The sequence below is a fragment of the Mercurialis annua genome, linkage group LG1-X, assembly GCF_937616625.2.
Source record: "Mercurialis annua linkage group LG1-X, ddMerAnnu1.2, whole genome shotgun sequence".
In the NCBI taxonomy this organism is placed as follows: domain Eukaryota; kingdom Viridiplantae; phylum Streptophyta; class Magnoliopsida; order Malpighiales; family Euphorbiaceae; genus Mercurialis; species Mercurialis annua.
In genome coordinates this window covers 16848811-16920899 of record NC_065570.1, presented here as the reverse complement: position 1 = coordinate 16920899, position 72089 = coordinate 16848811, and positions in this window count along the sequence as shown.

Sequence of the window (72089 nt, the reverse complement as noted above, 5' to 3'; positions counted from 1 at the left end):
AGTTGTGATTTGAGAGTTGTTGGATTAGGGGATTTGGTTATGCTCCACGTGTGTGTATATATTGTGATTTTAAAAGAAGTTTGGTTTTTACATGTTCGATTTTGTTTAAACATTTTGGTATACTCAAATAGAATATTTTGCGAGCGAGGATATTTTCAATATAAATATATTTTCCCATTTTGACAAAGGATAAAATTTTATCAAGTTTGAATCAAAGAGAATAAAAATTTTGTTAGTTGAACGGTTTTAGAGATTTGAGAACTTATTTGAAAGTAAGGTGTAACTGTAAATTCAAATATGAGTGTTTTGAAAATTTTAATGTGTTCTCAAAACTGGATTTTCCCAACAGTAAAAGTATTTTGGTTTTAAATATAAAAGGAGTTATAAGATATTAATATCTTTAAAAGAGAAGAGGGAAGTTGTAATTTTTGTAATTTGAATTATTTCCTTATGAGTTTGGTTTTGAGCATAACCAATGACCCGATTACTGGTGAATGTGATTTAGGAGATCTCTTGTTAGCAAGTTTATAGTTATATTTGGTGAAACAATTTTGAGAATTTCAGCTGGTTCGAATTTATGAGTTAGCTGATTCGAGAATCGTGATTGGTAGGTTTCGACAATAAAGGTTGGTTGATCGATACTATCAATTGTGAATTTTTGTTGTTGAAAATTTGATATCATTTTGTTTGGTTGTTTAACCTTTTATGTGCGGAATAGATTTAGTTTGTGAAACAAAATTGGTATGTATGTTGGTATTTAAATACCTTAGGTAACTTCGGGCTGTACGCTTCTTATGGTATGAGTGGAAGAATCTTTCTGAATGGGTCGGTTTGTATGTAACTTGGAGATTTGGTTATCATAGGTTAAAGTAATATATTCTTTGGAACGTCGGTAGGTGAGTACGTGTTTATTTATTCGTTAAGGTTGATGGTCTTGTCGAGCTTAGTTCTTGTCGTGTGTACAACTCGATTTTCATAATGTTTTAAAGTTGGCTGATTTATATTGGCGAGAACCTTATCTAGTAATTTTGGACTAGACCGTTCGTTTGATATAACAAGTTTATTTATATATTTGATATAGGATACTAGGTGTAGAGATGTTAAGTAGGTGGTAAGGATTGCATGATGTTATTAATAGGGATTTCGAGGTTTTCATTTGAAGTGTTAGATTTTGGTATTGTAAGAATTACGATTTGAGTTTTGGGCTTGTCCTTGCACCTTGTTAAGGTTGTTGAAATAGCTGTTACAACTCGAGCGAGTTGTTGACCTCCCTTGTGAGCATGTTTAATGTTTATAGTTGAATAATTTTGGAGGTTTATATTTTGTTTATTCAAGTAATAGTTTGGAGCACTGAACTGTCAAATTTATAATCATGCACATATGTGGTGTGAGAATTGAGTTTTTATTTTATTTAAGTGGTGATTTGAGTTATCATTCGAGGTACAACTTGTCGAGTTGTGGTTACGCAAGTGCGTAGGTTGATGAGTGGAGGTATGCATATGGTTTCAGTTTGTTTTTCGTTTATATAGTTGGGGAGTATACTTGGAAGACGGAGTTCGATATGAGGAACCGTTATCCTTTCCTCTTTCCTTGAGGTACGTTGGGATTGTTGTTGCTTTAAGCTATGTTAATTCGTTGGTTTTTGGTGATTACTTTGTGTGTTACGTTTTGTGATTGATACTTTGGGTTTGCGTTACGTGTACTACTCTGGTATGTTTATATGTGTTTAGTGCTCAATTTCGTTGTTTTAAAATCGAGGACGATTTTGTTATTAAGTTGGGGAGAATGTATCATCCCGTATTTTTCCGGCTTGTTCCGATGAACTTTCCGACGTGATATGTTTATTTTTGTGTGCCTTATGGTTCATACATCATGTTTGTGTATGTTTGTTACCTTGTTGTTTTTAGTCTTATAGATAAGAGTTTCTTTAACTCTTATCTCGATCGAGACAAGGTTGTCTCGATCGAGACAAGAGTAGTTTATGAGGCAGAGAGTTTCTTTTTACTCTTGTCTCGATCGGGACAAGTCTGTCCCGATCGAGACAAGGCTTTTTCAGCTTTTCTGCAGCTCATCGTTTTTGCTATTTAATCCCCCTAAACTCGACCTAAACTGATTTTACTCTTTTTCTAAAACTCTAAAACGGCACCTACTCTCTGAATATCACCTCCTATTGATTCCTAAGCCTATTTTGATCATTGGTAAGTATTTTCCATCAATCACTTATGGTTTAATCATAGTTTAATTGTTTCTAGTTGTTCTTAATCCTTTAGCTATCATTTTGATTGATTGTAGGCTGATTTTGGTTATATAATTTCTGGGTTTTCGTTATTGAACTGTTCTTAATCCGTTCCAAAAGGTTAGTGGTTCTAATCCATTGAATTTATGTGTAGAGATTGTTAGGTTATGATTTGATTATATACCTTGGGTGCTTTGGCTTGTGTTTTCTGTGTTGGTTTGAAGTTAAATCTGGAAATCTGTTAAATCAATGTTAATTGATCTCTAAACGTTGTTTATACAATGGGTGGTATGGATTATTTGCCTTAATTGATAAGTATATCAATTTGTTGATGTTTTGGATTTTAAATTCTGTTTCTCTTTGAATAAAAATATGGAAATTTTATAAAACTTGATCTTAGGTGGTTTAGATGTCAAATTATACCTTGGGGATATTAGAGGATTTGGTTATAATGAATTGCTATAAAGAATGTGGTTTTAACAAGTCGAATTCACTGTTTTTGAATTAATTTAAGTGGCTGGAAATGTTTCCATAGAATCGTTTTAAAGAACTAAAACAAGTACTTTGGGTGTTAAATTGTGTGGTAATCTATTCGATGACTTGGGTTGTTTTGCCTTAGCTATATGGAATGCTTAGGGTGATTTAATTAAATCACTTAGGGCTGGAAACTGTTTTAGTAAATGCAAGGATGTTAGTTTACCTTGGGCTATTTTGATAACAAGTTATTGTTAAGGCATTTAAGGTAGTAATGTTTTACAATGGTTTTAAAGGCTGTCTAAGTGTATACTTCAGATTTGAGTTCATTATTTCAATGTGTTTCTGAATCATATTTATTTACACTTAATGTGTTTTATTTGAGAAGTATGAACTCTGGGTGGAATTGTCAAGTGTTGGCAATTTATTGACTTATTGTTATTGTTTATGGTTTTGACTTGCTTTAGATTAAGCTTATAGTGAGTTCTTGTTTCAAATACATTGGTTTGGTTATTAAGGATTTAACTTTGGATTTTACTCTGGTTGGATCGGGTTAGACTTGTGTCGCCCGACATGTTGTGTCGAGCATATATTTGATATATGGCTAACACACTACTCTGGGATTTCTTGGGTTTTGAAAGATGTTGTTTGAATTATATTACTCTGGATTGTCTTTAAAACGAGAACTCACCTAAGCTTAGCTAATTATTATATTGGTTGGATATAAGTACATTGGCTTTGAGATTACTGTATTTCGAATGTTGATCTTTGGTGGTGTTAAGATGCTAGTCCTATATGATGTCTAGTAATCTTAGAGTTAGGGGCTGTTCAGATTTTAACTTATATATTATTTTAGACCCGTCGACTGTTCGTGCTTCGGAGTCTACGCATGGTTAGCTGTTTGCCAAGATTCACGTGGATAAGCAAGTAGTGAGTTTGTAGTGCTATTTACCACTTTATTAAGTACCGCATTTTATTTTAGTATTATAAATGCTTTTGAACTGTTTTAAGCGATTATGGATCTGGATTGAAACGAGCTACTCGATAGGCTTGTATCGAGACTGTGTGCACCGGTAAGTACTCTGGGATTCGGCAGACTAAAGTCTTACTTACGCTGGTATATGATTTGACGAGGATTTGCTCCCGTCCACTCTGGATTTATTTTTCGGTATGACATGTCATACTCACGCTGGGATCATTTCAATACTGTATTTCAGCAATCATACTATATTAGTATAAAATGTTTTGATTTAAGGGTTTTAAAATTAATAAATGTAAATAGTATTGCGAACTCATCTCAGTATATCTGACCCCGTTGTTTTCCCAATTTTTTCCAGGTTTATGATTTAAAAGCTTGGTCATCTCCAATTCTTGATTCTTGGAGGTTTTTATGTTAAAAAAACTAGTCTATTGTTTTAAACTCTTAGACTACAGTAGAACTAGTATTTGTTTTGATTATCGAACTCTGAATTGTCGGATTGGTCCGATTATTTTATTATTACCTTTGGTATGTATACTCTGGATTTATCTCGTTATATATAAGGCATTGCTGTTGAGACTCGGTTCAGCTGAGTATTTCAGATATTTAAGTTGTTTATATTAGAACTGTGATATAAATTGCTTGACTTAGGTTGGAGTCTCGGTTGCCCCCGAGCAGTGTTTCTGCAGGTTTATATGTTTGATTGTTTTCCGCAAGGCTTGCTACGGGTAATTATATTTGACTTGAATATCTTTTTGACATATAATGTGGCTAAATTACAAATTGGTCCCTAAACGTTTTTATAACTTAAAAGTAAGTTTTTAATTAGTAAAGTTATATTTTGCATTGATTATGAACAAAAGTAATTAATTTAATTTTAAATATCAAATTGGTAAAAGTACAGTTTAGTCCCTAATTGGAAAAAGTACAGTTTAGTCCCTAATTGGCTAAAGTACAGTTTAGTCCCTAATTGGCTAAAGTACAGTTTAGCCCCTAAATTTTTTATAAACTTAAAATGATTAGATTTTTGGGTTGTAACTTGGGTTACTTGAAATTGAAGTTATTGAGTTCTGCTTTTAAAATGGATTATTATTTTATTGAATTATTTTATAAATATAAATTCGGGTTTATATTGATAAATGTTTTGAGTCGGGTTAGACTTGGGTCACCCAAATAGTGAGGTTAGCTTGGTAGTTAATGATAACTCGGCTAATCCACTTTTTGGAAATTAATTATTATTAAAGATTATTAAATAATATTTATATATTGGATTTTAAAGCGAGAACTCAATAGACTTATATTAATTGGGCTTTATTACCTAATGGGTATTTTTGTGTGTTCCTGGCTTGTTTTATTCCGACGTGTTATTTGTGCTAGTCCTATGTGGTGTCTAGTACTCTCTAGAGTTAGGGTCTGTTTTTAATAATTATTTTATTTGTCTAGACCCGTCTACTGTTCGTGCTTCAGAGGCGAACCAGGATTAGTTGCTTGCCAATTATCACGTGGATTAGCAAGCAGTGAGTTTGTACTTACTATTTACCGCTTTATTAAGTAAATTGTTATTTTAATATTAAATATATATATTGTACGTATATTTCGAACTATTTTTATATTATGGCTCTTAGTTGGAACATGCTACCTAATGGGCATCATTAGGACTGCGTGCACACCGGTAATGATCTGGGTAAGGTATTTATGGTAATGTGGTAACTCGGTGTGAGCATAGCTCTCGGGACCAAATAGAGTAACTCGGTGTAGCACAACTCTCGGGACTCTGGATATGGTAAAGTGTGGTCAGTGGTAACTCGGTGTAGCTCAGCTCTCGGGACCAGGCCTATTGGATTATGTTTATTATTTAGAATTGTGGATTAGGGTTCCAACTATTATTCGTAATATCGTTATTAAATGTTTTAAACGATTTTAAAGGTTTTCCACTTAATAAATGTAGATAGTGGTATAAACTCATCTCAGTATATCTGACCCCGTTGTTTTCCCAATTTTTTCCAGGGTTATGATCTGAGAGAGTTTGGTGATCTCCGCATTTACTTTTCTTCGGAGGTTCCATTTATTTTAGTAGAACTATCAACTGTTTTATTCTTAGACCGCAGTAGTTGACTAGACGTCTTTATTTTATTTTAGTTGTTGTCGGATCGGTCCGACTGGATTATTATTGCTTTGGCATGCTATATTACTATTCAGAACTATTTATGTTAAACCGAATTAATACTATTATTGGAAAGCATGTTATTTTAATTGTTGAATATTATAACTTCTAGATTTAGGCTGAAGTCTCGGTTTCCCCTGAGCATTGGTTTTCTGCAGGGTTATGTGTTTGTATGTTAATTGAAAGGCTAGCTACGAGTTTTGGTACTACATAACCCATACCCTAGCGCCGGTCGCGATTCATGAAAACGGGTCGTGACAATAAAACATTACGATTTGTTTTGTAACATTTTAAACGTTTTGATTGGTTTTGTAAAGTTTTAAACGTTTGGCTTAAATCGCTAAAAAGGTGAAACGTTTGAATTTGTTTCGTAACTTTTGTAAACGTTTGGCTTAAATCGCTACAAAGGTGAAACATTTGGATATGTTTCATAACCTTTTAAACGTTTGGATTGGTTTCGTAACATTTTAAACGTTAGGCTTAAATTGCTAAAAGGGTAAAATGTTTTGATTTATTCCGTAACGTTTTATACGTTTGAATTTTTTTTGTAACGTTTTAAATGTTTCGCTTAAATCGCTAAAAAGGTTAAACGTTAGGATTTGTTTAATAATATTTTAAAATTTTGGCTTAAATCGCATAAAGAGGTGAAAAGTTAGTATTTATTACGTTACGTTTTAAACGTTTGGATTTGTTTCATAACGTTTTAAACATTTGTCTTAAATCAATAAAAAGGTGAAATGTTAGGATTTAATTTGTAACTTTTTAAACCTTTGGATTTGTATCGTACCGTTTTAAACACTTGTGTTAAATCGCTAAAAAGGTGTAACATTTGATTTGTTTCCTAATGTTTAAAAAGTTTATCTTAAATAAAAAGATGAAAATGTTTGGATTTGTTTCGTAACGTTATAAACGCTTGGATTGATTTCGTAACATTTTAAACGTTTGGATTAAATTGATAAAAAGGTGAAATGTTTGGATTTGTTTCGTAATGTTTGTAAACGTTTTGCTTAAATCACTAAAATATGTGAGAGATTAGGATTTGTTTCGTAATGTTTTAAACGTTTGGATTAAACCGCTAAAAAGGTGAAGTGTTAGGATTTGATACGTAATGTTTAAAACATTTGTATTTGTTTCGTAACATTTTTTATGTTTGGTTTAAATCGCTAAAAAGGTGAAACGATAGGATTTGTTTCGTAACGTTTTAAACTTCTGGATTTGTTTCGCAACATTTTAAACGTTTGGCTTAAATCCCTAAAAAGGTGAAACATTTGGATTTGTTTTGGAACGTTTTTAAACGTTTGGCTTAAATCCCTAAAACGGTGAAATATTTGGATTTGTTTTGGAACGTTTTTAAACGCTTGGCTTAAATCGCTAAAAAGGTGAAACGTTTGGATTCGTTTTTTAACGTTTTAAACATTTGGATTGGTTTGTTAACGTTTTAAACGTTAGGCTTAAATTGCGAAAAATATGAAACATTTGGATTTGTTTCGTAATGTTTTAAATTTAAGCCAAACGTTTAAACGTTTGGATTTGTTTTATAACGTTATTAATGTTTAGCTTAAATAACTAAGAAGGTGAAACGTTAAGATTTGTTTCATAAAATTTTAAATTTTTGGCTTAAATTGCTAAAAAGGTGAAACGTTTGGCATAAATCGCAATGTAATATTTTAAACATTTGGATTTGTTTCGTAATGTTTTAAACGTTTGGCTTCAATCTTTAAAAGGCAAAACGTTAGGATTTATTTCGTATAGTTTTAAACGTTTGGTTTAGATCACTAAAAAAGTGAAAATTTAGTATTTGTTTCTTAACGTTTTAAACGTTGGGATTTGTTTCGTAACGTTTGTAAACATTTGGCTTAAATCGCTAAAAAGGTGAAACATTAGGATTTGTTTCGTAACGTTTTAAATGTTTGGCTTAAATCGGCAAAAACATGAAACGTTACAATTTGTTTCATAACATTTTTAACGTTTGGAATGGTTTTGTAACGTTTTAAACATTTGGTTTAAATCGCTAAAAAAGTGAAACATTTGGATTTGTTTCGTAATGTTTGTAATCGTTTGGCTTAAACCTCTAAAAAGACGAAACACTTTGTTTGTTTCGCAATATTTTAAGCGTTTGGATTGGTTTCGCACCATTTTAAACGTTTAGCTTAAATCGCTAAAAATCCAAAATGTTAGGATTAGTTACATAACGTTTTACCATTTGGATTTTTTCGTAATGTTTTAAACGTTTGGCGTAAATCTCTAAAAGGGTGAAACATTAGGATTTGTTTTGTAACATTTTAAACGTTTTGATTAGTTTTGTAACGTTTAAAACGTTTGGCTTAAATCACTAAAAATGGAAAACGTTTGGATTTGTTTCATAACTTTTGTAAACGTTTGGCTAAAAACGCTCAAAAGGTGAAACGTTTGGATTTGTTTCATAACGTTTTAAATGTTTGGATTAATTTCGTAACGTTTTAAACGTTAAGCTTAAATTGCTAAAAGGGTGAAACATTTACATTGGTTTCGTAACGTTGTAAACGTTTGAATTTGTTTTGCAACGTTTTAAACGTTTGACTTTAATCGCCAAAAAGGTGAAATGTTATGATTTGTTTCGTAACGTTTTAAACGTTTGGATTTGTTTCGTAACGTTTTAAATGTTTGGCTTAAATCACTAAAAAGGTGAACTTTTAGGATTTGATTTGCAACGTTTTAAACCTTAAAATTCGTTTCGTACCGTTTTAAACGTTTGGCTTAAATCGCTAAAAACGTGAAATGTTTGGATTTGTTTCCTAATGTTTAAAAAATTTAGCTTAAGTTTCTAAAAAGGTGAAAATGTTTGGATTTGTTTTGTAACATTATAAACGTTTGGATTGATTTCGTAACATTTTAAAAGTTTGGATTAAATTGATAAAAAGGGAAAACGTTTGGATTTGTTTCGTAACGTTTGTAAATGTTTGGCTTAAATCAATAAAAAAGGTGAAAGTTTAACATTTGTTTCGTAACGTTTTAAACGTTTGGATTTGTTTTATAACGTTTTAAACGTTTGGCTTAAACTGCTAAAAAGGTAAAGTGTTGGGATTTGAAATGATAGGATTTGTTTCGTAACGTTTTAAACGTCTTGATTGGTTTCGAAACGTTTTAAATGTTTTGCTTAAATCGCTAAAAAGGTGAAACGTTTGGATTTGTTTTGGAACGTTTTTAAACATTTGGCTTAAATCGCTAAAAAGATGAAACTTGTGTATTTGTTTCTTAATGTTTTAAACATTTCGATTGGTTTCGTAACGTTTTAAACGTTTGGCTTAAATTGCTAAAAATGTGAAACATTTGGATTTGTTTCCTAACGGTTTAAATGTTTGGATTTATTTTGTAACGTTATTAATGTTTTGCTTAAATCGCTAAAAAGGTGAAACGTTAGCATTTGTTTCATATCGGTTTAAACATTTGGCTTAAGTTGCTAAAAAGGTGAAACATTAGGATTTGTTACGTAACATTTTAAACGTTTGAATTTGTTTCGTAATATTTTAAACATTTGGCTTAAATCTTTAAAAAGGAGAAACGTTAGGATTTGTTTCGTAACTTTTTAAACGTTTGGCTTAAATCACTAAAAAGCTGAAACTTTAATATTTGTTTCGTAACATTTTAAACTTTTGGATTTGTTTCGTAATGTATTCAACGTTCGCCTTAAATAGTTAAAAAGGAGAATCAATTGGATTCGTTTCCTAATGTTTAAAATGTTTAGCTTAAATTTCTAAAAAGGTGAAACGTTTGGATTTGCTTCGTAACGTTTTAAACGTTTGGAATTGTTTCAAAATTTTCTAAACGTTTGGCTTAATTCGCTAAAATGGGGAAACGTTAGGATTTATTTCGTAAGGTTTTGTCACGACCCAATTTCATGAATCGTGACCGGCGCTAGGGTATGGGTATGGTTGTACCAAAACCCGTAGCAAGCCTCGCGGAAATCAAATAAACATTTAACCTGCAGAAATTGCTCGGGGGCAACCGAGACTTCAACCTAAGTCTATCAATTTATATTACAGTTCTAATATAAATAACTTAAATATATGAAATGTTCAACAGCATGCCTTAAATATAATAATAAAATATTCCAGAGTAAGCATGCCAATAATAAATAGTCGATCAAATCGATAAACCCAAAGTGCGATAATAAGTAATGTATAAACTAGTTCTACTGCGGTCTAAGAGTTCGAAAACAGTAATTAGTTTAAATAACATAAAAACCTCCGAGGAATCAAAAGAATCGGAGTGGACAAACTTTCAATTCATAAACCTGGAAAATTTGGGAAACAACGGGGGTCAGATATACTGAGATGAGTTCGCAATACTATTTACATTTATTAAGTTTAAAACCCTTAAATCAAAACCCTTTTATACTAATATAATATGATTATGGAATAACAGTATTGAAATGATTCCAGTGTAAGTATGACATAGCATACTGAAAATCCAAAGTGGACGGGAACAAATCCTCGTCATATACCAGCGTAAGTAAGATTTTAGTTTGCCGATCCCAGAGTACTTACCGGTGCACACAGTCTCGATACAAGCCTATCGAGTAGCTCGTTTCAATCCAGATCCATAATCCGTAAAAACAATTCAAAACATTTATAATATTAAAATAAATTGCGGTACTTAATAAAGCGGTAAATAACACTACAAACTCACAGCTTGCTTATCCACGTGAATCTTGGCAAACAGCTAACCTGTGTAGACTTCGAAGTACGAGCAGTCGACGAGTATAAAACAATAAATAAGTTAAAAATCCATTCAACTCCTAACTCTAAGAATAATAGACTCCACATAAGACTAGCACAATACCAAATCTCGCACAAACATAGCCAAAATAAAAAGAAAAATTAATTACATAATGACCCGAGTCAAAATATGAAACCACGTCGAGTAACACAATACTCAAATAATAAATAAGCCAAGTCTATTGAGTTTCCGCTTTAAAATCCGTTCCGGAAAATATTACTTAAATAATAATTAAAATCAATTCCTCAAAATAGTGGGTTAGCCGAATTACCAATAACTACCAAGCTACCTCACATGTCGGGTGACCCAAGTCTAACCCGACCCAAAATAATTTATCAAAATATACACCAGAGTTTATTATTTCCAAAAATCAATTTGATAAAATAAATATATTTATATCTAATTATAAACCATAGTTTATAATTAGAGAAACAATTTTGACAAAATAATAATCAAAATTTAAAACGGAACTCAATAACTTATAACTCAAGTAACCAATAGTTACTAATAAAAATTTACTTAACTACAATAGTTAAGAAAATAATTTAAGAGCTAAAACGCAATTTAGCCAAATTGGCACGCTTAATCCAATAGTCTCAAAATTGACAATTACCCAAGTAATTATTCGTTTAAAATATTATAATATAAATTATCATTTTCAAAATATAATAATAATAAATAATATATGAAAAACAATTTAAATTATTAATCGATACTAATATTATTAAATTTTTAGATTTAAAATAATATTATCAATTAACAATTTAGAAATTAAAATGATATTTGAAAGTCCGGTTTTAAAATTAGTATTTAACCACTTTAATAAAGTTTGATTAATAAATTAACCATTAATCCTATGATAAATAAAATAAGAATTGCCCAAAATAATAAGCACATTATTAATAACAAATGACCACACATAATTGATATTAATATTCTCGCCAAAGGCAACCAATTATTTAGAATTGAAATGGCCAAAGAACAATGCATTTTCAGATTAAACAACAAATAATTCATGTCTCAAAACAAATAACCCATGAACCTACAATCTCAATTAATTCCTTCTAATGAAGAATTGGTAACCAACAGATATAGTTGTATAGACTACCAATATCAATTAGCATGATCAAAGCCAAAAGGAAATCAAAACAATAGCAACCACAATGAACAACCGAACCAAGAAAATATGAGCAAAGGATTCAAAACTCAAGACTCATATTTCAGCAGCAACATAAGAGGATTTTTATGAAATAAGAACAACATTAGAGATTATGAAGATCTCAACAGCAAACTCAATAATCAGACCCCAAATCCCAAGCAATCACCATATAACTAACATCCAAACTCAAATAAACCTTGCTAATAAATCATCAACAATGAATAGTAGCAACAAGTATAGAAGCCAAGGAAAATCAATCGAAACAGCGAATCCATCTCGAAATCGGAACGAACAAACGATAGCAAGCAATAATCATCGGTTAAGAACAAATCATATCAGTTTCTAACTTAAGAATCAAAAAAATATCAATGGTAAGAAGCAAATAATCGGCAACAACTTAATGAAAAAAAAAACAACCAACGTATCAGAATAACGATGAAACGACGGCGCTTGTATCGGAGAGATTACGTACCGTTTAACGATGAGAGAGTTTAGGATTCTTGGAAACAATTATTACTGATGTGATGAAGAACACGAATTCACAACGATGCTAGAACGAAATAGAAACGAGTTAAGAACGACGGAAACGGTATCGAAAGAATAACAAAGAAAAGAGATGTGAAGCGTAACGAATTCCAAAAGCAATAGAGAGGGATGAATGCGTATGATCTCAGAGTGTTCTTAAGCTCATGGGGTCGGCAAGGGTTTTGAAAATAATTAAAAGGATTAGGGTTAAAAACGTTATATTTAGAAAAGTAATAAGAGGAAAGCAAATAAGAACTCTTTTGATTTTTTTTTTGTGCGTGGATTCCATATGGGCTTAATGCATGGGCCCTAATGCATGGTTTAATTAATATTTTGCATGAATTAACATTGTCTTGCATGAATTTAAATTATGCATGGGCCAAAATCGACTCAATCCAAATCAACGCGAAACGAACCACGACAGAAACAGCGAACGACTAAAATAAAATTTTATAAAAATATATAATAATAATAATAATAATAATAAATTTCCTAAGCTTGACGGAATGCAACAATTAAAAATTAAAATTTGAAATAATTTAATAATAATAAAAGAAAAATACGGGATATTACAGGTTTTTAACGTATGGATTGATTTCGTAACGATTTAAATGTTTGGCTTAGATTGCTAAAAAGGTGAAACGTTTGGATTTGTTTCATAACGTTTGTAAACATTTGGCTTCAATCGCTAAAAAGGTGAAATGTTTAGATTTGTTTCGTACGTTTTAATCGTTTGGCATAAATTGAAACAAACGTGAAACTTTTGGATTTGTTTTGTAATGTTTGTAAATGTTTGGCTTAAACCTCAAAAAAGGTAAAACATTTGGATTTGTTTCGTAACGTTTTAAACATTTTGCTTAAGTCGCTAAAACACTGAATCGTTATGATTTGTTTTTTCATAACGTTTTAAACGTTGGGTTTAAATTGTTAAAAAGGGGAAACTTTAGGATTTGTTTCGTAACGTTTTAAACCTTTGGATTTGTTTTATACCGTTTTAAACGTTTGGCTTAAACCACTAAAAAGGGGAAACGTTAGAATTTGTTACGTAACGTATAAAACATTTGGATTTGATTCGTAACGTTTTAAACGTTTGGCTTAAATCGCTAAAAAGGTGAAACGTTACGATTTGTTTCGTAACATTTTTAACGTCTGGATTGGTTTCGTAACGTTTTAAACGTTTGGCTTAAATCGCTAAAATGGTGACACGTTTGGATTTATTTTTGAATGTTTTTAAACGTTTGGCTTAAATCGCTAAAAAAGTTGAAATGTTTGGATTTGTTTCGTAACGTTTTAAACATTTCGATTGGTTTCGTAACGTTTTAAACGTTTGGCTTAAATTGCTAAAAATGTGAAACATTTGGATTTGTTTCGTATCGTTTTGAAGGTTTGGATTTGTTTTATAATGTTTTAAATGTTTTGCTTAAATCGCTAAAAAGGTGAAACGTTAGGATTTGTTTCATAACGCTTTAACATTTTGGCTTAAATTGCAAAAAAAGGTGAAACCTTAGGATTTGTTACGTAACATTTTAAACATTTGAATTTGTTTTGTAATGTTTTAAACGTTTGGCTTAAATTATTAAAAAGGTAAAACATTAGGATTTGTTAAACGTTTGACTTAAATCACTAAAAAGGTGAAACTTTAGTATTTGTTTCGTAACATTTTAAACGTTTGGATTTGTTTTGTAACGTTTTAAACGTTTGGCTTAAATATTTAAAAAGGTGAAACGTTAGGATTTGTTTTGTAACGTTTAAAACGTTAGGCTTATGTCACTAAAAAGGTGAAACTTTAGTATTTGTTTTGTAACGTTTTAAACGTTTGGATTTGTTTCGTAAAGTTTTAAATGTTTGTCTTAAATCGACCAAAAGGTGAAACGTTTAGATTTATTTTCTAATGCTTAAAATGTTTAGCTTATATTTCTATAAACGTGAAACGTTTCGATATGCTTTTTAACTTTTTAAACGTTTTGAATTATTTCAAAATGTTCTAAACATTTGGCTTTAGTCGCTAAAATGGGGAAATGTTAGGATTTTTTTTCTTATTTTTTTAAACGTTTGAATTGATTTCGTAACGATTTAATCGTTTGGCTTAGATCACTAAAAAGCGGAAACGATTGGATTTGTTTTATAACGTTTGTAAACATTTGGCTTCAATCGCTAAAAAGGTGAAACGTTTGGATTTGTTTCGTAACGTTTTAAACGTTTTTCTTAAATCGCTACAAAGGTGAAATGTTTGGATCTATTTTGTAGCGTTTTAAACATTTGGCATAAATCGCTAAAAAGGTGAAACGTTAGGATTTGTTTCGTAGCGTTTTAACCGTTTGGATTGTTTCGAGACGTTTAAACGTTTGGCTTAAATCGCTAAAAAGGTTAAACATTTGCATTTATTTTGTACTGTTTATAAACGTTTGGCTACCTTAAAAAAGGTGAAACATTTGGATTTGTTTCGCAACGTTTTAAACGTTTTGCTTAAATCGCTAAAATAGTGAATCATTAGAATTTTTTTCGTTGCGTTTTAAACGTTTGGCTTAAATTGCTAAAAATGAGAAACGTTAGGATTTGTTTCGTAACGTTTTAAACCTTTGGATTTGTTTGTACAGTTTTAAACATTTGGTTTAAATCGCTAAAAAGGTGAAACGTTAGGATTTGTTTCCCAATGTTTAAAAAGTTTAGCTTTAATGTCTAAAATGGTGAAAATGTTTGGATTTGTTTCGTAACGTTTTAAACGTTTGTATTGACTTTGTAACATTTTAAACGTTTGGATTAAATTGATAAAAATGTGAAACATTTGGATTTGTTTTGTAATGTTTGTAAATATTTGGCTTAAATCACTAAAAAAGATGAAAGTTTAGGATTTGTTTCGTAACGTTTTAAGCGTTTTGATTTATTTTGAAACGTTTTAAACGTTTCGCTTAAACCGCTAATAAGGGGAAACGTTAGGATTTGTTACGTAACGTTTAAAACATTTGGATTTGTTTCGTAACATTATAAACGTTTGGCTTATATCTCCAAAAAGGTGAAACATTAGGATTTGTTTCATAACGTCTTAAACGTCTAGATTGGTTTCATAACTTTTTAAACGTTTGGATTAAATCGTAAAAAAGGGGAAACATTTTGATTTATTTTGTATCGTTTTTAAACGTTTGGTTTAAATCGCTAAAAAGCTGAAAAGTTTGGATTTTTTTCGTAACGTTTTAAACATTTGGATTGGTTTCATAACGTATTAAACGTTTGGCTTAAATTTTAAAAATGTGGAACATTTGGATTTGTTTCGTATCGTTTTAAACGTTTGGATTTGTTTTGTAATGTTTTAAACGTTTGGCTTATATCGCTAAAAATGTGAAATTTTAGGATTTGTTTCGTAAAGTTCTAAACTTTTAGCTTAAATTACTAAAAAGGTGAGACGTTAGGATTTGCTTCGTAACGTTTTAAACGTCTGTCTTAAATCATTAAAAAGGTGAAACTTTAGGATTTGTTTCGTAACGTTTTAAACGTTTGGCTTAAATAGCTAAAAAGGTGAAATGTTTTGATTTGTTTCATAACATTTTAACCGTTTGGATTGTTTCAAAATGTTTAAAATATTTGGCTTAAACCGCTAAAAAGGTGAAACTTTTGGATTTGTTTTGTAATGTTTGTAAACGTTTGGCTTAAACCTCAAAAAAGGTAAAACATTTGGATTTGTTTCGTAACGTTTTAAACATTTTGCATAAGTCGCTAAAACACTGAATCGTTATGATTTGTTTTTTCATAACGTTTTAAACGTTGGGCTTAAATTGTTAAAAAGGGGAAACTTTAGGATTTGTTTCGTAACGTTTTAAACCTTTGGATTTGTTTTATACCGTTTTAAACGTTTGGCTTAAACCGCTAAAAAGGGGAAACGTTAGGATTTGTTACGTAACGTATAAAACATTTGGATTTGTTTCGTAACGTTTTAAACGTTTGGCTTAAATCGCTAAAAAGGTGAAACGTTACGATTTGTTTCGTAAAATTTTTAACGTCTGGATTGGTTTCGTAACGTTTTAAATGTTTGGCTTAAATCGCTAAAATAGTGAAACGTTTGGATTTATTTTTGAATGTTTTTAAACGTTTGGCTTAAATTGCTAAAAAAGTTGAAATGTTTGGATTTGTTTCGTAACGTTTTATACATTTTGATTAGTTTCGTAACGTTTTAAACGTTTGGCTTAAATTGCTAAAAATGTGAAACATTTGGATTTGTTTCGTAACGTTTTGAAGGTTTGGATTTTTTTTGTAACGATTTAAACGTTTGGCTTAAATCATTAAAAAAGTAAAACATTAGGATTTGTTCGGTAATGTTTTAAACGTTTGGCTTAAATCACTAAAAAGTTGAAACTTTAGTATTTGTTTTGTAACATTTTAAACGTTTGGATTTGTTTTGTAACGTTTTACACGTTTGGCTTAAATCTTTAAAAAGGTGAAACGTTAGGATTTGTTTCGTAACGTTTAAAACGTTAGGCTTAAGTTACTAAAAAGGTGAAACTTTAGTATTTGTTTCGTAACGTTTTAAACTTTTGGATTTGTTTCGTAATGTTTTAAACGTTTGGCTTAAATCGACAAAAAGGTGAAACATTTAGATTTGTTTCCTAATGCTTAAAATGTTTAGCTTATATTTCTATAAACGTGAAACGTTTCGATTTGCTTCGTAACTTTTTAAATGTTTCGAATTATTTCAAGATGTTCTAAACATTTGGCTTTATTCGCTAAAATGGGGAAACGTTAGGATTTTTTTCGTATTGTTTTAAACGTTTGGATTGATTTCGTAACGATTTAAACGTTTGGCTTAGATCACTAAAAAGCGGAAACGATTGGATTTGTTTTATAATGTTTGTAAACATTTGGCTTCAATCGCTAAAAAGGTGAAACGTTTGGATTTGTTTCGTAACGTTTTAAACGTTTGGCTTAAATCGCTACAAAGGTGAAATGTTCGGATCTATTTTGTAAAACGTTTTAAACATTTGGCATAAATCGCTAAAAAGGTGAAATGTTAGGATTTGTTTCGTAACATTTTAACCGTTTGGATTGTTTCGAGACGTTTAAACGTTTGGCTTAAATCGCTAAAAAGGTGAAACATTTGGATTTGTTTTGTACTGTTTATAAACGTTTGGCTTATACCTTAAAAAATGTGAAACATTTGGATTTGTTTCGCAACGTTTTAAACGTTTTGCTTAAATCGCAAAAATAGTGAATCATTAGAATTTGTTTCGTTGCGTTTTAAACGTTTGGCTTAAATCGCTAAAAAGGAAAAACGTTAGGATTTGTTTCGTAACGTTTTAAACCTTTGGATTTGTTTGTACCGTTTTAAACATTTGGTTTAAATCGCTAAAAAGGTGAAATGTTCGGATTTGTTTCCCGATGTTTAAAAAGTTTAGCTTTAATTTCTAAAAAGGTGAAAATGTTTGGATTTGTTTCGTAACGTTTTAAACGTTTGTATTGACTTCGTAACATTTTAAACGTTTGGATTAAATTGATAAAAAGGTGAAACGTTTGGATTTGTTTTTTAACGTTGGTAAATGTTTGGCTTAAATCACTAAAAAAATAAAGTTTAGGATTTGTTTCGTAACATTTTAAGCGTTTGGATTTATTTGGAAATGTTTAAATGTTTCGCTTAAACAGCTAATAAGGGGAAACGTTAGGATTTGTTTCGTAACGTTTAAAACATTTGGATTTGTTTCTTAACATTTTAAACGTTTGGCTTATATCTCCAAAAAAGGTGAAACATTAGGATTTGTTTCATAACGTCTTAAACGTCTAGATTGGTTTCATAACTTTTTAAACGTTTGGCTTAAATTGTAAAAAAGGGGAAACGTTTTGATTTATTTTGTATCGTTTTTAAACGTTTGGCTTAAATCGCTAAAAAGCTGAAAAGTTTGGATTTTTTTCGTAACATTTTAAACATTTGAATTGGTTTCGTAACGTGTTAAATGTTTGGCTTAAATTTTAAAAATGTGGAACATTTGGATTTGTTTCGTATCGTTTTAAACGTTTGGATTTGTTTTGTAATGTTTTAAACGTTTTGCTTATATCGCTAAAAATGTGAAACTTTAGGATTTGTTTCGTAAAGTTCTAAACTTTTAGCTTAAATTGTTAAAAAAGTGAAACGTTAGGATCTGCTTCGTAACGTTTTAAACGTCTTTCTTAAATTATTAAAAAGGTGAAACTTTAGGATTTGTTTCGTAACGTTTTAAACGTTTGGCTTAAATCACGAAAAAGGTGAAGCTTTAGTATTTTTTTCGTAACGTTTTAAACGTTTGGATTTGTTTCGTAATATTTTAAATTTTTTGCTTAAATAGCTAAAAAGGTGAAACGTTTGGATTTGTTTCCAAATGTTTTAAACGTTTAGCTTAAATTTCTAAAAAGGTGAAACGTTTAGATTTGCTTTGTATCATTTTAAACGTTTGGATTTGTTTTGAAATGTTCTAAATGTTTGGCTTAATTCGCTAAAATGGGGAAATATTAGGATTTGTTTCGTAATGTTTTAAATGTTTTGATTGGTTTCGTAACGTTTTAAACGTTTGGCTTAAATCGCTAAAAAGGTTCAACGTTTGGATTTGTTCATAACGTTTGTATACGTTGGCTTAATTCTCTAAAAAGGTGAAACGTTTGAATTTGTTTCGTAACGTTTTAAACGTTTGGCTTAATTGGCTAAAAAGGTGAAACGTTAGGAACTGTTTGGTAACGTTTTAAACGTTTGGCTTAAATCGCTAAAAAAATTGTTTCTTAACGTTTTAATCGTTTGCATTGTTTCGTAACTTTTTAAACATTAGGCTTAAATTGCTAAAAAAGGTGAAATATTTGGATTTGTTTTTAATGTTTGTAAACCTTTGGCTTAAACCTTTTAAAAGGGGAAACGTTTGGATTTGTTTCGTAACGTTTTAAACGTTTTTCTTAAATCTCTAAAACAGTGAGTCTTTAGGATTTGTTTCGTAATGTTTTAAACGTTTGACTTAAATCACTAAAAAGAGGAAATGTTAGGATTTGCTTCGTAACATTTTAAACATTTGGATTGGTTTTGTAACGTTTTAAACGTTTGGCTTAAATCGCTAAAAAAGGGAAACGTTTACGTTTGTTTCGTAATGTTTGTAAACGTTTGGCTTAAACCTCTAAAAAGGTGAAACCTTTGGATTTGTTTCGTAACGTTTTAAACGTTTGGAATTGTTTCGAACCCTGTTGAATGTTTGGCTCAAATCGCTAAAAAGGTGGAACGTTAGGATTTGTTATGTAACGTTTTAAACATTTGGATTTGTTTCGTAATGTTTTAAACGTTTGGCTTAAATCGTTAAAAGTTGAAACGATAGGATTTATTTTGCAATGTTTTAAAAGTTTGGATTGGTTTCGAAATGTTTTAAACGTTTGGCTTAAATCACTAAAAAGGTGAAACATTCGAATTTATTTCGTAATGTTTGCAAACATTTGACCTAAATCGCTAAAAAGGTGAAACATTTGGATTTGTTTCGTAACGTTTTAAATGTTTGGAATTGTTTCTTACATTTTAAACGTTGGGCTAAAATTACTAAAAATGTGAAACGTTTGGATTTGTTTCATAATGTTTGTAAACGTGTGGCTTAAACCTCATAAAAGGTGAAACGTTAGGATTTGTTTTGTAACGCTTTAAACATTTGGCTTAAATCGCTAAAAAGGTGAAACGTTAGGATTTGTTTCGTAATGTTTGTAATCGTTTGGCTTAAACCTCCAAAAAGTGGAAACGTTTGTATTTGTTTCGTAATGTTTTAAATGTTTGGATTGGTTTCATAACATTTTAAACGTTTGGCTTACATCGCTAAAAGGAGAAAGATTAGGATTTGTTACGTAAGGTTTTAACCATTTGGATTTGTTTCGTAATGTTTTAAACGTTTGGCTTAAATCGCTAAAAGGGTGAAACGTTAGGATTTGTTTCATTACATTTTAAACATTTGGATTGTTTTTGTAACGTTTTAAACGTTTGGCTTAAATCGCTATAAAAGTGAAACGTTTGGATTTGTTTCGTAACTTTTGTAAACGTTTGGCTTAAATCGCTAAAAAGGTGAAACGTTTGGATTTGTTTGTAACGTTTTAAACATTTGGATTGGTTTCATAACGTTTTAAACGTTATGCTTAAATTGCTAAAAATGTGAAACATTTGGATTTGTTTCGCAACGTTTTAAACGTTTGAATTTGTTTTGTAACGTTTTAAAGGTTTTGCTTAAATCGCTAAAAAGGTGAAACGTTAAGATTTGTTTTGTAACGTTTTAAACTTTTGGCTTAAATCTCTAAAAAGGTTAAATGTTAGGATTTATTACGTAATGTCTTAAACGTTTGGATTTGTTCCGTAACGTTTTAAACGTTTGGCTTAAATCGTTAAAAACGTGAAACGTTTGTATTTGTTTTGCAACGTTTTAAGAGTTTGGCTTAAATCTTAAAAAATGTGAAACTTTATAAGTTGTTTCGTAACGTTTTAAACGTTTTGCTTAAATCACTAAAAAGGTGAAACTTATATTTGATTCGTAACGTTTTAAATCTTTGGATTTGTTTCGGAACGTTTTAAATGTTTGGCTTAATTCGCTAAAAAGGTGAAACGTTTGGATTTGTTTCCTAATGTTTAAAAAGTTTAGCTTAAATTTCTAAAATTGTGAAAACATTTGGATTTGTTTCGTAACGTTTTAAACGTTTGGATTGGTTTCGTAACATTTTAAACGTTTAGCTTAAATAGATAAATAGTTGAAACATTTGGATTTATTTCACAACGTTTATAAACGTTTGGCTTAAATAACTAAAAAAAGGTGAAAGCTTAGGATTTTTTTACGTAAAGTTTTAAACGTTTGGATTTGTTCTGTAACGTTTTAAACGTTTGGCTCAAATCGCTATAAACGTGAAACGTTTGGATTTGTTTCGTGATGTTTTAAACGTTTGTTTTAAACCTCAAAAAAGGTGAAACATTTGGATTTGTTATGTAACGTTTTAAACGTCTTGCTTAAGTCGCTAAAACAGTGAATCGTTATGATTACTTAAGATTTGATTCGTAACGTTTTAAACGTTTTGCTTAAATCGCTAAAAAGGGGAAACGTTAGGATTTGTCTCGTAACGTTTTAAACCTTTGGATTTTTTTCATACCATTTTAAACGTTTGGCTTAAACCGCTAAAAAGGGGAAACGTTAGGATTTGTTACGTAACGTATAAAATATTTTGATTTGTTTCGTAACATTTTAAATGTTTGGCTTAAATCGCTAAAAAAGTGAAACGTCACGATTTGTTTCGTAACATTTTAAACGTCTGGATTGGTTTCGTAACGTTTTAAACGTTTAGCTTAAATCGCTAAAACGGTGAAACATTTGGATTTGTTTTGGAACGTTTTTTAACTTTGGCTTAAATCACTAAAAAGGTGAAATGTTTGGATTTGTTTCCTAACGTTTTAAACGTTTGGCTTAATTTGCTAAAAATATGAAACATTTGGATTAGTTTCGTAACGTTTTAAACATTTGGATTTGTTTTGTAACTTTTTAAATGTTTTGCTTAAATCGGTAAAAAAAGTAAAACGTTAGGATTTGTTTCGTAACGTTTGATACTTTTGGCTTAAATTGCTAAAAAGGTGAAACGTTTAGATTTGTCACGTAACGTTTTAAATATTTGAATTTGTTTCGTAATGTTTTAAACGTCAGGATTTGTTTCGTAACGTTTTAAACGTTTGGCTTAAATCACTAAAAAGGTGAAACTTTAGTATTTGTTTCGTAACATCTTAAATGATTGAATTTGTTTTGTAATGTTTTAATCGTTTGGCTTAAATCTTTAAAAAGGTGAAACGTTGGTATTTTTTGCTTAACGTTTTAAACGTTTGACTTAAATAACTAAAAAGGTGAAACTTTAGTATTTGTTTCGTAACGTTGTAAACGTTTGGATTTGTTTCATAACGTTTTAAACGTTTGGCTTAAATCGCTAAAAAGGTAAAACGTTTGGATTTGTTTCCTAATGTTTAAAATGTTTAGCTTATATTTCTAAAAAGGTGAAATGTTTGGATTTCATTCGTAACGTTTAGAACGTTTTGAATTATTTCAAAATGTTCTAAACGTTTGACTTAATTCGCTAAAATAAGAAAACATTAGGATTTTTTCTTATCGTTTTAAACGTTTGGATTGATTTCGTAATGATTTAAACGATTGGCTTAGATCGCTAAAACGGTGAAACGTTTGGATTTGTTTTGTAACGTTTGTAAACATTTGGCTTAAATCACTAAAAAGGTGAAACATTTGGATTTGTTTCGTAACGTTTTAAACGTTTGGCTTAAATCGCTACAAAGGTGAAACGTTAGGATTTATTTTGTAACATTTTAAACGTTTTGCTTAAATCGCTAAAAAGGTGAAATGTTAGGATTTATTTCGTAGCGTTTTAAACCTTTGAATTGTTTCGAACGTTTAAAATGTTTGGCTTAAATCGCTAAAAAGGGGAAACATTTGGATTTATTTTGTAATATTTGTAAACGTTTGGCTTAAACCTCAAAAAAGGTGAAACATTTTTATTTGTTTTGTAACGTTTTAAACGTTTTGCTGAAGTCGCTAAAACAATGAATCATTATGATTTGTTTCATAGCGTAAAAAGATGAAACGTTTAGTTTCGTAACGTTTTAAACCTTTGGATTTGTTTCGTACCGTTTTAAATGTTTTGCTTAAATCGCGAAAAAGGTAAAATGTTAGGATTTGTTACGTAACGTTAAAAAAATTTGGATTTGTTTCATGACGTTTTAAACGTTTGGCTTAAAACGCTAAAAAGGTGAAATGTTACGATTTGTTTTATAACATTTTAAATATATGGATTGGTTTCATAATGTTTTAAATGTTTGGCTTAAATAGCTAAAACGGTGAAACGTTTGGATTTGTTTAGTCATGTTTTTAAACGTTTGGCTTAAATCGCTAAAAAGGTGTAATGTTTGGATTTGTTTCATAACGTTTTAAACATTTCGATTGGTTTCATAACGTTTTAAACGTTTGGCTTAAATTGCTAAAAATGTGAAACATTTGGATATTTTTCGTAACATTTTAAACGTTTAGATTTGTTTTGTAACGTTTTAAATGTTTGGCTTAAATAGCTAAAAAGGTGAAACATTAAGATTTGTTTCGTAAAGTTTTAAACTTTTGGCTTAAATTGCTTAAAGGGTGAAACGTTAGGATTTGTTACGTAACATTTTAAACGTTTGGATTTGTTTCGTAATGTTTTAAATGTCTGGCTTAAATCATTAAAAAGGTGAAACACTAGGATTTGTTTCGAAACGTTTTAAACGTTTGGCTTAAATCACTAAAAACGTGAAACTTTAGTATTTGTTTAGTAACGTTTTAAACGTTTGGAATTGTTTCGAACCCTATTAAATGTTTGGCTCAAATCGCTAAAAAGGTGGAACGTTAGGATTTGTTACGTAACATTTTAAACATTTGGATTTGTTGGTAATGTTTTAAACGTTTGTCTTAAATCAATAAAAAGGTGAAACTTTAGTAATTGTTTCGTAACGTTTTAAACGTTTGGAATTGTTTCGAACCCTATTAAATGTTTGGCTTAAATCGCTAAAAAAGTGGAACGTTAGGATTTCTTACGTAACGATTTAAACATTTGGATTTGTTTTGTAACGTATTAAACGTTTGGCTTAAATCGTTAAAAAGATGAAACGATAGGATTTATTTTGTAATGTTTTAAGCGTTTGGATTGGTTCGTAACATTTTAAACGTTTGGCTGAAATCGCTAAAAAGGTGAAATGTTTGAATTTGTTTCGTAAAGTTTGTAAACATTTGACCTAAATTGCTAAAAAAGTAAAACATTTGGTTTTATTTCGTAACATTTTAAATGTTTGGGTTGGTTTCGTACATTTTAAACGTTGGGCTAAAATTACTAAAAAGGTGAACTGTTTGGATTTGTTTCATAATGTTTGTAAACGTGTGGCTTAAACCTCAAAAAAGGTGAAACGGTAGGATTTGTTTTGTAACGTTTTACACATTTGGCTTTAATCGCTAAAAAGTGAAACGTTAGGATTTATTTCGTAACATTTTAAACGTTTGGCTTAAATCGCTAAAAAGTTGAAACAATACGATTTGTTTTGAAACATCTTAAACGTTTGGAATGGTTTTGTAACGTTTTACAAGTTCGGCTTAAATCGCTAAAAAAGTGAAACGTTTGGATTTGATTCATAATGTTTGTAATCGTTTCTATTTGTTTTGTAATATTTTAAATGTTTAGATTGGTTTCGTAACATTTTAAATGTTTGGCTTAAACTTCTAAAAGGAGAAAAGATTAGAATTTGTTATGTAACGTTTTAACCAATTTGATTTGTTTCGTAATGTTTTAAACGTTTGGCTTAAATGGCTAAAATGGTGAAACGTTAAGATTTATTTCGTAACGTATTAAACGTCTCGCTTAAATCACTAAAAAGGTGAAACTTACGATTTGATTCGTAACGTTTTAGATCTTTAGATTTGTTTCAGAATGTTTTAAATGTTTGTGTCACGACCCAATTTCATGAATCGTGACCGGCGCTAGGGTATGGGTATGGTTGTACCAAAACCCGTAGCAAGCCTCGCGGAAATCAAATAAACATTTAAACCTACAGAAAACTGCTCGGGGCAACCGGGACTCCAACCTAGGTCTAGCAATTTATAATACAGTTCAAATATAAATAACTTAAATATCTTAAATGTTCAACATCATGCCTTATATATAACAATATCGTAATCCGGAGTAATCATGACAAATATAAATAATCGAATATATCGATAATCCCAAAGTGTAATATCAAATGTAATAAATAAACTAGTTCTAATGCGGTCTAAGAGTTCGAAAACAATAACTAGTTTAAATATCATAAAGACCTCCGAAGAAACAAAAGAATCGGAGTGGACCAGCTTTCAAATCATAAACCTGGAAAATTTGGGAAAACAACGGGGTTAGATATACTGAGATGAGTTCGCAATACTATTTAGATTTATTAAGTTTAAAACCCTTAAATCAAAACATTTTTATACTAATATAATATGATTATGGAAAACAGTATTGAAATGATCCCAGCGTAAGTATAACATAACATACTGATAAACCCAGAGTGGACGGGAACAAATCCTCGTCATATATATATACCAGCGTAAGCAAGACTTTAGTCTGCCGTTTCCCAGAGTACTTACCGGTGCACACAGTCTCGATACAAGCCTATCGAGTAGCTCGTTTCAATCCAGATCCATAATCCGTAAAAACAGTTCAAAAGCATTTATAATATCAAAATACGATGCGGTACTTAATAAAGCGATAAATAGCACTACAAACTCACTGCTTGCTTATCCACGTGAATCTTGGCAAACAGCTAACCCTGCGTAGACTCCGAAGCACAAGCAGTCGATGGGTCTAAAACAATGTATATGTTAAAATCTGAACAACCCCTAACTCTAAGATTACTAGACACCATATAGGACTAGCATCTTAACACAACCAAATATCAACATTCGAAACACAGTAATCCCAAAGCCAAAGTACATACATATCCAACCAATACAATAACTAGTTAAGTTTAGCTGAGTTCTCTTTTTCAAAAAAACAATTCAGAGTAATATAATTCAACAACACCTTTTCGAAATCCAACATATCCCAGAGTAGTGTGTTAGCCATATATCAACTATATGCTTAACACAACATGTTGGGCGACACAAGTCTAACCCGACCCAACCAGAGTAAAATCCAAAGTTAAATCCTTTAAAATGAAACCAATGTATTTGAAAACAAGGAACTCACTATAAGCTTAACCAACATTCAAACCAATACCACAAATAGCATCAATAACCAATAGACTGTCAACACTTGACAATTCCACCCAAAGATCATATTTCTCAATTAAAACACATTAAGTGTAAATAAACATGACTCCAAAACACATTGAAATAATAAACTCAGATCTGAACTGTACACTTAAATAGCCTTTAAAACCATTGTAAAATAATTCTACCTTAAATGTCATAACAACAATTTGTTATCCAAATAACCCAAGGTAAACAAACATCCTTTATATACTCAAACGATTTCCAGTCATATGTAAATATTCTTAAAACAACGTTTTATTCCAATTAAAACCACCTTTAACATATAATCTAGCCTTATTCAATTATATCCAATCACCCAAAGTAGGAATTTCCCATTAACAATCTTTTAACCTTCAAATTAACAGTTTCAGCTTTTAGTTTAAAGTTCAAAACAGAATTTAATTCCACAACTTAACCCAAGTAATACATTATTTCATTTAAACGATTCCTCCAATCACCCAATGTATTGTTAAACATCTAACAACCTATGATTCATTTACTTTTAAATTTCTAGATTTTTAATAAAGGCTTAAAACAGAATTATAAATCAAGAACGACAACAACTCCATATAACCCTTCGATCAAACAAGTATTCCAATCATCCAATATATAGCCAACATCAATAAGTCACAACCAATACACATAGATTATTTCCAGAATTTCAAATTAAAGCAAAACAGAAAATATAAGGCCAAAACACCCAAGTATATATTCATACAACAATTTAGCAATCTCTACACCACATAAGAAGGGATTAGAACCACATATTTCTTGATTAGACTAAGAACAATAAAATCCAGAAATCAATCAACCCAAATCAGCCTATAACCATACACATATAGGGATATAGGATTTAGAATTGCTAGAATTGAAGAACTAGAGATAAAACCAAAGGAAAGATTACAAACACTTACCAAGGATTAAAATTGAGAGGAAAGTTGATAGGAATGAGTTAGAATATGACTCCAGCAGTTTTAGGTTTTTAAAAGTCGAAGGAAAAGAGTTTCGGTCGAATAAAGGGTCTTTAAATAGAAAAACAGCAAACTGAATAGTGCAAGTTCGCGACCGCTAAGTGTAGTTCGCACCCGCGAACATCAACAACATTAGTTAGCGACCGCTAACAATAGTTCGCGCTCGCGAACTCAATAAAAACACGATCCGACCGACCAGATTTTAGTAAATCCTCTCAGGAACAACATATCCGAACGGCGGCCCGATCCGACGGTGCAATTGGGAGATATGGACATTTTACTAAAGCATGTCATATCAGGAAAACACATAAACACTTATTCGATAAGGCTTAGAACCTAATCCAAACAACACACCGAAGGTTATGAAAACCAAACCATGGTTTCAAGGAAACAAACCACCAAGGACCAACCCAAAACACATCAAAAAAAATCATCGGAACAAGCCGGAAAAACACGGGGTATTACAGTTTGGCTTAAATCACTAAAAAGGTGAAATTTTTGGATTTGTTTCCTAATGTTAAAAAGTTTAGCTTAAATTTCAAAAAAGGTGAAAACGTTTGGATTTGTTTCATAACATTTTAAAAGTTTGGATTGGTTTCGTAACATTTTAAATGTTTGGCTTAAATAGATAAAAAGGTGAAAAAATTTGGATTTGTTTCGCAACGTTTGTAAACGTTTGGCTTAAATAACTAAAAAAGGTGAAAGTTTAGGATTTTTTAAGTAAAGTTTTAAATGTTTGGATTTGTTCCGTAACATTTTAAACGTTTGGCTTAAATCGCTATAAACGTGAAACGTTTGGATTTATTTCGTAACGTTTTAAACGTTTGGTTTAACCCTAAAAAAAGGTGAAACATTTGGATTTGTTTCGTAACGTTTTAAACGTTTTGCTTAAGTCGCTAAAACAGTGAATCGTTATGATTACTGTCACGACCCAATTTCATGGATCGCGACCGGCGCTAGGGTATGGGTATGGTCGTACCAAAACCCGTAGCGAGCCTTGCGGATAACCTTAAATACAAATTAAACCTGCAAGAAAACCACTGCTCGGGGGCAACCGAGACTCCAACCTAAGTCTAGCAGTTTATATAATACTTATATAATAACTTAAATGTCTGAAATGCTCGGCTAGAATCCGAGACTTAAAGCATGCCTTATATAAATCAAATCCAATGTATAACATGCCAACACCGATACTAAATAGTCGGACCACTCCGACAAACCAAAGTATAAGATAATCATAAACGACATACTAGTTCTACTGCGGTCTAAGAATATAAAACAGTTGACTAGCTTATTAAACAAAAGAACCTCCGAAGGAATCAAGAAATCGGAGATCGACCAACTCTCTCAAATCATTAGCCTGGAAAAATTGGGAAAACAACGGGGTCAGATATACTGAGATGAGTTCATAATGCTATTTACATTTATTAAGTTTAAAACCCTTAAAACAAATCCTTTTATACTAATATATATTCGATTATGGAAAAACAGTATTGAAATGAAATCCCAAAGTATTTAACCCAAAGTAGATGGGAACAAATCCTCATCGATTCCCAAAGTAGGCCAGACATTAGTCAGCCAATCCCAAGTACTTACCGGTGCACACAGTCTCGATACAAGCCTATCGAGTAGCTCGTTTCAATCCAGATCCATAATCCTTAAAACAGTTCACAAACATTTGACATACTAAAATAACATTGCGGTACTTAATAAAGCGGTAAATAACACTACAAACTCACTGCTTGCTTATCCACGTGAAATCTTGGCAAACAGCTAACCCTCGTAGACTCCGAAGCACGAGCAGTCGACGGGTCTAAAACAATGTACGAGTTAAAATTCGAACAAGCCCTAACTCTAAGAATACTAGACACCACATAGGACTAGCATCTCGAACACAACCAAAGAATCAACCAAGGTGACCAAGTACAACCAATGTATATCCAAAATATTTCATTCAAACCAAATAACAAAGTTAGGCAAATTAAGTTAGGTGAGTTCTTATCTTTGAAACAAAACCAAAGTCCTTTCATAACTTACATACTTTATTTAAAATCGAAAAATTTCCCAAAGTAGTGTGTTAGCCTTAACTGCAGTATAGCTCAACATCACATGTCGGGAGACCACGTCTAACCCGACTCATACATAAACCAAAGTTAAAACCAAACTCTTAAATCAAACCAAAGTTATTTTAATAAGAACTCATACCTTAACTTAATAATGTCAAAACATAATTTAGCCAAATAAGCTTGCCAACACTTGACAAGTAACACCCAAGGTACACTTGAATATATCACCGTAAATAGAATCAATAAGATTCAACATAATTCAAGTATCAACTTGAAACTAAAATAACTTAGCTAAACATAAAACAACCATCTTACACCTTACATGCCTTTAATTAATTACTTAACCCATGTTAACCACAATCTAGAATAAGGCTAACATCCTTTTAATATGTTTAAAAACATAGTTTTCAACCTCTTATATTTACTAAAAACCATCTTCAATATGCCTTCAACATTTGGCCAAAACGTTGGTTAACCATTTAATCCAATCTCACCCCAAGTAGCATTACAATTACTTAAGATCAACCTTAAAGTAATTTCCAGCAATATAAGTCATTTCAAAACAGCGATTTAATCTTTGTAAAACATTAATTAACCTATGATTTAACCTTAGCCAATTTATCACAAACCCCCCAATGAATTAGTTGTTAACTAACAACCTATAATCATCCTATAGTGGATTTCCAGATTTTCAATAAAGCTTAAAACCAGAATTTCAATTCAAAACATTACCCAATGTATTAATCCTCCAATTAACTCAACCAAATCAATCCACCCAAAGTACAATTGACAAGAACAAGCCTACAATCAACCAAATGCCATAACTAATGAATCCAATTCGAAGGGACAAGAAAATCACTGAATTAAGCAACAAGGGATATGCTTAGAACACTTACCGAATGTCTAAAGTGTTGGTAGTTTGTGCCCTAGGGCCATTTTGTATTTATTCTTGTATAAACAAATCCCATTGGCAATGATATATATGTTTTTATTTGAACTAAGTGTCTCATCAACTAAGTGTTTATTTAATACATATTGTCCTTATCACATTGTGATAGAATCTATTCTTAAGGTAGTAAGAATATGAGTGACAGATTCTATTATACAAGTGATCTAAATAATCGTTCACGATCGATGGGGTCCTACGAATAAGGGCATCGCATTATCCCGAAAAGATCGTCACCTCTGTTTATTCTCCTGATTAGTAAAGAGTTACTAATTATAGGAAGTAGTGAGTCTCATACTACTTGATGGGGATCAGAATAAACATGTGGACACTCAAGGTGTTGAGTGAGTCGAACAAGTGACGCTAGATGACTTATACATGATAATTCATTAAAGTCAATTTAATGTCATCTAGTTCATAATTGTACATATGTCCTTTGACTTGCGGTGACACTATCTTGTATATAGGTGATTAGAGTTTGATACTCCTTAACTCTAGATCTTTCATGAGCTAGAGCCGCGGGATGTGTTGGCTCTAGTTAGTTGTATATGGAGATAGGGGTTTAACCTAGAAAGGATTCATCACTCTGGATGAACGGAGACAAGATTCTATGCTATCTCAAATTGTTCTTGATGGATGATAAAACCTGCGCAGGTGTATATGACTTACATAGAAAGTTGTTTCTAGTGGAAGTCATATTTATCAAGAATTAGAACTGAGAGATGAGGTCATATGATCAAGACAAACAGTGTTTGACTTAACCGTGACACTAGTTGAGATTGGAATCTTAGCTGAAGGGAATTTTGAGTGTACGGTATTATGAACATTGGTTCATAAAGAATGCATCGAAACATTCATCTCTATTCGGGGGTCGTGATATGTTGCTAGACGTCACTCTCGATCTACGAGAATTAATAATTAAATGGGATTTAATTATTTAATATAAGAAAGGCGTTTCTTATGACTCTCGTTGCCATATAGATGTGAACCTAGTTAGTCACACACAATAGAGTGTGCAACCGATTGAGTTTACAAAAGATCGATTTCATATAGATACTAGCATATCTCGGAAATTAATCTAAGATGAAAAACAAGTACAAATTAGGGACTAATTTGTAAGAGTTATAAATTAGTAGGAACCTAATTGTACTATGTCCAAGTTAATTAGGGACTAATTTATAAGAGTTATAAATTAGTAGGAACCTAATTATATTTTAACCAAGTTTTATGATTAGAAGGCTTAAGTAATTAATTAGTGTAATTAATGATACTTAAAGCACTAATCATAAGTTAATGGAATGATGATGTCATGGTGAAGTAATGAGATAAGGAAATAAGCTTATATGTGATGTCATATGATGACATCACCTATATGATGTCACCTATGTGATGTCACCACATGAAAGGTGTCATGTGGTGGCAACACCTTTGCTTGGTGTGTGACACCTAGCATGCAAGGTGTTGCATTCTTAAGGCATGCTCTAGCCTATAAATAGAGCATGTCCTTGCTCATTTCACACCACACTACACACATCTCACTACAAAGTTGTAGAGAGAGAAAGCACTTGAAGGAGTTCAAGTATTCATCAATCACGGGAAAAACTTGGCGACGTTTTTCATACATCCGAGCAAGGTAGTGATCGCGGCGAGAGTTTGAGCTTAGGGCTGCTCGGCAAGAGGAACTCTTGCAGGATTACTTCAAGGCGAGGATTCAATCGGACGCATACTCGTGTGGACGAGCTTGAGGTCGCCGTACTTTCGGGACTACAAGAATCGTTGGAGAATCGACATAGGTATTCTTCTTACGATTCCTAGATGCGTGCTTTAATTAATAAATGATACGACGATCCATTTGTTGTTGATATGATCAACTTTAGGATCCGGATTGTTGGAATTTCGATTTTGAATTGAAATATACGATTCGGACCCGCGCCTCCCGCTGCGCCAACAGTGGTATCGGAGCCACCGTATCATCAAGTATTAACGCTTTACGATTGAATAAATGTATAAATAATCATGGACTTAGGAATTATTATTGGGCATGTAATTTATAATTCCGAGGGATTTTTTTTTTAAGATGAACAAACGCTATTGTGATATTAATTACATTTGAATAAATTCTGTCTAGGAGATTGGTACTTAAGTGGTCCGCTCGTGACCCTCCAATCTATCCTGGGAATTTTTCTAATGTGATCATTTAACACAATACGTGATTCGCTTGTGCATTATGTTGTCATCAACGGAATATGCGGAAAAAGCGAAACCCGAAAAAAAAAAAAAAAAAACCGAAAAAAAAAATTAATATTTTTTTTCATAAAAAACAAAAATGCTGAAAAACGGGTTTTACACCCGGGAAAAAGTTTTCGGCCCGAAAAAAAAAAAAAAAAAATTTTTCCGTAAAAACCGAAATGCTGAAAAAGGGGTTTTACAACCGGGGAAAAAGTTTCCGACTCGGAAAAAAAAAAAAACGTAAAATAAAAAATAAATTTTTTTTTGAGGATCAGCGATCGGTTGAGGCTTTCGGAGGTTCTAGGACGATTCCTCTATACCTAAAGAAAGCAGATATTGCATAGTGAATGATTAAAGAATCATTTCCGAGATATGTAATAGTTTGCTCATTCTTTTGTGGCTAAAGAATGAGACCTAGGAAGTCCATGATCATACATGTGTGATTGCATGATTAATTTTAGCTTTAATATGTATGAGATGCATGCTAAAATGTATTGTGTGTTTAGTGAGACCTGAATAACTTAAAACCCTAAGAAATCTTCCTAAAAGTTAAAAGATTAAGTTTATATTGATTAATCATTAAATTGTTTATCAATGGCTCTCCATTGGAGCAATAAACTAACACGCTTTGAGTTATCATCTTGTCGGCTATGGATACATAGGGGTGAGATGATATCGTCAAGAGATGTTGTTGAGTTTATTGTTAAGCATGAGATGTTACGGGTGTAGTCGATATAATATACGGCGAGAAAGGCAATTAGGCGTACCTGAGTCGTATATTATTCAAATCGATACATCTTAGTTGATTCAATGGGTTAAACTTAACTAATGTGGAAACCTAAGAATAGCATTAAGTACTTGAGGGTGAAAGCATTAGGAGCCGGAAATGATTGAACCTCATATGAGATATGATGAACAAGTAATTGTTCACTTATATATCATTTTGATCCCAAGAATAGCATTAAGTACTTGAGGGAAAGATAAATGAATATAAGAATTCAATCACCCACTTGAAATCTTTTCCAACAAAGATTCACGTTTCCTATTTTGGAAGTGTAGGATTCGAAAAAGATAGTGGGAGGCCATTTTGATAAAGACCAAATCATTATGGTTAAATATACAAAATAACACGAATACTAATTAGAGATCTTTGCTATCCATAGGTTGATAAGATAAGATGAAATCGAATCCATTAAGTAGCATTCTCGATAATAATCGACTAGTGGGTCCTAACTTTGTTGATTGGTTAAGAAATCTCAAAATAGTTCTTGCAAGTGAACACATAGCATATGTTCTTGAGGCAAATGCTCCGGGACCATTGCCGATTGAGGCATCTCCTGAGGAACATGAGGCATTGCGCAAGTGGAAGTTAGATGACGAACAAGCCAAGTGCTACATGTTGGCATCTATGAATAACGAGTTGCAAAAGCAACACGAGAAATATCCGGGAGCCCGCGAAATATTGTTTCACTTACAAGAGTTGTATGGTGAATCAAGTCGTTCTGCTAGATATGAGATATCTAAGCAATTATTTCGAGCAAAGCTCTCAGAGGGAAAAGATGTTGGAGAACATGTGAACATGATGATTCGATGTATCGAACGTCTAGAGGGTCTAGATTTCATCATGGACTTCAATCTCCAAACGGATATGATCCTTCAATCCCTTCCGGATTCGTATGGTAATTTCATCACGAATTACTATATGAATCGGATAGAATGTACACTTGCAGAGTTATCAAGCATGTTGATAACCGCTCAAAAGAACAATGCTAAGGGAAAGGAAGTTTCTCTTGTGGTTGCTTTTCTAGTAAGACTAAGAAGAAGAAAACTAAGAAGAATGTTTTGAAGGCCCAAAAGGCCATTGCAAAAAGGAAGCGCACCTCAGAGAACAAAGGGAAGTGTTTCTTTTGCGAGGGCGAGGGACATTGGAAACGAAATTGCCCTAAGTATAAGGAATTTAAGGGCAAGAACAAGAAGAATGAAAATCCCGGTGAGGGTATGTCTATTTCTTGTTCTTTCAATTCCAATAACAATAGCTCGTCCAAAGCTTGGGTATTAGATACCGGAGCTAGTTCTCACATTTGTTCATCCTTACAGGATCTAGCAAATGAGAGGAAGTTGGACAAGGATGAAGTGATCTTGAAGCTTGGAAATAACGCAAGTGTTGCGGCTAAAGCTATAGGATCGTCTTCTATTTTGTTGTATAAGCATGTTTTGTATTTAAACAATGTTTTGTACTTACCGAACGCTTATAGAAATATCATGTCTATTTCTTGTATGACAAGATTAGGATATGATTTTCTATTTACAAAGGATGTTTGTAAAATTATCTATAATAATGCAATCGTTGGTTATGGTTATGTACAAAATGGTCTTTATTGTATAAATGAAGATGCTAGTAATACAAATAATGTTATAGAAATAAATACCGTAAGTAATCAAACCTCGAAACAACTTTGGCACTTACGATTAGGACATATTGCGGAAGATAGACTTAACAAGTTGGATAAGATGGGAATATTGAGCAATCTTGATTCTGCATCAATTTCGACTTGTGAGTCATGTCTTAAAGGCAAGATGACCCGATCACCCTTTGTTAGACAAAGTGGTAGAGCCAAAGATGTTTTGGAGATCATACATAGTGATGTATGTGGACCATTTAAAGAAATGGCACGAGGTGGTTATTTATACTTCATTACCTTCACCGATGATTTATCACGGTATGGATATGTTGTTCTTATGAAGAACAAGAGTGAAGCTATTGAAAAATTCAAAGATTTCAAAAATGAAGTAGAAAACCAAATTGGAAAAAGTATTAAAATCCTTCGATCTGATCGAGGAGGTGAATACTTGAGTACGGAATTTGGTACATTCTTAAAAGAATGCGGTATTATTTCCCAACTGACTCCTCCGGGAACACCACAATTGAATGGTGTATCAGAACGGAGGAATCGTATATTGTTAGACATGGTACGATCAATGATGAGCTATACTGATTTACCCATTTCATTATGGGGTCATGCACTTCTTAGCGCAAATTATATTCTAAATCGAGTTCCAACTAAATCCACTCCGAGAATACCGTATGCGATATGGTATGGTAAGGAACCAAGTCTTAAGCATATTAAGATTTGGGGATGTTCGGCATATATTAAAAAGTTGATAACCGACAAGTTGGAATCGAGATCAATCATGGGAAGGTTCGTTGGTTATCCTAAAGACAGTTTAGGATATTATTTCTATATTCCATCCGAACAAACCATTAAGGTTAGTCGGGATGCCCAATTTCTTGAAAAAGAGTTTATTCAAGAAGGGGGCAAAGGAAGGAATATAGAATTAGATGAGGAGTCATCTAAAGACCAACAAAATGATACAATGGAGTTTGATAAAACCCATAGTGAACCAGAATTAGTAAAATCTACAGAAACACCTCGAAGATCAAGTAGGGTATCTCATCCACCAGAGAGATATGGTTTTCTTCATGATATACAAGAGTTGTTCATTCATGAAGAAAATGATCAAATAGTTGATCCCTCTACTTATGAGGAAGCTATATGTGATATAGATTCTTCAAGATGGCTTGAAGCTATGAAATCCGAAATGGATTCCATGTACAGTAACCAAGTATGGGAGCTAGTTGATCCACCCGAAGGAATTATACCAATAGGGAACAAATGGATCTTCAAGCGTAAAATTGGTGCTGATGGAAAAGTGGAAACTTTTAAAGCTAGGCTTGTTGCGAAAGGGTTTCGCCAGAGGCAAGGAGTCGATTATGAAGAGACTTTCTCGCCGGTAGCCATGCTTAAGTCCATCCGGATTCTTCTTGCCATAGCTGCACATTTAGATTATGAGGTTTGGCAAATGGATGTCAAGACTGCATTCCTTAATGGACATATTGAGGAGGAAATCTATATGGAACAACCTAAGGGTTTTGAATCCGAAGAAGGTTCCAAGGTGTGTAAACTAAAACGATCCATATATGGATTGAAGCAAGCTTCGAGAAGTTGGAATCGTCGTTTTGATGAAGCTATAAAGAGTTACGAGTTTATCAAAAACGAAGATGAACCATGTGTTTACAAGAAGGTTAGTGGGAGTGCAATTACTTTCCTAGTCTTATACGTAGATGATATTTTACTAATAGGAAATGATGTCGGTATGTTAACCTCTGTAAAGCTTTGGTTGTCCAAAACTTTTTCCATGAAAGACCTCGGAGAAGCGACTTACATTCTCGGCATTAGACTCTATAGAAATAGATCTAAGAGAATGATTGGTCTCTCCCAAAGGCTCTACTTAGAAAAGATATTGAAAAAGTTCAATATGGAAAATTCTAAGAGAGGATTGATTCCTGTTAGGCATGGAATTCACCTTTCGAAGGAAATGTCTCCAAAGACTTCTGAAGAAAGAGTTGAAATGGCAAAGATACCATATGCTTCGGCAATTGGTAGTCTTATGTACGCTATGTTGTGTACGCGGCCAGATATTGCCTATGCAGTTAGTTTGACTAGCAGATATCAATCCAATCCAGGTTCAGAACACTGGATGACGGTTAAGAATATCTTTAAGTACTTGAGAAGAACTAAAGATATGATCTTAACATATGGAGGAGGTGATCTTAAAATAGATGGCTTTACAGATTCTGATTTTCAATCAGATATAGACGATCGTAAGTCTATATCTGGATTCGTATTCACGTGTAATGGAGGAGCAGTGAGTTGGAAGAGTTCCAAACAAGAAACCACTGCAGATTCCACTACAGAAGCCGAGTATATTGCGGCATCAGATGCTGCAAAGGAAGCTGTTTGGATTAAGAAGTTTGTTTCTGAACTTGGTGTTGTTCCTACCATTGAGTCCGCAATTCCTCTTTTCTGCGACAACAATGGTGCTATAGCCCAGGTAAAGGAACCCCGGTCTCACCAAAAATCCAAACACATAGAAAGGCGATATCATATTATCCGAGAAATTGTTGGAAAAGGAGATGTGTCTCTCCAAAAGATAGCATCAGCCGAAAACACGGCTGACCCACTGACAAAGCCCATGACCCAGAGTCAATTAGATTTACATCTTGAGAAGATGGGGCTTAGATATAGTAGCCAATGGCACTAGTGCAAGTGGGAGATTGTTGGTAGTTTGTGCCCTAGGGCCATTTTGTATTTATTCTTGTATAAACAAATCCCATTGGCAATGATATATATGTTTTTATTTGAACTAAGTGTCTCATCAACTAAGTGTTTATTTAATACATATTGTCCTTATCACATTGTGATAGAATCTATTCTTAAGGTAGTAAGAATATGAGTGACAGATTCTATTATACAAGTGATCTAAATAATCGTTCACGATCGATGGGGTCCTACGAATAAGGGCATCGCATTATCCCGAAAAGATCGTCACCTCTGTTTATTCTCCTGATTAGTAAAGAGTTACTAATTATAGGAAGTAGTGAGTCTCATACTACTTGATGGGGATCAGAATAAACATGTGGACACTCAAGGTGTTGAGTGAGTCGAACAAGTGACGCTAGATGACTTATACATGGTAATTCATTAAAGTCAATTTAATGTCATCTAGTTCATAATTGTACATATGTCCTTTGACTTGCGGTGACACTATCTTGTATATAGGTGATTAGAGTTTGATACTCCTTAACTCTAGATCTTTCATGAGCTAGAGCCGCGGGATGTGTTGGCTCTAGTTAGTTGTATATGGAGATAGGGGTTTAACCTAGAAAGGATTCATCACTCTGGATGAACGGAGACAAGATTCTATGCTATCTCAAATTGTTCTTGATGGATGATAAAACCTGCGCAGGTGTATATGACTTACATAGAAAGTTGTTTCTAGTGGAAGTCATATTTATCAAGAATTAGAACTGAGAGATGAGGTCATATGATCAAGACAAACAGTGTTTGACTTAACCGTGACACTAGTTGAGATTGGAATCTTAGCTGAAGGGAATTTTGAGTGTACGGTATTATGAACATTGGTTCATAAAGAATGCATCGAAACATTCATCTCTATTCGGGGGTCGTGATATGTTGCTAGACGTCACTCTCGATCTACGAGAATTAATAATTAAATGGGATTTAATTATTTAATATAAGAAAGGCGTTTCTTATGACTCTCGTTGCCATATAGATGTGAACCTAGTTAGTCACACACAATAGAGTGTGCAACCGATTGAGTTTACAAAAGATCGATTTCATATAGATACTAGCATATCTCGGAAATTAATCTAAGATGAAAAACAAGTACAAATTAGGGACTAATTTGTAAGAGTTATAAATTAGTAGGAACCTAATTGTACTATGTCCAAGTTAATTAGGGACTAATTTATAAGAGTTATAAATTAGTAGGAACCTAATTATATTTTAACCAAGTTTTATGATTAGAAGGCTTAAGTAATTAATTAGTGTAATTAATGATACTTAAAGCACTAATCATAAGTTAATGGAATGATGATGTCATGGTGAAGTAATGAGATAAGGAAATAAGCTTATATGTGATGTCATATGATGACATCACCTATATGATGTCACCTATGTGATGTCACCACATGAAAGGTGTCATGTGGTGGCAACACCTTTGCTTGGTGTGTGACACCTAGCATGCAAGGTGTTGCATTCTTAAGGCATGCTCTAGCCTATAAATAGAGCATGTCCTTGCTCATTTCACACCACACTACACACATCTCACTACAAAGTTGTAGAGAGAGAAAGCACTTGAAGGAGTTCAAGTATTCATCAATCACGGGAAAAACTTGGCGACGTTTTTCATACATCCGAGCAAGGTAGTGATCGCGGCGAGAGTTTGAGCTTAGGGCTGCTCGGCAAGAGGAACTCTTGCAGGATTACTTCAAGGCGAGGATTCAATCGGACGCATACTCGTGTGGACGAGCTTGAGGTCGCCGTACTTTCGGGACTACAAGAATCGTTGGAGAATCGACATAGGTATTCTTCTTACGATTCCTAGATGCGTGCTTTAATTAATAAATGATACGACGATCCATTTGTTGTTGATATGATCAACTTTAGGATCTGGATTGTTGGAATTTCGATTTTGAATTGAAATATACGATTCGGACCCGCGCCTCCCGCTGCGCCAACATAAAGCACCAAGAAAAGGTAGAGAATCAGTTGGGAATGAGTTAGAATGGAGTTTAGGGTTTTTGAAACGAGTGGGGGCTGATTAGGTTTCAGAAACGGGGTTTTTATAGCAAACCCGCAAGTGAACCGGTTCATTGGCCGGTTCTACTGGACATAACCGGTCAATGAACCGGCCAAGCACAAAGTCAGCCGGCCCTCTGGCCGGTTCTACTGGGCAGAACCGGTCAGAGAACCGGTTTGCCCTCTGCTCAGTAAAACTGAGCAAACCGGACCTCCAAACCGGTTCTACTCAGGAGGTCCGGTCCTAGGTCCAGTCAAGGCCTTAAAACCGACTTAAAACATGGCCGAACACGTCCCGAAAGCTACGATACGATCCGCCAATCGCACATACAAGTGTTAATCAAACCGACACCAAAACACATGCAGAAACCGAAGTGAAAACACGGCTAGTGTTCAACCTAAATCGAACATTATACGGTCAACCAACCTTCGAATCGAGTCATAAAAACACGGGGTATTACAATTACTTAGGATTTGATTCGTAACGTTTTAAACGTTTGGCTTAAATCGCTAAAAAGGGGAAACGTTAGGATTTGTTTTGTAATGTTTTAAATATTTGGATTTGTTTCATACCGTTTTAAACGTTTGGCTTTGTCAAGAACGAGTTCATGGATCGCGGGCGGCGCTAGGGTATGGGTATGGTTGTACCAAAACCCGTAGCTAGCATTGCAGATAACCAACAAATACATAAACCTGCAAGAAAACCAATGGTCGGGGGCAAGCGAGACTTCTGCCTAGTTCTAGCAGTTCATGATACACAACATTTATTAATAAGTGCTCAGCCAGCTCTAAGTTTTATACATGAAAAAAAATACATATTAACCCAAGTCAATTGCAGAATGCCAATACAACAATAATCCATTACAACGTTTATGACAAGTATTAGACGCATAAGACTTCTAATTACTGCTACGGTCTAAGAATAAAATCAGTTTTAATAACTTTATTAAATAAAGTAAAACCTCCGAGGAAATAAAGAATCGGAGAGCGGCTGACTTGCTCAAATCATAACCCTGGAAAAATTGGGCAAACAACGGAGTCAGATATACTGAGATGAGTTCATACCACTATTTACATTTATCAAGTGGAAAACCTTTAAAACCATTTTAAAACATTTAATATAAACATTACGTATAATAGTTGGAACCCTAATCCACAATACTAAAAAATAACCATAATCCAATAGCTGAGCTACACCGAGTTACCACCGACCATTCTTAATTCATAACCAGAGTCCCGAGAGCTATGCTCACACCGAGTTACAACCACATATCACATACCTTATCTAGATCAATGCCGGTGCGCACGCAGTCCTAATGATGCCCATTAGGTAGCATGTTCCAACTAAAAGCCATAATGAAAAACAGTTCGCAATTGTACGTATACAATATATATAGATAATAAAATAACAATTTATTTAATAAAGCGGTAAATAGTAAGTACAAACTCACTGCATGCTAATCCACGTGAAAACTCCTGGAAAGGAACCTAGACTTGGTTCGCCTAAAAAACACGAACAATCGACTAGTCTAAACACAAACAAATAATTATTAAAATGGACCCTAACTCTACAGAGTACTAAACACCACATAGGACTAGCACAAACAACAAGTCAAGGTAAAGCAATACAGAGTAAACACAATACTCAGAAAATTAGCAAAACATAAACAGGCCAAGTCTATTGAGTTCCCGCTTTAAAAATCCATTTCATAAATATTATTTAAACCATAGTTTATAATCCCAAGATATAAAAAGATAATTATAATAGAAAGCGGAACTAAATATATTTAAACAAAAGTAACCATTAGTTACTGATAAAACTTAACTAAATTAAGTTTAGAAAATGTTTTTAAGTCAAAACATAACTCTAGCCAACATTGGCACATAAAGCCAATATTTGAAAACAACAATTACCCAAGTAATTATTCGATTAAAGTTTTTATATAACAATTAACATTTTCAAGTATTACTTTTAAGACGATTCAAAAATAGTCCAAACAACTTTATTTCAGAATTGAATAACAATATGTAGTTTAGAAATCAAACGACAAATAATCCACTGAACATATTTCATGATCATATTCCGCGTTATACCGCAAACTTACTTAAGGAATACCATCAGCCACAACATGGCTATCCATGTTGACAGTAATCCAAAACCCAAATAAGAACAAACCACTTAACTCTAATCATCACAAGAAAAGGAATAAATCATTCATCGCAGCAGTTAAACAGGAACAAACACCGCCACAACGAAATGATTCGAAACAACGAATCCTAAACAAACTACATACATCAATCGCAACCTAAGCAATACGTAACGTCTAAGAACAAGAGATCAATTCATGAACCTATGGCAGCAACTAAGAATAGAAACGGCAGCCAACGTTAAAGATACAATTCTATGTAAAAATTGATAGATTAGACGTACCGGTCAAGAGTAGCGAGTTGGGTGATTTCCAGAGATCGTACGTATCAAATACGAAGCAGTAACAAAGCCTAAACACATCACGAACCACGTTCAAAACAATCAAAAATCGGCAATAACGTTTAATCAAAACGAAGAGCCCAACAGCGTATAAAGTGAAGGATTGAACGTACCGATTTGAGTATAATGCTAGCGGATACAAGAGAATGATATGAACTGAATAATGCAGAAGAAAGCCTTAATCCGAAGCTAGAACCATGGGCAAAACAACTCAGAAACGCATGCTACGATGTTGAATGAATAATAACAAAGTGATGCGAAAGCCTACCGAACTCAACGTGATCTTGCGAGAGGAAGGAATGGGTCTGATCTCATAGTGTTTTTGAGAGTGGGAGTCGGCTAGGGTTTGAAGGAAAAGTATTAGAAAGAATTTGGTCAAGTTATAGGGTCTATTTAAAGGCCCCGATACAGAATTACAGCTCAGGCGCGATGGGAGGCGTGATGCGAGTAGCGTTCGTCCCATCGCGCCTTCACTAGGCGTAGAAACAGAATGGGGCGCGTTGCGAGGCGCGGTCGTCCATCGCGCCCTCCAACGCGCTTTAAATTGTGATCCAACAGTCAACTTTTTCTTAGGAACAACATATCCAAAAATGGTCCCGATCCGACGGTGTAATTGGGAGATATGAATTTTTTATCAAAACATGTCAGATTCAAAAGGCATACGAACACATCATCGATTATAATCCGGATACAAATTAAATCGCCATCGAAAACTCACACGACACAAACGACACATACAAGATAACACTAAAACCTCAACCAAAGTTTCAGACTTGCTAATTCCACCATAAACAATCTGAAACCAACCTGGAATCGTTACGAAACCATGATAGAAAAATACGGGTTGTTACAGGCTTAAACCGCTAAAAAGGTGAAACGTTAGGATTTGTTATGTAACGTATAAAACATTTGGATTTGTTTCGTAACATTTTAAACGTTTGGCTTAAATCACTAAAACGGTGAAACGTTTGGATTTGTTTTGGAACGTTTTTAAACGTTTGGATTAAATTGCTAAAAAGTTGAAATGTTTGGATTTGTTTCGTAACGTTTTAAACATTTTGATTGGTTTTGTAACGTTTTAAACGTTTGGCTTAAATTGCTAAAAATGTGAAACACTTGGATTTGTTTCGTAACGTTTTAAACGTTTGAATTTGTTTTGTAATGTTATAAATGTTTTGTTTAAATCGCTAAAAAGGTAAAACATTAGGATTTGTTTCGTAACTTTTTAAACTTTTGGCTTCAATTGCTAAAAAGGTGAAATGTTAAGATTTGTTACGTAACGTTTTAAACATTTGAATTTGTTTTGTGATGTTTTAAACGTTTGGCTTAAATCATTCAAAAGGTGAAACGTTAGTATTTGTTTCGTAACGTTTTAAATGTTTGGCTTAATTCACTGAAAAAGGTGAAACTTTAGTACTTGTTTCGTAACATTTAAATGTTTGGATTTGTTTTGTAACGTTTTAAATGTTTGGCTTAAATCTTTAAAAAGGTGGAACGTATTTGTTTCGTAACGTTTTAAGCGTTTGGCTTAAATCACTAAAAAAGTGAAACTTTAGTGTTTGTTTCGTAACGTTTTAAACGTTTGGAATTGTTTCGAACCCTATTAAATGTTTGGCTCAAATCTCTAAAAGGTGGAACGTTAGGATTTATTACGTAACGTTTTAAACATTTGGATTTGTTTCGTAACGTTTTCAACGTTCTGCTTAAATCGTTAAAAAGGTGAAACGATAGGATTTGTTTTTTAATGTTTTAAACGTTTGGATTGGTTTCGTAACGTTTTAAACGTTTGGCTTAAATCGCAAAAAAGGTGAAATGATTGAATTTGGTTCGTAACGTTTGTAAACTTTTGACCTAAATCGCTAAAAAGGTGAAACATTTGGATCTGTTTCGTAATGTATTAAATGTTTGGATTGGTTTAGTACATTTTAAACATTGGGCTAAAATTACTAAAAAGGTGAAACGTTTGGATTTGTTTCATAATGTTTGTAAACGTATGGCTTAAAGCTCAGCAAAGGTTAAACGTTAGGTTTTGTTTCGTAACGTTTTGAACATTTGGCTTAAATCGCTAAAAATGTGAAACGTTAGGATTTGTTTCACAACGTTTTAAACATTTGGCTTAAATCGCTAAAAAGGTGAATTGATACGGTTCGTTTCGTAACATTTTAAACGTTTGGAATGGTTTTGTAATGTTTTAAACGTTTAGCTTAAGTCGCTAAAAAAGTGAAACGTTTGGATTTGATTCGTAATGTTTGTAATCGTTTGGCTTAAACCTCCAAAAAGTGGAAACTTTTGTATTTATTTCATAATGTTTTAAATGTTTGGATTGGTTTCGTAACATTTTAAATGTTTACCTTAAATCGCTAAAAGAAGAAAGATTAGGATTTTTTACGTAACGTTTTAATAGTTTGGATTTGTTTCGTAATGTTTTAAACGTTTGGCTTAAATTGCTAAAAGGGTGAAATGTTAGGATTTGTTTCGTAACATTTTAAATGTCTGGCTTAAATCACTAAAAAGGTGAAACCTAGGATATGATTCGTAACGTTTTAAATCTTTGGATTTGTTTCGGAACGTTTTAAACGTTTGTCTTAAATTGCTAAAAAGGTGTAACGTTTAGATTTGTTTCCTAATGAATAAAAAGTTTAGCTTAAATTTCTAAAAATGTGAAAACGTTGTATTTGTTTCGTAATGTTTTAAACGTTTGGATTGGTTTCGTAACATTTTAGAAGTTTGGCTTAAACAGATAAAAAAGGTGAAACATTTCGATTTGTTTCGCAATGTTTGTAAACGTTTGGCTTAAATCACTAAAAAAGGTGAAAGTTTAGGATTTTTTACGTAAAGTTTTAAACGTTTGGATTTGTTCCGTAACGTATTAAACGATTGGCTTAAATCGCTATAAACGTGAAACGTTTGGATTTGTTTCGTAACGTTTTAAACGTTTTGCTTAACCCTAAAAAAAGGTGAAATATTTGGATTTGTTTCGTAACGTTTTAAACGTTTTGCTTAAGTCGCTAAAATAGTGAATCGTTATGATTACTTAGGATTTGATTCATAAAGTTTTAAACGTTTGGCTTAAATCGCTAAAAAGGGGAAACGTTAGGATTTGTTTCGTAACGTTTTAAACATTTGGATTTTTTTAAATTGTTTTAAACGTTTGGCTTAAACCGCTAAAAAGGTGAAACGTTAGGATTTGTTGCTTAACGTATAAAACATTTGGATTTGTTTCGCAACATTTTAAACATTTGGCTTAAGCCGCTATAAAGATGAAACATTACGATTTGTTTCGTAACCTTTTAAATGTCTGGATTGGTTTTCGTAACGTTTTAAACGTTTGACTTAAATCGCTAAAACGGTGAAACGTTTGGATTTGGTTTGGAACGTTTTTAAATGTTTGGCTTAAAACTTTAAAAAGGTGAAATGTTTGGATTTGTTTTGTAACTTTTTAAACATTTCGATTGGTTTCGTAACGTTTTAAACGTTTGGCTTAAATTGCTAAAAATATCAAACCTTTGGATTTGTTTCGTAACGTTTTAAACATTTGGATTTGTTTTGTAACGTTTTAAATGTTTTGCTTAAGTCGCTAAAAAGGTGAAACGTTGGGATTTTTTTCGAAACGCTTTAAACTTTTGGCTTAAATTGCTAAAAAGGTGAAAAATTAGGATTTGTTACGTAACGTTTTAAACATTAGAATTTGTTTCAAAATGTTTTAAACGTTTGGCTTAAATCATTAAAAAGGTGAAACGTTAGGATTTGTTTCGTAACATTTTAAACATTTGGCTTAAATCACTAAAAAGGTGAAACTTTAGTATTTGTTTCGTAACATTTTAAACGTTTGGATTTGTTTGTAACGTTTTAAACGTTTGGCTTAAATCTTTAATAAGGTGAAACATTAGGCTTTGTTTCGTAACGTTTTAAACGTTTGGCTTAAATCACTAACAAGGTGAAGTAGTAGTATTTGTTTCATAACGTTTTAAACGTTTGGATTTGTTTCATAACGTATAAACGTTTGGCTTAAATCGCTAAAAAGGTGAAACGTTTGGATTTGTTTCTTAATGTTTATAATGTTTAGCTTATAGGATATTAAACTCCCTGAGTTACTCAAGTCTCAGGAATTTTCAAAAAGGTCACTAAAGTCAATTTTCTTACAAAGTGGTCACTGAACTATACGTTTTATTATAAAAATATTTCCATTGTTACGAAAAGAACACTAATCTTTTTGTGAACTTCAAAAAAATCATTGGGTTATTCCTTTTATTATAAAAAGGTCACTGAACTATGTTCCTTTTTGTAATTTTGGCTTGCCACGGGAGCAAAAATGTCAGGTTTTACGTCGTTTTATATGGGTGAACCCTTTTGTAATAAAAGGTATAATTCAGTGACCATTTTGTAAGAAAATTGACTTTAGTGACCTTTTTGAGATTTTCTGAGACTTGGATTTGCTTCATAACGTTTAAAAAGGTGAAACGTTTGGATTTTCTTCGTAACGTTTTAAACGTTTCGAATTATTTCAAAATGTCGTAAACGTCTGGCTTAATTCGCTACAATGGGGAAACGTTAGGATTTTTTTCGTATCGTTTTAAACGTTTGGATTGATTTCGTAACGATTTAAACGTTTGGTTTAGATCGCTAAAACGCTGAAACGTTTGGATTTGTTTTATAACGTTTGTAAACATTTGGCTTAAATCGATAAAAAGGTGAAATGTTTGGATTTGTTGCGTAACGTTTTAAACGTTTGGCTTAAATCGCTACAAAGGGGAAACATTTTGCTTAAATCGCTAAAAGGTGAAATGTTAGGATTTGTTTCGTAACTTTTTAAACGTTTGAATTTTTTCGAAACGTTTAAAATGTTTGATTTAAATCGCTAAAAAGGGGAAACATTTGGATTTGTTTTGTAATATTTGTAAATGTTTGGCTTAAAGCTCAAAAAAGGGGAAACATTTGGATTTGTTTCATAACGTTTTAAACCTTTTGCTTATGTCGCTAAAACAGTGAAACATTATGATTTGTTTCATAACGTTTTAAACGATTGGCTTAAATCGCTAAAAAGCGGAAACATTTTGTTTCGTAACGTTTTAAACCTTTGGATTTGTTTCGTACCGTTATAAACGTTTCGCTTAAACCGCTAAAAAGGTGAAACGTTAGGATTTGTTACGTAACGTAACACAATTTGGATTTGTCTCGTTACATTTTAAATTTTTGTATTAAATTCTTAAAAAGGTGAAACGTTACGATTGGTTTCGCAACGTTTTAAATGTCTGGATTGGTTTCGTAACGTTTTAAACGTTTGGCTTAAATTGCAAAAAAGGTGAAACGTTTGATTTGTTTTGTAACGATTTTAAACGTTTTGCTTAAATCGCTAAAAAGGTGAAATGTTTGGATTTGTTTCGTAACGTTTTAAACATTTTGATTGGTTTCGTAACGTTTTAAACGTTTGGCTTAAATTGCTAAAAATATGAAACATTTGGATTTGTTTCGAAACATTTTAAACGTTTGGGTTTGTTTGGAAACGTTTTAAATGTTTGGCTTAAATCGCTAAAAAGGTGAAACGTTAGATTTTGTCTCGTAACTTTTTAAGCTTTTGGCTGAAATTGCTAAAAAGGTGAAACGTTAGGATTTGTTATGTAACGTTTTAAACGTTTGGATTTGTTTTGTAACGTTTTAAACGTTCAGCTTAAATCTTTAAAATGGTGAAACATTAGGATTTGTTTCGTAACTTTTTAAAAGTTTGGCTTAACCACTAAAAAGGTGAAACTTTAGTATTTATTTCGTAACTTTTTAAACGTTTGAATTTGTTTCGTAACGTTTTAAACATTTGGCTTAAATTGCTAAAAATGTTAAACGTTTGGATTTTATTTCCTAATGCTTAAAATGTTAAGCTTATTTTTCTAAAAAGGTGAAACGTTTAGATTTGCTTCGTAACGTTTTAAACGTTTCGAATTATTTCGAAATGTTCTAAACGTTTGGCTTAATTCGCTAAAATGGGAAAACGTTAAGATTTTTTTCGTATCGCTTTAAACTTTTGGATTGATTTTGTAACGATTTAAACGTTTGACTTATATCGCTCAAAAGGGGAAACGTTTGGATTTGTTTTATAACGTTTGTAAACATTTGGCTTAAATCGCTAAAAAGGTGAAATATTTGGATTTGTTTCGTAACGTTTTAAACGTTTGGCTTAAGTCGCTACAAAGGGGAAACGTTAGGATCTGTTTCGTAATGTTTTAAACGTTTGGCATAAATCGCCAAAAAGGTGAAACGTTAGGATTTGTTTCGTAACGTTTTAAACGTTTGGATTGTTTCAAGACGTTTAAAATGTTTGGTTTAAATCGCTAAAAAGGTGAAACATTTGGATTTGTTTTGTAATGTTTGTAAAATTTTTGTTTAAACCTCAAAAAAGGTGAAACATTTGGATTTGTTTCGTAACGTTTTAAATGTTTTGCTTAAATCGTTAAAATAGTGAATAATTAGGTTTGTTTCGTTGCGTTTTAAACGTTTGTGTTAAATCTCTAAAAAGGGGAAACGTTAGGATTTGTTTCGTAACGTTTTAAACCTTTGGATTTGTTTCCTAATGTTTAAAAAGTTTAGCTTTAATTTCTAAAAAGGTGAAAATTTTTGGATTTGTTTCGTAACCGTTTAAACGTTTGAATTTATTTCGTAACATCTTAAACGTTTGGATTAAATTGATAAAAAGGTGAAATGTTTGGATTTTTTTCGTAACGTTTGTAAACGTTTGGCTTAAATCACTAAAAAAGGTAAAAGTTTAGGATTTGTTTCGTAACATTTTAAGCGTGTGGATTTGTTTTGAAACGTTTTAAACGTTACGTTTAAACCGCTAAAAAGGTGAAACGTTAGGATTTGTTTCATAACGTCATAAGCATTTAGATTGGTTTCGTAACATTTTGAATGTTTGGCTTATATCTCCAAAAAGGTGAAATGTTAGGATTTGTTTCATAACGTCTTAAAAGTTAGATTTGTTTCGTAACATTTTAATCGTTTGGCTTATATCTCCAAAAAGGTGAAACGTTAGCATTTCTTTCATAACGTCTTAAACTTCTAGATTGGTTTCGTAACGTTTTAAATGTTTGGCTTAAATCGCAAAAAAGGTGAAACATTTTGATTTATTTTGTATCGTTTTTAAACGTTTGGCTTAAATCGCTAAAAAGGTGAAACGTTTGGATTTATTTCATAACGTTTTAAACATTTGGATTGGTTTCATAACGTATTAAACGTCTGGCTTAAATTGCTAAAAATGTGAGACATTTTGATTTGTTTCGTAACGTTTTAAACGTTTGGATTTGTTTTGTAATGTTTTAAACGTTTCGCTTATATCGCCAAAAATGTGAAACGTTACGATTTGTTTCGTAACGTTTTAAACTTTTAGCTCAAATTGCTAAGAAAGGTGAAACAGTAGGATTTGTTACGTAACGTTCTAAGCGTTTGGATTTGTTTCGTAACGTTTTAAACGTCTTTCTTAAATCTTTAAAAAGGTGAAACTTTAGGATTTTTTTTGTAACGTTTTAAACGTTTGGCTTAAATCACTAAAAAGGTGAAGCTTTAGTATTTTTTCGTAATGTTTTAAACGTTTGGACTTGTTTCGTAACATTTTAAATTTTTTGCTTAAATCGCTAAAAAGGTGAACCGTTTGGATTTGTTTCCTAATGTTTAAAATGTTTTGCTTAAATTTCTAAAAAGGTGAAACGTTTGGATTTGCTTTCTAACGTTTTAAACGTTTGGATTTGTTTCAAAATGTTCTAAATGTTTGGCTTAATTTGCTAAAATGGGGAAAGATTAGGATGTGTTTCGTAACGTTTTAAATGTTTGGATTGGTTTCATAACGATTTAAACGTTTAGCTTAAATCGCTAAAAAGGTTCAACGTTTGGATTTGTTTCATAACGTTTGGCTTAATTTTCTAAAAAGGGGAAACGTTTGAATTTGTTTCGTAATGTTTTAAACGTTTGGCTTTATTCGCTAAAAAGGTGAAACGTTAGGATCTGTTTCCCAATGTTTTAAACGTTTGGCTTAAATCGCTAAAAAAGTGAAATGTTAGGATTTGTTTCTTAACGTTTTAATCGTTTGGATTGTTTCGTAATGTTTTAAACGTTTGGCATAAATCGCTAAAAAGTTGAAACATTTGGATTTGTTTTGTAATGTTTGTAAACGTTTGGCTTAAACCTTCAAAAAGGTTAGACTTTTGGATTTCTTTCATAACGTTTTAAATGTTTTTCCTAACTCGCTAAAACAGTGAATCTTTAGGATTTGTTTCGTAACGTATTAAACGTTTGGCTTAAATCACTAAAAAGGGGAAATGTTAGGATTTGTTTCGTAACGTTTTAAACGTTTGGCTTAAATCGCAAAAAATGTGGAACGTAAGGATTTGTTTAGTAAAGTCTTAAACATTTGGATTGTTTTTTTAACTGTTTAAACGTTTTGCATAAATCGCTAAAAAGGGGAAACGTTTAGGTTTGTTTCCTAATGTTTGTAAACATTTGGCTTTGGATTTGTTTCATAATGTTTTAAACGTTTGGAATTGTTTCGAACCGTATTAAATGTTTGGGTCAAATTGCTAAAAAGGTGGAACGTTAGGATTTGTTACGTAACGTTTTAAACATTTGGATTTGTTTTGTAACGTTTTAAGCGTTTGGCTTAAATCGTTAAAAAGGTGAAACGATAGGATTTGTTTTGTAATGTTTTAGACATTTGGATTAGTTTCGTAATGTTTTAAACGTTTGGCTTAAATCGCAAAAAAGGTGGAATATTTGAATTTGTTTCATAACGTTTGTAAACATTTGACCTAAATTGCTAAAAAGGTGAAACTTTTGGATTTATTTCGTAACATTTTAAATGTTTGGATTGGTTTCGTACATTTTAAACGTTGGGCTAAAATTACTAAAAAGGTGAAACGTTTGGATTTGTTTCATAATGTTTGTAAACGTGTGGCTTAAACCTCAGAAAAGGTGAAACGTTAATATTTCTTTCGTAACGTTTTAAACATTTGGCTTAAATCGCTAAAAAGGTAAGACATTAGGATTTGTTTCGTAACGTTTTAAACTTTTGGCTTAAATCGCTATGAAGGTAAAACGATACGGTTTGTTTCATTACATTTTAAACGTTTGGAATGGTTTTGTAACGTTTTAAACGTTTGGCTTAAATCGCTAAAAAAGTGAAACGTTTGGATTTGATTTGTAATGTTTGCAATAGTTTGGCTTAAACCTCCAAAAAGTGGAATCGTTTGTATTTATTTCGTAATGTTTTAAATGTTTGGATTGGTTTCGTAACATTTTAAGCGTTTGACTTAAATCGCTAAAAGGCGAAAGATTAGGATTTGTTACGTAACGTTTTAACCATTTGGATTTGTTTCGTAATGTTTTAAACGTTTGTCTTAAATCGCTAAAAGGGTGAAACATTAGGATTTCTTTCTAAATAGGTGAAACGTTTGGAACTGTTTCATAACATTATAAACGTTTGGATTTGTTTCGTAACGTTTCTAAACGTTTCGCTTAAATCACTAAAAAGATGAAAGTTTAGGACTTGTTTCGTAATGTTTTATGCGTTTGAATCTGTTTTGACACGTTTTAAACGTTTCACTTAAACCGCTAAAAAGGTGAAACGTTAGGATTTGTAACGTAACGTTTAAAACATTTGGATTTGTTTCGTAACATTTTAAATGTTTGGCTTATATCTCCAAAAAGGTGAAACGTTAGGATTTGTTTTATAACGTCTTAAACGTCTAGATTAGTTTCGTAATGTTTTAAACGTTTGGCTGAAATCGCTAAAAAGGTGAAACGTTTTGATTTATTTTGTATCGTTTTTAAACGTTTGGCTTAAGTCGCTAAATAGCTGAAACGTTTGGATTTATTTCGTAACATTATAAACATTTGGATTGGTTTCGTAACGTATTAAACGTTTGGCTTAAATTGCTAAAAATCTAAAACATTTGGATTTGTTTTGTAACATTTTAAACGTTTGGATTTGTTTTGTAATGTTTTAAACGTTTGGCTTATATCGCTAAAAATGTGAAACGTTAGGATTTGTTTCGTAACGTTTTAAACTTTTAGCTTAAATTGCTATAAAGGTGAAACGGTAGGATTTGTTACGTAACGTTCTAAGCGTTTGGATTTATTTCGTAACGTTTTAAACGTCCGTCTTAAATCATTAAAAAGGTGAAATTTTAGGATTTGTTTCATAATGTTTTAATCGTTTGGCTTAAATCACTAAAAAGGTGAAGGTTTAGTATTTGTTTCGTAACATTTTAAACATTTGGATTTGTTTCGTAACATTTTAAAAATTTTGCTTAAATCTCTAAAATGGTGAAACATTTGGATTTGTTTCCTAATGTTTAAAATGTTTAGCTTTAATTTCTAAAAAGGTGAAACGATTTGCTTTTTAAAGTTTTAAACGTTTGAATTTATTTTGAAATTATCTAAATGTTTGGCTTAATTCGCTAAAATGAGGAAATATTAGGATTTATTTCGTAACGTTTTAAATGTTTGGATTGGTTTCATAATGATTTAAACGTTTGGTTTAAATCGCTAAAAAGGTTCAACGTTTGGATTTGTTTCATAACGTTTGTAAACGTTTGGCTTAATTCTCTAAAAAGGGGAAACGTTTGAATTTGTTTCGTAACGTTTTAAACGTTTTGCTTAATTCGCTAAAAAGGTGAAACGTTAGGATCTGTTTCGTAACGTTTTAAACGTTTGGCTTAAATCGCTAAAAAGGTGAAATTTTAGGATTTATTTCTTAACGTTTTAATCGTTTGGATTGTTTTGTAATGTTTTAAATGTTTGACTCAAATTGTTAAAAAGTTGAAACATTTGGATTTGTTTTGTAATATTTGTAAACGTTTGGTTTAAACCTTTAAAAATGGGAAACGTTTGGATTTGTTTCGTAACGTTTTAAACGTTTTTCTTAAATCGCTAAAACACTGAATCTTTAGGATTTGTTTCGTAACATTTTAAACGTTTGGCTTAAATCACTAAAAAGGGGAAACGTTAGAATTTTTTTCGTAACGTTTTAAACATTTGGCTTAAATCGCCAAAAATGTGAAACGTTAGCATTTGTTTCGTAACGATTTAAACATTTGGATTGGTTTTTTAACGGGTAATTGATTCTGGGGGTTACTCTACTTTCCAAAAGTTTCAAAATGGTTACTCTACTAAAATTCGTCACAAAATGATAACCCAACTTCACTTTTATCAACCTCCGACGGTTTCTAAATGAAATCCGGTGATGTTTATCCTACGTGGTCACCGGTTGCTGAGTCACTCCCCCTAATTTTTGCCATGTCAGCCCTCACCCCTGCGCCATGCCACGTCACCCAACCACATCATTTCCCTCTCAAATTGTTGCTTCATTTCCTAAGACACGCTTCCTCCTCAAATTTGTGATTTATTTCCCCCAATTCACTTAAAATTAAATCCCCAATCCAATAAATTTCCAAACCCTAAAAAATTGAATTGGTTGCTGAAAATCCCTAATCCTATGTCACGACCCATTTTCATGAATCGTGACCGGCGCTAGGGTATGGGTATGGTTGTACCAAAACCCGTAGCTAGCCTTGCGGATAACCAACTTATAACATTTAAAACATTAAACCTGCAGAAAATCACATGATCGGGGGCAACCGAGACTTCAACCTAATCTAGCAGTACAATATAACAACATATATTTGAAGTACGCTTATTTCAAAATAATGTCTAATAGCATGGCAATATATATAATTCCATAAACACTGTAATCATGCCAAAGCAATAGTCTAAAATATAAATAAAAGACTAAGACATGAATAACTGATACTACTACTGCGGTCTAAGAGTTTAAAACAGTTCGACTCTTTTATTCTGAAAATAAAATAAAAACCTTCGGAAATGAAGAAACGGAGATCGACCAAAGCTCAAATCATAAACCTGGAAAATTTGGGAAAACAACGGGGTCAGATTTACTGAGTAGAGTTTATGTAACCATTTACATTTATTAAGTTAAAAACCATTAAAACGTTTAATAAAACATTTTCATTATGGATTATCAATGAAACCCTAAACCACAATTCTAAATCCATTGTCGTGTCGGTGAGACGTATCTCAATAACCGATCCCCGACTATCACTTAATAAATAGTGAGCCCAGGAGACGTATCTTCCACCGGTGCCCTTACTAAGGTGAGACGTATCTCAAACCTACCTCAATACCATAATCATTACCGGTGCGCACGCAGTCCCGATGATGCCCATCGAGTAGCACGTTCCAAATCAAATCCACAATGCCGAAAACAGTTCAAAAGCTGCTTATACATATATATATATATATATATATATATATATATATATATAAAATAATACATTTGCTTAATAAAGAGGTAAATCGAGATATAAACTCACTGCTTGCTATTCCACGTGAAACTTGACAAGCAATCTAACTCTGGTTCGCCTCTGAAGTACGAACAGTCGATGGGTCTAAATAAAATATTAAAATCATAATTAAAATTAGACCCTAACTATAAAGAGTACTAGACACCACGTAGGACTAGCACAACACAATACCAAGTCACATTTAATAACATCTATATTAAATGCATTCCAAAAATAACCCAAGTTATAAAGTACATACAAATCATGTAAATACATTTAGAATGATTCGTAAAATAATTTAAATAAACCCAAGTTAAAATCCGTATCAGTGAGTCAGCCGAGTTATTTAAAACTACCAAGCTTCTTCCCACTTGTCGGGCGACCACAGTCTAACCCAAATAAAACTTATTAAATTTATAAACCCGAGTTTATAACTTAAAATACTTTAATAAAATAATTATCCATTTTAAAGTGGAATTCAATATCTTGAAAATTAAGTAACCTAAGTTCAACCCGAAAACTTGATAAAATCAGTCTTATAAAGTTTAGGGACTAAATTGTATTTTTGCCACTTAGGGACTAAATTGTACTTTAGCCACTTAGAGACTAAATTGTACTTTAGCCAATTAGATATTAAAAATCAAATTAACTTCCCATTCTTAATTTATTAAATTATAAATCAATTAGAAGTCTAAAAGATAAAACTTAACTTGAATACGCTTTTAGAAACTTTAGGGGCTAAATTGCAAATTAGCCAAATTGACATTTCGATTAAGTTTAAATATAATTACCCGAGTAATTATATTAATTTATAAAATATTTATCGTTTACGCTTTACTAATTTAAAAATCAAATCCAAATTCAAAAGTTAGAATTTAAATAGTAACATTAATAAATCTAACTTAAGTGATCTAATGGATTCAAACAAACTAATTGGTGACTTCAATGGCCATTTAGCCATCATCTTCAAATTAAACCAACAAGCCAATTTTTTGCTGTAACATCACTATCAAACTGCAAACATCAAGCTCTGTGATTTTTAACAAATCATGCTAATAATATAGATGATTCTTTATTGAACAACGACCATAGTAACCAACACAAAACTAATCAAGATTATAAACCAAATGACAGTGACAATAACGAGGAAAGACGTTTCGTCCATGGCAGCAGAGAACCATGAACAACGGCGATACGAAATCGAAACGAACGCTACGACAATTACAACCTAAACGATTTCGACTAGAGACTATAAATATGCGGTATGCAACCTCGGCTCATGAAGGCATTCGGCAGAATTATATCATGAACATTGCGAAATCGAAACGCCGACGGAACGAGCAACTTATACGTACCTTAATCAATTTCAAAACATAGCGATGATAGAGCTCGCTGAGTTGGTGTGGATCGACGAAGAACAATCGAAATATATCTAAAACAATAAGCTAGAAATCAAGAACCGTATTTGACAGTATCGAAACAATGAAGAAACTTAGAGGACTTCTTACCAGGAACGAATGAAGGTTGATGATGATGAAGTTTCGGTGCTTTGTCCAAGGAGTAATGGCGGCTGAGTTTGTAATTTGATGAGGAATATATTAGGTTTAAGAATGAAGAAACGTGGCAGATTACGTTTTTAAAAGAAGAATGGGAGGTTGAAGGCTGAGCTGAGGCACGGTTGTGCCTTAGCTATTTCTGAAGGGTCTCGTACGAGACACCCAGTCTCGTACGAAACTGCCCAAAAAAAAACAAAGGGTCTCGTACGAGACCTCACGTTTTGTTTAAGGGTCTTGTTTGAGACCCTTAAGCAAAACAAGAATACAATTTTTTTTATTTTCTTTTTAACTTTTAAAATTAATTAAACCAATTTAAAACTTTAACCAATCCAAATTTACTCGGACTACAACCGAAAATACCGAAATCGAAAACGATTAGGATTTGTACTAAAAACTCATCGGAGAATTTTAGACATTTTTACGGGGTATTACATCCTAAAAACCCAAATTCAAATTCAATTAATCTCGAATTGTAAAGAAATCATTCAAATCCCCAAATCCGAAATCGCAAATCCCTAATCGATGGATGATGATTTGTATCTTCCAAACTGTAGATGTGGTGAGGTAGCCATTTTGCGAACCTCATGGACTGAAGCCAACCCAGGTAGAAGGTTTTTCGGTTGCAACAGATTTGAGGTAATTAAACTTGGTAAATGTGGTTTAATTTAGGTTAAGTTTTCTTCTATTTTTTTTAAACCATATCGATTTTGATGGCAGAATGGGGGAGGAGGATGTGATTTCTTCAAGTGGTTTAATCCTCCAATGCCGATTAGAGTTAGGGTGGGGCTGTTGCGAAAAGTTAACACCAACTGTGCTAGCTGTGAGACTCAGATCAAGGAAGAAAAGCCTAGAAAGATGTCATGGATTCAGCTGCTATTTGTTTTTATGATTGGAATCGTAGTTGGAAGACTAAGCTGTTGATAGTACTTCATTCAAGTGCTAGTGTTTGTGATTTTGCTGAAATTGTATGGTTTGTAATAGGTAGTAATGGTTTGTAGTGTTGAATTGTAATGGTTTGCAATGGCTGAACTCTAATGAGTTACAATGGTTGAATTGTAATGGTTGAATTGTAATGGTTTGTAATGGTTGAATTTTAATGGTTAAATTGCAACTGTTGTGGCTATTATTTTATAATGGTTTATGGTTTGTTTGTAATTCCTGATAAGGGTGAATTGTAATGGTTTATAACCTTAATTTGAATTATTGATATGGCTCCACTTTAGGATAGAATATAATATATACACCTAAAAATAAACAATCAATAATATATAAACAGAGATAAAATAACACATAATATTATAAATAGATTCTTCCTTACACTTAAAATTTTCTCCACATGCTAAAGACAAACAAAAAGGAGAGCATATAATGTCATCAAAAGCATTAGTCCTACATTTACTCACAACCCAACAAAAAGCACAGCAAATAAGGCTGGCAACATAGTCAAAATGGTCCCAATGTTAATAATGGCTACCAACATATCTATGAGTAAATGTTCCAAAACAAAAGGAGAAAATGATATCTTTATTTTCCAGTTGGTATCCAAATCTTCCCTTCTTACCCTCTCTTTCCTTCCTGAAAGTAGACAAAGGAGCCTCCATGACTTCCTTTCCCTTGAGTTTTCTTATTGGTCTATCTGCAGCAATTGCTTGTTTTGCTCCTGTTACTGCCTTCTTTCCTTTTAGCTTTTCATTTGCAAATAGCCTCCTTGCAGTTAGCTTAGATCAGACATTTTTTAGTTCTGCTAGAGCATTATTCTGATGTCTCACATCTCTAAGCTGAGATAAATTCTTCCAGTTCAGATCTAAGGGATCATCATTTGGTGTTAATGCCTGCATACATTCAACACACACATTCCCCACAAACATTCAACACCAAACTACCACAAACATTCAGCACAAACAATCACAAAAAATACCTACCTGTGACACAGGGCCTTCATGTTGTGATATTATAGCAGGCACTTGTTCAGGAAAGACTTCTAGATCCTCTACTGCTTCAGATACAGGTGCAGGAAACACTTAAGGTGGTGGAGATGCAGGCATTGCAAGAGCAGGAGACACTTGAGGTGGTGGAGATGCAGGCATTACAGGAGTAGGAGACACTTGATGTGGTGGAGATGCAGGCATTGCAGGAGCAGTTTCTTCAAATGCATGTATTTCTCCTCTAGAAGCTGGTCCTCTTGATTCAGGTGCATTAGGATACATGCTGCTTCCCTGCAATAAAATGAGGTTCAGTTAGATACAAAATGTTGTAACAACTAATAAAATTGATTTTCTTTTATCTTACATCAGGCATCCACTGGACTGTAGTTGGAGGGCCAAGATTCTGACTTCTTAATGTTCCTGATGGTCGAGGAATCTGACTTCTTGCTGTTCCTGAAGGTCGAGGAATCTGACTTCTTGCTCCTTTTGATGGTCGAGGATTCTGAGTTCTAGAAGGGTTGACTGTAGAAGGCCCAGAGCCATTGCAACCTCTTTTGTTGTGACCTTTTGTTCCACATCTGGTACAAGTCATTACACGGCCCCTTCTAGAAATTCTTGTTGGTTCTAATTCCTCCCCTTATCCTCTAGGACCCTGTCGTCCACCTTGCAACTCATCTGTTTATTTCCTCCTCAAAACTGCCTTCCTTCCTCTTTTCAAGTTAACAGGTTCTGGAGCTTGGATACTTGGGAGACCACTCTTAAGCCACATCTCTTTTCCATTTGTAGGGTTTAGTAAGTGATTGTAGATTCTCATATAAGTTTCTACCTTGTAGCATTCATGCATGTACCTTGCTGGGTTTTCATTGTTCAGGTTTATTGCGGCTATCGCATGGTGGCAAGGTATTCCAGTCAAGTCCCACCTTCTGCAAGAAAATGTTTGTTCTCTTTTATCAACAACAAACTGACCATCAGTCCCTTCAACTTGATACTTAGAGCCCCCAGACCAATCTGCCTTGTAATACCAGCTGATTTTCTTAGCTTTCTCTAATTTTTTTAGGCTCTTAGGACAGTATTCCTCAACTGTTCTCATCATTGCACTCCTTTTCTTTTGGATTCTTTTCATCAACATAGTCCTAATGATTTCATTCATTGTGATATACCCTTTAGTCCTAGCATCTAGAATAAAACTGTTAAAACACTCACACAAGTTATTTAACAACATATCACACTTAAACACCTCTAAGAAAGCTGACCTAGTCCAGTTACTTGGGGTAATCTTAGATAGATAAACATAAGCAACATCAGACATCTCTTTTACCACATCCATCTCAGCCTTAAACCTAACCTCATAACTAGCCTCTACAATTACAACCCTAAAAGGACCCACAGAATTGGCCACGTTAAGAACATCAAGGTCAGTTACCAACTCCCTTGGGAAGCCATAAGCAGTAGGCTGCATCCAAATATACCTGTAATCCCCATCAGCAAGTCCTAAAGCTCTACCCATTTGTATAATTTCAATCCTAGATATGTGATCTGCATGACACCAGTCTATGTAGCCCTAATATCCTATCTTGGCCATCACCATTGAGGTCTATAGTTGTTTTAAAATATCGAATGGTGAAAAATTCAGATATAGGCGCTGCAAGTAAAACACAAAAGAATACCACAAGTTTTAATCACCATTTCAATTATATCGACAATATGAAAAGCAACATAATTCTGGTTATACAAATTGAACCCTAATTTGTAACATACAAAACCCTAACTGAAATCCAAGTCATTTTCAAGTATTCGCAATTCAAAAATGAGCACTAATTGCAAACATATGAAACCATAATTTTAACCCAAATCAATCAAACATATAAAACCCCAATTGCAAACTGACCCCCAATTGCAAACATAGAAAACCCTAATTTTATTAAACCCTAATTTTAATCTGCTCTTGAAATAAAACCCAATTTCAAACATAACCCAAAAATGGGTTTATAATCTTATTACAAACATTAAAACATAAGAAGCAATGAAAAAGAGTTTAAAGATGTAAAACTTACAAAATTCAGGCCCGTCGTAAATGTCGAACCGTTCCCTCCACGCACCCAAGGACATCGTGCGAAAGCTTGATCTTCGTTTATATTCCAGTTTCTTCAATCTTTTCCAGTTTCTTCAATCTTTTTATCTTTTAATTTTAGTTACTGATTTGAAAAAGAAAAAGGTTTAAGGAAGATGAAATAATAGTTTGAGTGTTTACATGGTTGCGTGTCTTGGGAAATGAAGCAGCAATTTGAGAGGGAAATGATGTGGCTGGGTGACGTGGCTTGGCGCAGGGGTGATGGCTGACCTGGCAAAAATTAGGCGGAGTGACTCAGCAACCGGTGACCACGTAAGATAAACATCGCCGGATTTAATTTAGAAACCACCGGAGGTTGATAAAAGGGAAGTTGGGTTATCATTTTGTGACGAATTTTAGTAGAGTAACCATTTTGAAACTTTAGGAAAGTAGAGTAACCCCCAGAATCAATTACCCTTTTTTAACATTTTAAACGTATAGCTTAAATCGCTAAAAAAGTGACACGTTTAGGCTTGTTTCGTAATGTTTGTAAACGTTTAGCTTAAACCTCTAAAAAGGTGAAACGTTTGGATTTGTTTCGTAAAGTTTTAAACGTTTGGAATTGTTTCGAACCCTATTAAGTGTTTTGCTCAAATCGCCAAAAAGGTGGAACGTTAGGATTTGTTACGTAACGTTTTAAACATTTGGCTTAAATCGCAAAAAATATGAAACGCTAGGATTCGTTTGTTACGTTTTAAACATTTGGATTGGTTTTTTAACATTTTTAACATTTGGCTTAAATCCCTAAAAAAGTGAAATGTTTAGGTTTATTTCGTAATGTTTGTAAACGTTTGGCTTAAACCTCTAAAAAGGTGAAATGTTTGGATTTGTTTCGTAACGTTTTAAACGTTTGGAATTGTTTCGAACCCTATTATGTGTTTGCCTTAAATCGCTAAAAAGGTGAAACGTTATGATTTGTTTCGTAACGTCTTAAACTTTTGGCTGAAATTGCTAAAAAGGTGAAACTTTAGGATTTATTACGTAACGTTTTAAACGTTTGGATTTGTTTTGTAACGTTTTCAACGTTTAGCTTAAATCATTAAAAAGGTTAAACGTTAGGATTTGTTTCGTAACTTTTTAAAAGTTTGGCTTAATCCACTAAAAAGGTGAAACTTTAGTATTTGTTTCGTAACGTTTTTAACGTTTGAATTTCTTTTGTAACATTTTAAGCATTTGGCTTAAATTGCTAAAAAAGTGAAACGTTTGGATATTTTCCTAATGCTTAAAATGTTTAGCTTATTTTTCTAAAAAGGTGAAACGTTTGGATTTGCTTCGTAACATTTTAAACGTTTCGAATTACTTCAAAATGTTCTAAACGTTTGGCTTAATTCGCTAAAATGGGAAACGTTATGATTTTTTTGTATCGCTTTAAACTTTTGGATTGATTTCGTAACGATTTAAACGTTTGGCTTATATCGCTCAAAAGGGGAAACGTTTGGATTTGTTTTATAACGTTTGTAAACATTTGGCTTAAATCGCTAAAAAGAAGAAACGTTTGGATTTGTTTCGTAATGTTTTAAACGTTTGGCTTAAATCGCTAGAAAGGTGAAACGTTAGGATCTGTTTCGTAACGTTTTAATAGTTTGGCATAAATCGCTAAAAAGGTGAAATGTTAGGATTTGTTTCGTAACGTTTTAAACGTTTCGATTGTTTCAAGACGTTTAAAATGTTTGGTTTAAATCGCTAAAAAGGTGAAACATTTGGATTTGTTTTTTGTAATGTTTGTAAACGTTTGGCTTAAACCTCAAAAAAGGTGAAACATCTGGATTTGTTTCGTAACGTTTTAAATGTTTTGCTTAAATCGCTAAAATAGTAAATCGTTAGGATTTGTTTTGTTTCGTTTTAAACGTTTGGGTTAAATATCTAAAAAGGGGAAACGTTAGGATTTGTTTCGTAACGTTTTAAACCTTTTGATTTGTTTCGTACAATTTTAAGCGTTTGGTTTAAATCGCTAAAAAGGTGAAACGTTTGGATTTGTTTCCTAATGTTTAAAAAGTTTATCTTTAATTTCTAAAAAGGTGAAAATGTTTGGATTTGTTTCGTAACGTTTTAAACGTTTGTATTGATTCCGTAAATTTTAAACGTTTGGATTAAACTGATAAAAAATTGAAACGTTTGGATTTTTTCGTAACGTTTGTAAACGTTTGGCTTAAATCACTAAAAAAGGTGAAAGTTTAGGATTTGTTTTGTAATGTTTTTAGCGTTTGGATTTGTTTCGAAACGTTTTAAACATTTCTCTTAAACCGCTAAAAAGGTGAAACATTAGGATTTGTTTCATAACGTCTTAAACGTCTAGATTGGTTTCGTAACGTTTTAAACGTTTGGCTTATATCTTCAAAAAGGTGAAACGTTAGGATTGTTTCATAACTTCTGAAATGTCTAGATTTGTTTCATAACATTTTAAACATTTGGCTTATATCTCCAAAAAGGTGAAACGTTAGGATTTGTTTCATAACGTCTTAAACGTCTAGATTGGTTTCGTAACGTTTTAAAAGTTTGGCTTAAATCGCAAAGAAGGAGAAACATTTTGATTTATTTTGTATCGTTTTTAAACGTTCGGCTTAAATCGCTAAAAAGGTGAAACATTTGGATTTATTTCGTAACGTTTTAAACATTTGGATTGGTTTCGTAACGTATTAAACGTCTGGCTTAAATTGCTAAAAATCTGAAACATTTGGATTTGTTTTGTAACATTTTAAACGTTTGGATTTGTTTTGTAATGTTTTAAACGGTTGGCTTATATCGCTAAAAATGTGAAACGGTAGGATTTGTTACGTAACGTTCTAAGCGTTTGGATTTGTTTCGTAACGTTTTAAACGTCTCTCTTAAATCTTTAAAGAGGTAAAACTTTAGGATTTGTTTCGTAACGTTTTATACGTTTGGCTTAAATCACTAAAAAGGTGAAGCTTTAGTATTTGTTCGTAATGTTTTAAACATTTAGACTTGTTTCTTAACATTTTAAAAATTTTGCTTAAATTGCTAAAAAAGCGAAATGTTTGGATTTGTTTCCTAATGTTTAAAACGTTTAGCTTAAATTATTAAAAAGGTGAAACGTTTGGATTTGCTTCGTAACGTTTTAAACATTTGGATTTGTTTCGAAATGTTCTAAATGTTTGGCTTAATTTGCTAAAATGGGGAAAGATTATGATTTGTTTCGTAACATTTTAAATGTTTGGTTTGGTTTCGTAACGATTTAAACGTTTGGCTTAAATCGATAAAAAAGTTCAACGTTTGGATTTGTTTCATAACGTTTGTAAACATTTGGCTTAATTCTCTAAAAATGTGAAACGTTTGAATTTTTTTTGTAACGTTTTAAACGTTTGGCTTAATTCGCTTAAAAGGTGAAACGTTAGGATCTGTTTCCTAACGTTTTAAACGTTTGGGTTAAATCGCTAAAAAGGTGAAAGGTTAGGATTTGTTTCGTAACGTTTTAATCGTTTGGATTGTTTCGTAATGTTTTAAACATTTGGCATAAATCGCTAAAAAGTTGAAACATTTGGATTTGTTTTGTAATGTTTGTAAACGTTTGGCTTAAACCTTCAAAAAGAGTAAACGTTTGGATTTGTTTCATAACGTTTTATATGTTTTTCTTAACTCGCTAAAACAGTGAATCTCTAGGATTTGTTTCGTAACGTATTAAACGTTTGGCTTAAATAACTAAAAAGGGGAAACGTTAGGATTTGTTTCGTAACGTTTTAAACGTTTGGCTTAAATCGCAAAAAATGTGGAACGTAAGGATTTGTTTCGTAACGTCTTAAACATTTGGATTGGCTTTTTAACGGTTTAAACGTTTGGCTTAAATCGCTAAAAAAGTGAACCGTTTAGGTTTGTTTCGTAATGTTTGTATACGTTTGGCTTAAGCATATAAAAAGGTGAAACATTTGGATTTGTTTCGTAATGTTTTAAACGTTTGGAATTGTTTCGAACCGTGTTAAATGTTTGGCTCAAATCGCTAAAAAGGTGGAACGTTAGGATTTGTTACGTAATGTTTTAAACGTTTGGAATTGTTTCGAACCGTGTTAAATGTTTGGCTCAAATCGCTAAAAAGGTGGAACGTTAGGATTTGTTACGTAATGTTTTAAACATTTGGATTTGTTTCGTAACGTTTTAAACGTTTGGCTTAAATCGTTAAAAAGGTGAAACATTTGGATTGGTTTCGTAACGTTTTAAACGTTTGGCTTAAATCGCTAAAAAGGTGAAATGTTTGAATTTGGTTCTTAACGTTTGTAAACATTTGACCAAACTCGCTAAAAAGGTGAAACATTTGGATTTGTTTCGTAATGTTTTAAATGTTTAGATTGGTTTCGTACATTTTAAACGTTGGGCTAAAATTACTAAAAAGGTGAAACGTTTGGATTTATTTCATAATGTTTGTAAACGTGTGGCTTAAACCTCAAAAAAGGTGAAACGTTAAGATTTCTTTCGTAAGGTTTTCAACATTTGGCTTAAATCGCTAAAAAGGTGAAACATTAGGATTTGTTTCGTAACGTTTTAAACGTTTGGCTTAAATCGCTAAAAAGGTAAAATGATACGGTTTGTTTCGTAACATTTTAAACGTTTGGAATGGTTTTGTAACGTTTTAAACGTTTGGCTTAAATCGCTAAAAAAGTGAAACGTTTGGATTAAATTCCTAATGTTTGTAGTTGTTTGGCTTAAACCTCCAAAAAGTAGAATCGTTTGTATTTGTTTCGCATAAATGTTTGGATTGGTTTCGTAACATTTTAAACGTTTGGCTTAAATCGCTAAAAGGATTTGTTATGTAACGTTTTAACCATTTGGATTTGTTTTGTAATGTTTTAAACGTTTGGCTTAAATCGTTAAAAGGGTCAAACGTTAGGATTTCTTTCGTAACATTTTAAACGTTTGGATTGGTTTTGTAACGTTTGGCTTAAATCGATATAAAGGTGACACTTTTGGATTTGTTTCGTAACTTTTATAAAAGCTTGTCTTAAATCGCTAAAAAGGTGAAACGTTTGGATTTGTTCGTAACGTTTTAAACGTTTGGATTGGTTTCGTAAAGTTTTAAGCGTTAGGCTTAAATTTCTAAAAAAAGTTAAACATTTGGAATTGTTTCATAACATTTTAAACGTTTGTATTTGTTTCGTAACGTTTGTAAACGTTTGGCTTAATCACTAAAAAAGATGAAAGTTTAGGATTTGTTTCGTAATGTTTTAAGCGTTTGGATCTGTTTTGAAACGTTTTAAACGTTTCGCTTAATTCGCTAAAAAGGTGAAACGTTAGGATTTGTTACGTAACGTTTAAAACATTTGGATTTGTTTCGTAACATTTTAAACGTTTGGGTTATATCTCCAAAAAGGTGAAACATTAGGATTTGTTTCATAACGTCTTAAACGTCTAGATTGGTTTCGTAACGTTTTAAACGTTAGGCTTAAATCGCTAAAAAGGCGAAACATTTTGATTTATTTTGTATCGTTTTTAAATGTTTGGCTTAAATCGCTAAATAGCTGAAACGTTTGGATTTATTTCGTAACGTTTTAAACATTTGGATTGGTTTCGTAACGTATTAAACGTTTGGCATAAATTGCTAAAAATCTGAAACATTTGGATTTGTTTCGTAACATTTTAAACGTTTGGATTTGTTTTGTAATGTTTTAAACGTTTGGCTTATATCGCTAAATATGTGAAACGTTAGGATTTGTTTCGTAACGTTTTAAAATTTTATCTCAAATTGCTAAAAAAGTGAAACGGTAGGATTTGTTACATAACGTTCTAAGCGTTTGGATTTGTTTCGTAACGTTTTAAACATCTGTCTTAAATCTTTATAGAGGTGAAACTTTAGGATTTGTTTCGTAACGTTTTAAACGTTTGGCTCAAATCACTAAAAAGGTGAAGCTTTAGTATTTGTTTGTAATGTTTTAAAAGTTTAGACTTGTTTCGTAACATTTTAAAAAAAATTCTTCAATCGCTAAAAAGGAGAAACGTTTGGATTTGTTTCCTAATGTTTAAAACGTTTAGCTTAAATTTCTAAAAAGGTGAAACGTTTAGATTTGCTTCGTAACGTTTTAAACGTTTGGATTTGTTTCGAAATGTTCTAAATGTTTGGCTTAATTTGCTAAAATGGGGAAAGATTATGATTTGTTTCGTAACATTTTAAATGTTTGGTTTGGTTTCGTAACGATTTAAACATTTGGCTTAAATCGCTAAAAAAGTTCAACGTTTGGATTTATTTCATAACGTTTGTAAACATTTGGCTTAATTCTCTAAAAAGGGGAAACATTTGAATTTGTTTCGTAACGTTTGAAACGTTTGGCTTAATTCGCTAAAAAGGTGAAACGTTAGGATCTGTTTCGTAACGTTTTAAACGTTTAGCTTAAATCGCTAAAAAGGTGAAATTTTAGGATTTGTTTCTTAACATTTTAATCGTTTGGATTGTTTCGTAATGTTTTAAATGTTTGGCTTAAATCGTTAAAAAGTTGAACATTTGGATTTGTTTTGTAATGTTTGTAAACGTTCGGCTTCAACCATTAAAAAGGGGAAACGTTTGGATTTGTTTCGTAATGTTTTAAACGTTTTTCTTAAATCGCTAAAACAGTGAATCTTTAGGATTTGTTTCGTAACATTTTAAACGTTTGGTTTAAATCCCTAAAAAGGGGAAACGTTAGGATTTGTTTCGTAACATTTTAAAGATTTGGCTGAAATAGTAAAAAATGTGAAACGTTACGATTTGTTTCGTAACGTTTTAAACATTTGGATTGATTTTTTAACATTTTAAACGTTTGGCTTAAATCGCTAAAAAAGTGAAACGTTTAGGTTTTTTTCGTAATGTTTGTAAACATTTAGCTTAAACCTCTAAAAAGGTGAAACGTTTGGATTTGTTTCGTAACGTTTTAAATGTTAGGAATTGTTTCGAACCCTATTAAGTGTTTGGCTCAAATCGCTAAAAAGGTGGAACGTTAGGATTTGATACGTAACGTTTTAAACATTTGGATTTGTTTCGTAACGTTTTAAATGTTTGGCTTAAATCGTTAAAAAGGTGAAATGATAGGATTTGTTTTGTAATGTTTTAAACGTTTGGATTGGTTTTGTAACGTTTTAAACGTTTGGTTTAAATCGCTAAAAAGGTGAAACGTTTGAATTTGTTTTGTAACGTTTGCAAACATTTGACCTAAATAGCTAAAAAGGTGAAACATTTGGATTTGTTTTGTAACGTTTTAAATGTTTGGATTGGTTTCGTACATTTTAAACATTGGGCTAAAATTACTAAAAAGCTGAAACATTTGGATTTATTTCCTAATGTTTAAAAAGTAACTTTTTAAACATTAGTATTTGTTACGTAACGTTTTAAACATTTGGATTTGTTTTGTAACGTTTTAAATGTTTGCCTTAAATTGTTAAAAAGGTGAAACGAATGGATTTGTTTTGTAATGTTTTAAACGTTTGGATTGGTTTCGTAACTTTTTAAACGTTTGTTTTAAATCGCTAAAAAGGTGAAACGTTTGAATTTGTTTCGTAACGTTTGTAAACATTTGACCTGAATCGCTAAAAAGGTGAAACATTTGGATTTATTTCGTAACGTTTTAAATGTTTGGACTGGTTTCATACATTTTAAACGTTTGGCTTAAATCGCTAAAAGGGGAAAGATTAGGATTTGTTACGTAACGTTTTAACCATTTGGATTTGTTTCATATTGTTTTAAACGTTTGGCTTAAATCGCTAAAAGGGTGAAACGTTAGGATTTCTTTCGTAACATTTTAAACGTTTTTGATTGGTTTTGTAACGTTTTAAACGTTTGGCTTAAATCGCTATAAAGTTGAAACTTTTGGATTTTTTCGTTGAGTTAGGGGACGGAGTAAAGAATACTTAGGGGACGGAGTCCATTATGTGGAATTGTTATATTTCATTCCTTGAGGTACGTTGAGTTTAGCGTTGCTTCGAATGTTCGATGTTAGTTTAGTACTTTGGATTTGTGTTATATGTTTTACTTGGGGTGCTTTATGCGCGTATATCGTGCTTTGTGCTTGTTTTCGTTGTGTTAAAATCGAGGACGATTTTGTTTTTAAGTTGGGGAGAATGTAATACCCCGTGTTTTTCTGACTCGATTCGAAGGTTGGTTGACCGTATAATGTTCGGTTTAGGTTGAACACTAGCCGTGTTTTGACTTCGGTTTGTGCATGTGTTTTGGTGTCGGTTTGGTTCACACTTGTGTGTGCGATTGGCGGATCGTATCGTAGCTTTCAGGACGTGTTCGGACATGTTTTAAGTCGGTTTTAAGGCCTTGACTGGACCTAGGACCGGACCTACTGAGTAGAACCGGTTTGGAGGTCCGGTTTGCTCAGTTTTACTGAGCAGAGGGCAAACCGGTTCTCTGACCGGTTCTGCCCAGTAGAACCGGCCAGAGGGCCGGCTCACTTTGTGCTTGGCCGGTTCATTGACCGGTTCTGCCCAGTAGAACCGGCCAGTTAACCGGTTCACTGCGGGAAGGCTTATAAAAGCCCGTTTCTGAAACCTAATCAGCCCCCACTTTTTCCTAAAACCCTAAACACGATTCTAATTCATTCCAACTGATTTCCTACCTTTCCTTGGTGATTTAGACATTCAGTAAGTGTTCTAGACCTATCCTTTGTTGTTTAATTCATCGATTTCCTTGTCTCTTTGAATTGGATTCATTAGTTATGGCGTTTGGTTGATTGTAGGCTTGTTCTAATCAAATATATTATGGGTTCTCTTCCCTTGGTTGTTCTTAATCTATTCCAAAAGGTTAGTGACTCTAAATCTTTGTTATAGTTTGTGGAGATTGCTAGATGATGTGTTAATTAAATACTTTGGGTAGCTTGACTTACATTTTTGTTTTGCCTTGATTCTAAAATCTGTAAATGTTAATTGGTGTGGTTATTGTCTTGTTCTTGTCACTAATACATTGGGTGGATTGATTTGCTTAAGTTAATTGGAGGATTAATGCTTTGGGTAATGTTTTGAATTGAAATTCTTGTTTTAAGCTTTTATTAAAATCTGGAAATCTTTGAGTAAATAAATCATAGGTTGTAGATGTTAATCAATACATTGGGTGGGTTAAAGGAATTGTGCTTATGACATCGTACTATCAATTGATTAACATTGTTGGATTAAATTCTGTTTTGAACTTTAAGCTAAAAGCTGGAAATCTCCTTTGAAGGGTAAATAGGTTAATAACTAGCAACTAATACATTGGGGGATTTGTGATAATTTGACTAAGGCTTAATCGTAGGTGAATTAAGGTTTTACAAAGGTTTAATTCGCTGTTTTGAATTGTTAACCTTGCTAGAAATTATTTGCAAAGGTTAGTTTAAAGCATTTGAGATGTTACTTGGGTGTTATTGAATTAAAGGCTTAGCAAACGTTGTGGCTTGTATTTTGCTCACTTAGGGTGATTGTAACCAAGCTACTAAGGGCTGGAAAGTGTTTTAAAATAATGATTTAATCTCGTTACAAACGTTAGCTTATCTTAAGTTGTGGTTTATCAATGGGTTTAATGAGATATAAGGCATGTAAGGTGTTAAATGGTTATTTTGCGTTCGGTCAACCTATTTTAGGTTCAAGATGAACTTGAAAGGTGTTGAATCTAATCGAGTCTATTTAAGTGATATATTTAAGTGTATGTACCTTGGGTGTTACTTGCCAAGTGTTGGCAAGCTTGTTTGGCTAAATTATGTTTTGGCATTATTAAGTTAGGTTATGAGTTCTTATTAAAATAACTTTGGTTTCATTTAAGATTTGATTTAAGACTTTGGTTTTCACTTTGGTTTATGGATGGGTCGGCTTAGACGTGGTCTCCCGACATGTGATGTTGAGCTATACTGCAGTTAAGGCTAACACACTACTTTGGGAAATCTTTTGATTTTAAATAAAGTATTTAAGCTATGAAAGGACTTTGGTTTTATTTTAAAGATAAGAACTCACCTAAGCTTAATTTGCCTAACTTTGTTATTTGGTTTGAATGGAATACCTTGGATATACATTGGTTGTACTTGGTCACCTTGGTTGATTCTTTGGTTGTGTTCGAGATGCTAGTCCTATGTGGTGTCTAGTATTCTTAGAGTTAGGGCTTGTTCGAATTTTAACTCGTATAATGTTTTAGACCCGTCGACTGCTCGTGCTTTGGAGTCTACGCAGGGTTAGCTGTTTGTCAAGATTCACGTGGATAAGCAAGCAGTGAGTTTGTAGTGTTATTTACCGCTTTATTAAGTACCGCAATGTTATTTTCGTATATCAAATGTTTGTGAACTGTTTTAAGGATTATGGATCTGGATTGAAACGAGCTACTCGATAGGCTTGTATCGAGACTGTGTGCACCGGTAAGTACTTTGGGATTGGCTGACTAATGTCTGGCCTACTTTGGGAATCGATGAGGATTTGTTCCCATCTACTTTGGGTTAAATACTTTGGGATTTCATTTCAATACTGTTTTTCCATAATCGAATATATATTAGTATAAAAGGATTTGTTTTAAGGGTTTTAAACTTAATAAATGTAAATAGCATTATGAACTCATCTCAGTATATCTGACCCCGTTGTTTTCCCAATTTTTCCAGGCTAATGATTTGAGAGAGTTGGTCGATCTCCGATTTCTTGATTCCTTTGGAGGTTCTTTTGTTTAATAAGCTAGTCAACTGTTTTATATTCTTAGACCGCAGTAGAACTAGTATGTCGTTTGTGATTATCTTATACTTTGATTTGTCGGAGTGGTCCGACTATTTATTATCGGTGTTGGCATGTTATACATTGAATTTGATTTATATAAGGCTTGCTTTAAGTCTCGGATTCTAGCCGAGCATTTCAGACATTTAAGTTATTATATAAGTATTATATAAACTGCTAGACTTAGGTTGGAGTCTCGGTTGCCCCCGAGCAGTGGTTTTCTTGCAGGTTTAATTTGTATTTAAGGTTATCCGCAAGGCTTGCTACGGGTTTTGGTACGACCATACCCATACCCTAGCGCCGGTCGCGATCCATGAAATTGGGTCGTGACAAAGTTGGTATCAGAGCTTTAGTTTCGAACTAAGGCCAAATTTTACATGTTATGTGTTTATCGCTTTAAGGCATGTTAAGTGTTGTTGTTGTGTCTTAGGATCTACTGCGGAATTAGGATTCAAGTCTTGTCTTTTGAAACGTCATCTTTTGTTTTCAAAAACTTTCTACCTTCATCTATAGGAATGTTGAGTGTCGGTCTTATGTGTTACTAATGCTTTACTTTGGAATGTTTATTGCTTATACAATGGGTGATTTGTTGGCTGTTGTGCCATATATGAGATATACCTTGGGTGATTTTTTTTTTTTTTTTTTGTTGGCTGTTGTACCTTATATGGTGTTTACTTCGATGATGCTTTATTGGCTGTTGTGCCTTACATGATGTTTACCCTGGGTGATTAGTTGTTGGCTTTTACACCTTGGATGATTTTGATTACAATTGGATTCCCTTCACCTTGTCGGTGAGTAAAGTTTGGTTTTTGCTATGTTGTTGGGTGTTAAATAGGTTTGCACGTACTATGATACGTCAGGCGTTGGCCTGGTGTTGCTTTAAAGGATTTTCATGTTAAATCTTTAAGCATGTTTTGTGGCTACACGTTGTTTGATCACACAGTTGTTTCATGGTTTTGTTGAGAAAACTATTTTTGATTTGAATTATGTTTTGACACGAGTTTGGAATGGTTTCATAACATTTTAAATGTTTGGCTTAAATAGATAAAAAAGGTGAAACATTTGGATTTGTTTCGCAACGATTGTAAACGTTTGGATTAAATCACTAAAAAAGGTGAAAGTTTAGGATTTTTTACGTAAATTTTTAAACGTTTGGATATGTTCCGTAACATTTTAAAAGTTTGGCTTAAATCACTATAAACGTGAAATGTTTGAATTTGTTTCATAACGTTTTAAACATTTGGCCTAACCCTAAAAAAAGGTGAAACATTTGGATTTGTTTTGTAACGTTTTAAACGTTTTTCTTAAGTCGCTAAAATAGTGAATCATTATGATTACTTAGGATTTGATTCGTAACGTTTTAAACGTTTGGCTTAAATCCCTAAAAAGGGGAAACGTTAGGATTTGTTTCGTAACGTTTTAAATATTTGGATTTGTTTCATACCGTTTTAAACGTTCATATTTATATTTAGACCGAGTTTATATTTATAATAATCCATTTTAAAAGTAGAACTCAATAACTTCAATTTCAAGTAACCCAAGTTACAACCAAAACTTAG